General features: G+C 39.3%; 1 protein-coding gene and 1 long non-coding RNA gene across 4 annotated transcripts in view; one reads left to right on the top strand and one right to left on the bottom strand.

Annotated features, from left to right (window-relative positions):
• MET (MET proto-oncogene, receptor tyrosine kinase) overlaps nt 1-15,103 on the top strand; it is a 109,929-nt gene extending 94,826 nt beyond the window's left edge. For all 3 annotated transcript variants that reach the window (XM_077756032.1, XM_077756031.1, XM_077756033.1), the window contains 4 exons: nt 2,179-2,288; nt 3,491-3,656; nt 12,649-12,785; nt 12,894-15,103. In XM_077756032.1, coding sequence (XP_077612158.1) covers nt 2,179-2,288; nt 3,491-3,656; nt 12,649-12,785; nt 12,894-13,104 — 624 coding nt within the window. In that variant the 3' untranslated portion in view covers nt 13,105-15,103. The remainder of the gene's footprint in view (nt 1-2,178; nt 2,289-3,490; nt 3,657-12,648; nt 12,786-12,893) is intronic.
• A 19,467-nt stretch (nt 15,104-34,570) lies between these two features.
• LOC144224933 (uncharacterized) lies at nt 34,571-63,136 on the bottom strand. The gene is made up of 3 exons (XR_013333183.1): nt 63,062-63,136; nt 43,006-43,071; nt 34,571-34,638 (listed from the first exon to the last, which is right to left on the bottom strand). It is a non-coding gene; the product is annotated as an uncharacterized LOC144224933 (long non-coding RNA).
• Between the last annotated feature and the right edge of the window lie 8,953 nt (nt 63,137-72,089).

Here is a 72,089-nt window from a genome sequence, read left to right as displayed (position 1 = left end):
TCCTTAATGCCCATCAGCCATTGAGCCCATTCTCCCTCCCACTTCCCCTCCAGCAACTGTCTGTTCCCTATAGTTGAGAGTCTCTTACAGTTTGCCTCTCTTTTTTTTCTTTTTGTGTTCATATCTTTTGTTTCTTAAATTACACACGTGATTGAAATCATATGGCATTTGTCTTTTTCTGACTAGCAAAACATACTCTAGCTCCACTCACATCATTGCAAATGGCAAGTTTTCATTCTTTTTCATGTCTGGGTAATATTTTATTGTACATATATACTACATCTTCTTTATCCATTCATCGTAAGTCATTGGACACTTGGGCTTTTTCCATAATTTGGCTATTTTTCATAATGATGCTATAAACATCAGGGTCCATTTGCCCCTTGGAATCAGTATTTTTGTATTCTTTGGTAAATATCTAGTAGTATAATTGATGGGTAGAAAGGTAGTTCTATTTTTAGCTTTTTGAGGAACCTCCATACCATTTTCCAGAGTGGCTGCACCAATTTGCATTCCCACCAACGGTATAAGAGGTTCCCCTTTCTCTGAATCCTCACCAACATCTGTTGTTTCCTGTGTTATTAATTTTAACCATTTTGACAGATGTAAGGTGGTATCTCATTGTAGTTTTATTTGTATTTCCCTGATGATGAGTGATGTTGAGCATCTTTTCATGTGTCTGTTGGCTATCTGTATGTCTTCTTTGAAAATATGTATATTTGTCTTCTGCCCATTTCTTCACTGGATTATCTGGGTTTTTTTGGGTGTTGAATTTGGTTAAGTTCTTTATAGATTTTGGATACTAACCCTTTATCTGGTAGGTCATTTGCAAATATCTTTTCCCATTCCGTCAGTTGCCTTTTAATTTTGTTGGTTGCTTCACCGTGCAGGTTTTTATCTTGATGAAGTCCCAATAGTTCATTTTTGCTTTTGTTTCCCTTGCCTTCAGAGACATATCTAGTAAGAAGTTACTATGGCTGATGTCAAAGAGGTTGCTGCCTGTGTTCTTTTCTATGATTTTGATGGTTTCCTGTCTCACATTTAGATCTTTCATCCATTTTGAATTTATTTTTATGTATAGTGTGAGAAAGTGGTCCATTTTCTTTCTTTTGCATGTTGTCCAGTTTTCCCAACACCTTTTGTTAAAGAGATTGTCTTTTTTCCACTAGATATTCTTTCCTACTTTGTGGAAGATTAGTTGACCATTTAGTTGTGGGTCCATTTCTGAGTTTTCTGTTCTGTATTGATCTATGTGTATGGTTTTGTGCCAGTACCATAGTGTCTTAATGATTACAGCTTTATAATATAGCTTGACGTCTGGAATTCCTTTTCTTTTTCAACATTGCTTTGGCTATTTGGGGGTCTTCTGTGGTTCCATATAAATGTTAGGTTAACCATGTATTTCTGATGCTGTGACTTCTGGTGCCTTGCTGATCTTGGAGGGATGGCCTTTCCCAGGGCTAGCAAATTCCCCAAGATAGTAAACAGCTCACCTTCATAGAGCTTGCCTTTCGTAAGCAAACCAACCAATCCAAAGTTCACACCCCAATCACCTCCTTTAAAGAGCTCTCATACTCTGAGACACTATCCACCTGCTGTAATCACTTCAGGGCCAGGTACCAGGCAACTGCAGACCTGCTGAAATTATTCAAACTACACCCCAGAATCTGCTGAAATTATTCAAACTAGCCCAATGCTTAATCCGCTTACCCTGCCTCATTCATCCCTTCCCATGGGAACCACAAAACAAGCTCTTGCCCATGTTTTCCCCTTGCTCCCTCTGCCTCCTAGACCAACTCCAGTGCTTCCCTGTGTGGCCTTGCTTGGTTTGGTATGGGCCATCCTCGTGGGAATTGTGAGTAACAAGCTATCTTTTCAGTGGCAGTGGTCTTCCATCTGTTAGCCCTACCATACCAGAATAATTTTAAAACACTTCCATTTACCCATCTAGAAAATGGAACCTGCTTCATGGAAGTTTATAAGGATTAGCCAAACTCAAAAAACATCTAGGCCTGGTGCTTTTCAACTAATAGATATCTAATACATCATTGCACTTATTAACAAGGCACGAGTTATTGCTTGAAACAATATAATTCTTATAAACAGTTCAGAATTCTGAAATCATAGCTAGATCAGTAGATGCTTAACTTACGCATCTTCAATTCTCTTTGATTGCAGAACCCAACTGTAAAAGATCTTATCGGCTTTGGACTTCAAGTAGCCAAAGGCATGAAATATCTTGCAAGCAAAAAGTTTGTTCACAGAGACTTGGCTGCTAGAAACTGTATGTAAGTATAAGAATCTCTGTGCCCACAGTCCAAATTAAGTGACAAGGAGTAATCTGTTTCCCACTGTTGAAGGCTCGTGAGCATGTTTTCTCTTCTTATGCAAAAGTCCTTCATTTCCGTTACAGTTTTAAATCGATATGTAAGCACTGGAGGTGTAGGCGGGGCTTTCAGGCTTTATCTAATGGAGAATTTAAAAGGAATTCTCCAGAGGGGGTCTTAAACAGCTGTTGTGTGCTTTTGCTTTTCTTTTCCCTTCCCACCAGTAGCCCCCAATGTTGTGGTTTCACACTGCATTAGTATTTGGGAGGGAGAATTTGATCTTCAGCATTTTACAGTGAAAAGGAGAGGGTTGGTAACACAAATACCAACATACTGCAACTTCCCAAGACTGGATTTGAAGTCAGTCTGCAGAAACCCTACCAAAAATGGTATTGGGGAATGAATATACAAAGAGCTTTATTTGTGTCTGGGTGCCTGGGCTGTATAATTCAACAGTCAACAGTTTGTAATGGATTCAGTGCTTCCCTCACATAACACTGATTCATGACTTACGGTATGTGTGAATGAGAGAGCTGTGCTATTAATTTCCTACCTTGGTTTTGGTCAATGTAACAACATAAAAGCCAGCTTAAACAAAGGATAAAGGGTACATAGCCTCAGATAGCGGAAATTGATTTTTGTTGAGCCTTGCTGTTTTTGTTAGATTCTTTACTATGTATCCTATTTCTCTATTACCTCAGCAGTGAGATACATGAGTTTTATGTAATAACCTAGCCCATTTGAGAATGAAAAAGTAAAATAACAGTCCTGTGTCATAACCCCCCATAAAACTGAGTATTACTAGTAAATTGACAAGTGAAGATTAACAATTTCTTGGGGTAGTCAGTTGGCACACTTGATTTAGTAACAAAGGAATGTTAGGAAAGGGAAAGCTTAACTTTGCTGTTAAGGCAAAAGGGATTTTCTTATGCCACATCATTCATGGATCCCTTTCCTTGGCCTGTTGAGTTTGTAATGTAAATATCAAGCATTTTTATTGAAGAATTCCATTGTAATTTAGTGTTAGTAGAGACCAGATGAAGCCCACTCTGCAGAAGTTATGGATTTCAAATATGAAGTCCTTGTTTTGACCTATAGATATTCAGCCTCACTGTAAATTATTCTATTTCAGCCACTAATAGTAATTTTTGTCCTTTCTATAGGCTGGATGAAAAATTCACTGTCAAGGTAGCTGATTTTGGTCTTGCCAGAGACATGTATGATAAAGAATACTACAGTGTACACAACAAAACAGGTGCCAAGCTGCCAGTGAAGTGGATGGCTCTAGAAAGTCTGCAAACTCAGAAGTTTACCACCAAGTCAGATGTGGTAATGTACTCATCATCCCTGATTGTCTCCTCTTTTACTTTCATATCCAACATTTTTAGTCATTTTATGGCTATTTAATTTTTCAAAAAACGCCTTCAACACCACTAATTTCAGTTTCTTCAGAGCTTGATTGTCGAACCAGATAGCCATCATAATTTCTCACAAATTCATTCATTTATCAAAAACGTTTGTCTAGCAGGGTAAAATTTTAGGTCCTTAGTAAACCCAGAGCTGAATCAATCAGGCTTGAACCTTGTCCTTCAGGAGCTTTGGCTCTACAGAGTAGAGAAGGCATATCCATCACTAGCTGTTACACAAAGTAGACTGGGATTAGCCCGGCCACTCAGCTCAAGGGCAGCTTATTCCACCTGAGAAATCTGAAAGCTATCACTGAGGCAGACCTGGTAGTGAGGTGCAGTATTACTCCTGCACCCAGCTAGAAATGTGCGCTTCTTGGCTGCCTGGCTAGCTCAGTCGGTAGAGCATGAGACTCTTAATGGAAACGTCGGGTCTTGAGTTCAAGCCCCACAATGGGTGGGGAGCCTACTTTAAAAAAAAAAAAAAGAAAAAAGTCTAGAAACATGCCCTTCTTTACCTACAAAGGTCATCCTCTCATAGAACAAGCTTTAAAAAGCATACACCTGAGTGCTGAAGGTGGGAGAGACACCTGGGCAGCCAGATTTCTCTCACCTACCTACCACCTGGTAGAGGAGGTGGTACTTGATATATATATAGTGTATATAAGGTACTTCTATAGGCCTTAAGGATAGAATGGGCCATGAAATAAATACCAATCCAGGTAAGGCAAAGGGACAAGAAAGTATATACATCTTTAAAATGCTAAGGAAACAGTAAGGAGTGAGTGATTTGGCAAAAATGGACGGCACAGAGGGAAGTTCTGAGGATAGATTCAGAAAAATATATTCATACTAGATCATAGAGGTTCTTGGAAAGCAAACAAGGGTGTCTGGAATTTATCTCTGGCCATGTGGAAACATTAAAGTGTAATCAGATAACATTACAGCATTTCTTTATTCTGTAAGATGTTCTGAGAGGAGTAGATGCAGGAAGATGAAGTGAAAGGTAGAACTTGAAATAATACAGAAATTGTGGAACAGAAAAGAGATAGCAGAAAGGGCATCTGAGAGGTAATAATATTTAGCAAGAAATTGATAAAAGTCAAAGATGAGTAAAGTTATATGCTAGTGCAGCAAAAGACTAAAAACTGTTTGAGGAGGAAAAATACCAGTTGAAGCTTAAACATACTGAGTTTGACTTGGTAGTAAGACATCCAGGCAGAAAGGTCCATCAGGCAATTGGAAATGTGGATTTGCAGCTTGTACAACCTCATTGGTTATCTTATTCAATTGTGCTGCCATAACAAAATAACACAGACTGGGTGGCTTTAACAGTAGACATTTATTTTTCACAGTTCTGGAGGCTGGAATTATGAGATCAGGGTGCCAGTGTGGTGAGGTTCCTTATTTGCACATAGCTACCTTCTCACTGTTTCCTTATGTGGGAGACAGAGCCAGAATAAGCTCCCTGATGTCTCCTCCCATAAGGGCACAAATCCCATCATGAGGGTTCCACCTTCCTCTAAACTAATTACCTCCCAAAGGCCCCACCTCCTCATACCATCACACTGGGAGTTAGAGTTTCAACATATGAATACGGGCAGAGGATCCTTCAGTCCATAGCAGAAGTTGAGGCTGGAAATAAGCTTCTTAGAGTCCAGAAAACAATTACTCTGGAAAAACTACACATAGGAAATGAGGGGGGAAAGCAGAGAAGTAGGAGACCCAGGAGAGAAAAGACCAGAGGAAGAGAAAGTTTCAAGAAGAAATAGGATATGGTCAGCAGGATCCACTGTTACTCAGTGTACAAAAATGGTCTTGAAAGGTGAGTAACTTGAATGCTTTGGAGGTCGCAAGTTTGCTGAGGAGCCTGGGTATTGAATAGAATAGAGAGTATACTTACTCTCTATTTGCACGTAGTAAGTCAAGAGGACTGTGATGTGTAGAGGTAGAGAAAGATTAATTTTCAGTTCTTAGAGGTAACAACTGAAAAGCAAAAAAATATAAACTGCTGATACCAGCAAATGAAGTAGACAAAAAAATAAAATTAATGGAGGGCATAGACTTCAAAAGAAAAAGGGTTGGCAGCTATTGAAAGATGACAGGGGACAGGGATCTGAGTGTGGCATTGGGAAGCAAGAAGTCATCTACCCTCCTCCCTGTGAGTCAGCAGGTTTCAAAGACATTGTGGTCTTCAAGTGAAAGCAGTTTCAGTTCCTGAGGAAGTGGGGGAGACATTAAAGACTAAATCGAGAGTGACTGGGAGTTTGTTTTCAGTAAATGTGTTACAGGACATGGTGGAGGGATAGGGCTTTGGGGTGGATAAGATTAATAAGAAGACGTGATAGTACATGCTAGAGTGGAATGCCAGGATCTGAAGAAGATGAAAGAACTGAGTGCTAAAGAGGTAGGCTGGAAACACATTAGTGATGGTGGCAGGTGAAGGCATAAAGTAGGGAGAATTAACCTGTCCTCAATGAGTATACATTTCGTCCAGACTTGACTATTGTTCTTCCATTAAGAACCAGACCAACTCATACAGCTCAATAAGACAACTCAGTTTTTTTTTTAAATAGGCAAAAGATTTGAATAGACCAACTACCAAAGAGACATATGAATAATTAGCTCATAAGCACATGGAAATATATGCCCACGCAAAGACTTGTACATGAATGCTCACAGTAGTATTATTCACAATAGGAAAAACCCAGGAGCAATCCTAATGTCCATCAACTGGTAAAGGATAAGCAAAACATGGTATTACTATTCAACAGTATAAGGGAACTGCTAAGCCATGCTACAACATGGATAAACCCCAATAACGTTATGTCCAGTGGAAGAAGGCAGATGCAAAAGATTATATGTTGAATGATTGAATTTATATGAAATTTTTAGAAAGAGGCAAAGCTAGAGAGACAAAAAACAGATCAGTATTTGCCTGGAACTGAGGGTGGAAGCCAAGATTGACTACAAACAGGCATGGGCAACTTTCTGAGGTGTTGGAATTGATCTGAAAACTGAATTGTGACAATAGCTACACTATCAAAGAAATTTACTAAACATCATGGGCTGTCCACTTAAAACTGGCAAAGTTTATGATATATAAATTATACCTCAACAGCAACGTTCTTAAAACAAAAAGAACCTGATGAAATTTTGAATTTTCAGGGCAAGAGTTATGATTCTGAGCTTTTAGATAACCACACACACATTACTACCTACACACACACACACACACACACACACACACACAAACACAGCACAGAGGCCACCACTTCTCACATAACAACTGTCACTCAGATACTTGACTGGAGATTTACATAGGCTTCTGTAGATATGAAGTGCTATGTCTCTCTCCCTCTCATTGGAAGATATTGTATTGTACTACATAAAGGGTGAGCCTGAGTAATCCAAATGCAGTGCTGCTTTGACAAATCATTATTGATTACATGGGTAAATTTGCATGAACTTTAATTTGCAAGACAGCACAGTCTTTTGAATGTTGACATGGAACGTTTCCAAAAGCATATGATAAGTTTGTAGAGATACAAACAAAAACTTACATGCTTGTAGAAATTTCCACTCTCTCACAAATTGCCCAGATGGAGTTCAGCTAAAATCTGAATTCTCTGGAAGCCCATTCAAACAAAATAGAAGTGTTACCATATTTGTGATTAAGAAATCACCAGTATTGTACAGTGTGCCACACTTAGTACTGGTGCTTCCATTAAAGTTAGTATTGACTTCTCAGTTGTTCAAACAGCTGACCTTTTCACCTTGCTTCAGAACTTAACATTGTCCACCACCCTTCCTTCTCAAATTTTCCTCCTCCTTTGGTTTTGAGACACTGCACCATCTGGTTTTCCTCTTGCTTCTTTGTTATGTTTGCTTTAGCCTTAACAGCTATCTTACTTCTCTCATATGCCACATGGAACTCTTTCTCAGGATTTTGGGGAAGGAAGGGTCTTTAGGTGCCAGCCTCCCTCAATAATTTCAACCATTCCCATCAACAATCACCTCTGAATCTCTCTTCCTGGGTGTTTACATCAGCATCACAAAGTCATCATGTTCAAAGGCCGTCCAGTTCTTTCCTGCCAACTGTCAATTCCTCACTTCTTTATTTCTATTAATGGTATCACCATTATGCAATATATCAACTTTTTACCCTTTTTAGTGTACACTTCTTTAAGTTTTGAAGAATGCATACAGTTTTATGACCATCATCACCGCAACTAGGATATAGAGCAGTTCCATCAACCAGGAAAATGTCCTTGTGATCCTTTATAGTCAAACCGTACCCTATCCCTAGGACCTAGAAAGCACTGGTCTGTTTTCTGTCTCTACAGTTAACCTTTTCTAGAATGTCATATAAATGGAATCATACAGTAAATAGCCCTTTAGTCTGTCTCATTTCACTTATCATAACACATTTGCGAGTTATCCATGTGGAATGTAGCAATGTATCTAGATGGTCTCCCTTTTTTCAAGATTGTAGTAAAAAAAAAAAAAAAACCATAAGAGAAAAATGGCCATCTCAAGTATTTTAAGTGTATGGTACAGTAGTGGTAACTAACTATATATACATTGTTGTGCAATCAATCTGTAGAACTTCCTCTTGCAAAACTGAAACTCTATACCCATTGAATAGCTCCCCATTTACCCCTCCTCACAGCCTTTCTGGCAACCACCATTTTACTGTGTGTTTCTAAGAACTTGGCTACTTTAGCTACCTCATATAAGTGGAGTCTTGTAGTATTTGTATTTTTTGTGTCTGGCTTATTTCACTTAGCATAATGTCCTCAAGAGCCATTGATATTGTAGCATATGACAAGATTTTTTAAGGTTAAATGATATTCCAATATATGTATATACTACATTTTCTTTATTCATCTGTTGATGGGCATTTTAGGTTGCTTCCATCTCTTGGCTTTTGGGAATAATGTTGCTATGACTATTGGTGTGGAAACATCTCAAGATACTGATTTCATTTCCTTTGAATATATACCCAGAAGTGGGATTGCTGGATCATATGGTAGTTCTATTTTTTGAGGAACCTCCATACTATTTTTTATAGCAGAGTAATTCATTCCTTTTTATTTAGAGTGGAATTCCTTTGTACAGATGTCCTGCATTTTGTTTATCCATTCACCAATTTGGAGGACATTTGGATTTTTTCCAGTTTTAGGCAATTGCTTATGCATAGCTACAACTACTAAACATTTGTTTAATTGTTTTGTCTGTAAAGATTTATATTTCTTTTGCATAAATATCTAGAAGTAGGATTACTGGGTCATAAGATATATATATTTGACTTTATGAGGAACTGCCTCCTGTTTTCCACAGTTCCTATATATTTCATGGTCCTAGCAGTAATATGTAAGAGTTGTAGTTCTTCAGCAGCCTCACCTACACTTGGCATTGTCAGTTTGGGATTTTTAGCCATTCTCATGGGCTGCAGTGGTATCTCATTTTATTTTCAACTTGTATTTCCCAGATGACTAATGATGATAAGCATCTTTCCATGTCCTTATTTGCAATCCTTCTATCTCCTTTTGTGAAGTGTGTGCTCAAGTCCTTTGCCCATTTTTTTTAAGGTTTAGAGTTTTGGGGTTTTTTTAATTGGTTAGTTTATTTCTTTATTATAGTTCTTTATATATTCTGGATTACAGGTACATGTTATCAAATACATATTCTTGTGAATATATTTTTCTAGCCTGTGGCTTGCCTTTTCATTTGTTTACTGATATCCTTCGAAGAGCAAAAGTTTTAAATTTTATTGAAAATTTTATCCATTTACCAGTTCATAAAATTTTATGAATCTCTCCATTTTTTAATCAATTGCATTGTTTTGCACATTATGTTGTATCTCAGTTTACCAACTCTGGAATGCCCAAATATGGCTGTCTCCATTCCTTGCTTACCTTAGTGCCACCTTCTGTCACTTGTTATGGCTTATAATAGTCTCTCCTGTCTAATAACTGCTTTAACCTTCACCTTTGATAAAGTTAGGCAGATATTCTTCAGAGGAGCTCCCTGCTGGTGCTTGGATAATCAAAAAGGCTACATGCACACAGTAACTGTGAAAGAATGGCAGAACTCTCCTGTCTTGAAATGAAAACTTATTTCCGTCATTCCTAATGCACAGGCATTGCTCACCTATCTCTCCCTCTCCCTCCTCTTCTCATTTTTTCTCTGTCTCTCTTCTTGCTCCCACTCCTATCTTCACCCCAGCCTCTCTCTTCTAGTTCTGCCTCATTCTCCTCCTTCAAGACCTCTCTCTCCACCATCCTGTCAGTTCCAAGCTATTCGTGGGGGTTTGGAATGCAGGCGGTACCATGCTTTTCCCAGAAGCTGCCTCCCTATCACCTCTCCTGTCCAGTGAGTCTTCCAACCCTCCTCTGATACCCAGTCTTTGCCCAAGTCCTATAATTCCTCAGAAATGTACCCAACCTTGCGCTCTTTTTTGTGAATTTGCCTTCAGACAAACCTATAGCCTAGGGTGTGGGTTAGGAGACCTGATCACAGACAAGTAACCAGCCTCAGCCAAAACTTTGGATTCTTCACCCTTAAAGCTTCTACAAAACCAGTTACATTATAGGACTTTTAGAAGGATTAAATAAAATAATCTTTTTTAAAAGGGCCTGAAGTCTGTTCCTGGCTTCTTATATGATATATACCCTTCCCCACCACCTCAGTTCGGGAGTTCAGTCTCATCGGGTTCCGGGTTGCCAAGATGCAGCAGCACCCCCACCAAATATTCTGTTCACAAACCCCCCATCTGGTCTCCTATGTGAGCCAACTCCTCCTCTTTGTTTAAAGCGTAGCATTTACACATGCATGTCCTGTCCCTTTCAGTGTAGCCCACTTGAGGCACTCACCACCCCCCACGACATGGTCTCATTTTTACCTTACCTATCCCTTGTCTCCCTCATCTCCCTATGTACCCCATACATCAAGTAGAGAGACCTGTTGTCTTTACGTAGTTCAGAAAAACACATGAGTACTGTCACCTCTGGGCCACTGCCTCCACCCAGAACACTCCTCCCGCCCTCACTTTCTGTGTACCTGGAACACAAATGCTCTCGTTCTTCAAGATTTGCTTTACTGTCACTTTCTCCTCGAAGCCTATCTGTTCTCTCTGACTTTTCACAGCATTGGTACCTCTTTTCTATTTTTAGTCCATATTAGTTACTCTGTCTTACTGTTCTGTGTGACAGTCAGTTGTGTCATAACTCTTAACCCTGTTAAATCAGCCTATATAGGCCCATCCACTAACTTGGACAGTAACCTACGTGTACACCAAGAGTCAGTAGATACTTGTTAAATCGATTTAAACTTTAATGCATGTTTTGGAACTTAAAGGTTAACACAGTGAAGTTGTCAGAAGTGACTCATAAAATGTTCAGGCTTTGGACACTTTGATTTTGAAACCCTGCAGAGGACAGCAAAATTATCTAGTTCCAACTGGAAAAGAGTGTGTTCTCTATTTGAATCAAGGCAGTCAGTGGTCTTAAAGGGCTCCTGCACTTGGGCATGTGCTTCACTCTCCTCACTGAATATTACAAGCTACACTGCTTCTCAGTGTTAGGTTTTCTCAGTCTGCCTGTCTGATCTGGATTCTCCTTTCCCTCCAAGCCTCCTTGTTCCCAGGGCCTTATTTCTCCCCCCACATGCTTCTTAGTCTGTGAGTGGCCTAGATGTGTTTCTAAGGAAGCGTTGATTTCCTGGGTCCTCGGCCAGGGGTGACCCGCACATGACCAATTACTCTCTTTGTGTCATTCTTACCTTGGCACACATCCAGGGGGAGATACTATGTATGACCTAGTGTATTCTGAGTAGAGTGCCTTAAATCAAGAAATTACATATTTAGTGCAGTTCAGTAGACCAAGCAAGACCCAAGAGTCAAGAACTCTTAAATGTTTATCCCAGTGTGAATTCAGATTTATTGGGGAATTTCTAGCAAGCCACTTAACCTCTCTGTGTCCCTACAATATTCCTACAAAGTACTGACACGGCTGTTTAATATCAACCTTGTACTTTAACATTTTCAAAGTACACGTATTTTTTTGAAATCAGTTTTCAACAGAGGACCTTCTTGCCTAGCAGTTTTATCACTTCTGATTTTTAATATGGATTTGTACTTACATTGCCTTAGATTTTGCCTTTTAACATTATTGTTTAGATGTGTTTATATTTTTTTGTTTCTTTCAGGGATTTTTTGTTTGCTTATGGTTATGTTTCTTTAAAAAAAGTATTTACATTCATTCAAAAATCCAACAAATTTAAATCTTGGAAAGCTTCCTTTATCTTCTTTTAAAAATAACATAAAATTTTAGCGTAACTATTAGAGAAGAAGACAGAAACATGTGAATGCTTTGACCAGTGCTTTGATGCTTTAAGAGAAAACCTGAAAATTATACTATACTAACTGTAGATGAAATCTTAATCCTCATGTGAACTTCAGATATTCTTTTTAATGCTTTATTTATTTCTGAGAGAGAGAGAGAGACAGCATGAACAGGGGAGGGTCAGAGAGAGAGAGAGATACAGAATCTGAAACAGGCTCCAGGCTCTGAGCTAGCCGGCAGCCCAGAGCCCAACATGGGGCTCGAACCCACAAACCGTGAGATCATGACCTGAGCTGAAGTCGGACGCTTAACCAACTGAGCCACCCATGTGCCCCCAGATATTCTTTTAAAAAACTTAATATTTATTTCTAATCTTAACTTTATCCAGTTCTAGTATAAAGAAATCATAAAATATGTAGCTTACTAATTACCTTTAAAGAACTTTTTGTCCCAAAGAGCAATAGCCTCGAATATGCTAAGCCAAATTTAGTTCTCAAGACCTGATCACCTTTCATGTTCATGTGGTCACAGTTCTCACCTGGATTTTCCCTTCCATTGTTTGACTAGTGGTCCTTTGGTGTGCTTCTCTGGGAACTGATGACAAGAGGAGCTCCACCTTATCCTGATATCAACACCTTTGATATAACAGTTTACTTATTGCAAGGCAGACGACTCTTACAGCCTGAATACTGCCCAGACCCCTTGTAAGTAGGACTTTCAACAGAATCTTCTGTCATTCCTGTATTCTTTACTTTTACAGAAATGCATGCCTTCATGATGTGTCTCATAGCATTTCTTCCTGTTTGAAACAGATATGAAGTGATGCTAAAATGCTGGCACCCTAAAGCGGAACTGCGCCCATCTTTTTCTGAACTGGTCTCCAGGATATCAGCGATATTCTCTACTTTCATTGGGGAGCACTATGTCCATGTGAACGCTACTTATGTGAATGTCAAATGTGTTGCTCCATACCCTTCTCTGTTGTCATCACAAGATAACATTGATGGCGAGGGGGACACATGATGGATGGATACCTCACCAGCCCCCTTCTGAGAAACATCATAGAACTTTCCAAACAACAGTCTACACTTTGTTCAATGTTGGTTTTTTTTGTTGTTGTTTGTTTTTTTGGTCACTGCCTGGCCATTGAAAGGCCACCAGATATTTTTTGCTTTTGCCAAGATTGCACTATTATAGGACCTTATATTGCTATTTAAAATGACTGGATTCTAAGGAATTACTTACCTGACAGAGCATCAGAGCCAGAAGCTCTGTCCACAGGCCAGTGACCAACAGCAACCCCACAGCTGTGATGATGCTCCTGTACATGGAGGCCAGAGCCTGAATTTTAGGTTGAAGATTTTAAAAATCAGGATCCTACATGATTTCATATGAGGAATGGAAGCAATGAATTTTGAGGGCTTCTTGATCACAGAAAATTCAGAAGTGGTAAAGTCCAGGACAGACGTGGCTCCAGTACCAAACCACGCATTGAGAATTAAAGTGTTTCAGAGAATTTTCATGTACTGAATGGTCACTAACATGTTTTATTACTGATGTTTCCTTTTGCCCATTAGGCAAACATTCCCTTTTAAATATTTGTATACATTCCTTTTAATGGGGAAATATCCATAGGCAACACAGTCAACATTTCAAAATGGCAGGACACGAAATGTGTTTATAAATTAATAGGGATATTTACATATTGTACATAGATGACATTAAGAAGGTTCTCATGAAATAGCTTAGTCATAATGAAATATTTAGTTGTCATTTAAAAATCAACTGAGAATGATACTGTTCTTACGATCGTGGACATATAGATGATTTGTCTGTATTTTTTTTATGACGACTCTGAAAATAAAACAAATGATTTGTGATAAGTGTTTTTAAAGGTGTAACTCAGCATGTTTTTAAAGCCTAATACATCTGACTAAAAGGTTCATCAGTTCCAATCATGGCTCACGTAGGGCAAAGAAAGGATCGATGGACTGGAAATATTAGCCTCTTTCTTAGGTGGCAGTTTCCCACCCCACAATCGGAGGCAATAAAACTTTCTGGGAGTCCAGTTTTTCATTAGCACATGCTTTGTGTGAAGCAAAACATATTTTACAGGGAAAAAAAGCAATTGAAAGTTCTGGCCATTTCACCTGGATCTACAGTTATTCTGGGCAGGACTTTTGTAATGTTTTGTTCTGTGGGATTTTGTGCTTACTACTGTATAGTGCATGTGGCACAGGATACTCTGTTTTTGTCAATGTAAACATTTAAAGTATTATATTTTTATAAAAATGTTTATTTTTAATGATATAAGAAAACTTTTGTTAGGCCACGAAAATACTGCACTGTGAACATTTCAGAAAAGGTATGTCAGACTTGGATTAAGTAATAGCATAGTTCTCAATGGCTGTAAATAGTGATAAGGAAATGTACTGATTGCCAGTACACCCCACCCTCATTACATCACCAGGACTTGAAGCCAAGGGTTAACACAGAAAGCTATAAAGAGGGTGTGTTACACCAAAGCCCAATAGCAGAGCTGGGCTGACGGTTACAACTTAAACTCTTTGACCATGTTGGAATTTACCAGAAGTCACAAGGAACTGTACTGTAGAGATATACTTCAATTTAAACTTTGTTTCAGAAGCGTAGAAGAGTGATACCAATGCACAAATACTGCAAATAGTCGGTAACAAAAGAAAAAACTTTGCAGAAATAAATATCTCTACTAATATCAAGAGGATGAATGCATCAAGAGCAGAAAGAGCTGTGGAAACAACCCATCATCAAGATTACACACCTGTATATATGCTTGAGAAAGCTGCAATGTGAAAATCATGTTTGCTATTTATAAAAATGTCCTTAGATTAATGTGTCTGGACAGATTGTGAGAGTAAGTGATTCTTCTAAGAATTAGATACTTGTCACTGCCTATACCTGCAGTTGAACTGAATGGTACTTTGTATGTTAATAGCTGTTGTTTTGATAAATCATGCAATTAAAATAATGTATCATCTTGTTACTGAGAGTTGGTTATTGCTAGTCATCCTCGATTACCTCTCCATTTACACAATGACTGAGGAAGCCTAAGATTGATTTCACCTGGCTACATCAAGATCGTCCATAAATGAGAACCTTAGTTAATTCCTGGGCAGCCAAAGGAATTTGCATCCTTTGAATCTCAGGAAGTCTCTGTCTTTCTAAGAGTGGTTTGCCTTGAGTTGCCAAATTACCCATATTTGCCTGTCTTTCAGCTAAGAGCATCTGTCTCCTGCTTTTAGCATGATGCTCTTCTCCAGCAAGGTGCATCCTTGGGCCAGAAGCTATGAATTAAGGCTAAAAACCCACAGTTGGCAGAGAGATAGATGTCTATTTGAGTGTTAGAGGAGAGAGGCCTTCTTATCCCCTCAAAAATACTTTTTCCATCCATACAGGGTTCCACCATTCAGGAGCCCCCAGTTACTAGAGAACATAACTTTCATGTTATCTCCATGAATATTCTTATAATGCAAGGAAATAAAAAAAAATTTTTAATGTTTGTTTATTTTTGAGAGAGAGAGAGCATGAGCAGGGTAGGAGCAGAGAGAGATGGAGACACAGAATCCAAAGCAGACTTCAGGCTCTGAGCTGTCAGCACAGAGCCTGATGCAGGTCTCAAACCCACAAACTGTGAGATCATGATCTCAGCCATAGCCGGACACTTAACTGACTGAGCCACGCAGGTGCCCCTGTAATGCAAGGGAATTCAATGATGATATTTCCATCATCTGAAAATCATGTGACACTTTGGAGCAATATGATTTTTAAGAAGATCCAAAATCAAACTGATACCTATACAATATAGTGGGTGACTGATTCTTTATCAAAGAGAATTCATTCCATGTACACAAACTCCGTCTCAGCCAAGAAATGCTTATCTATAAGAAATTCAATCAGACTCCATGCCCCTGAAGGACAAGAACCTGTCATCTTTATATCCTTAGTATCTGGCACTTAGGAGATTCTAAAATAATTGAACTGAAACCAAATTTTCTTATCCTTAATCACTTTAAACCACCACAAAGTTATTACCTATGTAGCTTCCATGGTATTTGGTCAGCAATGACATGGGAAGGGGAGGACCTTTCTGGGGAGAGAAGGATGAAAGGATCTTCCTTTACAAACTTTTGTTTGGTGCTCTGAATTTTTAATTACAGGATTTTTCATTTCACAATGTAAGCATCAATTGTATTTTTGTTCTTTCTGACCTACATAGCAGATTGCATCCTTAAAGAAATACAGTGAAGGAATACACAACCTGTAAAAAGTACATCAAATGTTTGCAGACATCTCCCATTATTAATCTATCCAATTGGGTTGAGGAAACAAGTTAGCATTGTATATAAGAAATTGATTAATATTTCATTTAATTCAATTATTTATTGTGCAGCTACAAATGTCAAGCACATGTGCTAGGTAATGGAGATTTGAGAATACAGCCCCTGCCACCCCAAGGAATTTAATGGAAGAGACAAACAAAATTATACAACTAGTGCATGTTCTAACTATGCATTTCTTAGATCTATAAACTATCTTGAAGAGGCATCAAAGTTTTAACTGTACGTTTGTACCTTTTGACCCCCTTTACCCGTTTCTTCCAATCCTGCTCCACTTCTGGCTACCATGAATCTGTTCTCTGTTTCTATTAGCTTCGTTTTGATGTTCTTTTGTTTTTGTGGGGTTTTTTTGTTTTTATAGATTGCATATATAAGTGAGATCATATGGTATTTGTCCTTCTCTGTCTGACTTAACTTCACTTAGCATTATACCCTCAAGGTCCATCCATGTTGTGGCAAATGGCAAAATTTGCTTTTCTGTGACGGAATAATATTCCATTATATATCTATATCACCTTTTCTTTATCCATTTATTCATCAGTAGGCCCTTACGTTGTTTCCATACCTTGGCTTTTGTGAACAATACTGCAATGAATATGCATATGTCTTTTTGAGTTGCTGGGTTCCCCCACCCTTGGATAAATACTCAGAAGTGAAGTTACTAAATCAAATGGTGGTTCTAGTTTTAATTTTTTGAGGAACGTCCATACAGTTTCCCAATTTACATTCCCACTCAACAGTTCACATCCTTATCAACACTTGTTATTTTTTGTCTTTTTGATAATAGCCATTGTAACATGTAAGGTGATACCTCGTTGTGGTTTTTTTCATCATTGTTTCCATGATGATTAGTGATGTTGAACATCTTTTCATGTGTCTGTTGGCCATCTATCTGTCTTCTTTGGAAGAAAGTCTATTCAGATCCTCTGCCCATTTTTAAATCATTGCTTTTGCTGTTCAATAGTTAATTTCTTTATATAGTTTGGGTATTAGCCCCTTACCAGATACATGTTTGGCAAATAGTTTCTCCCATCCCATAGCTGGCCTTTTTGTTTTGTTGATGGTTTCCTATTCTGTGCAGAAGCTTTTTAGTTTGATATAGTCCCACATATTTATTTTCACTTTTGTTACCTTTGCTTTTGACATCAGACTCAAAACTTCATCTCCAAGGCCTATATCAAAGAGTTTACTGCCTGTGTTTTGTTTAAGGAGTTTTATGGCTTCAGATCTTAATTTATTTTGAGCTAATTTTTGTGTGTGGTGTAAGATAGTAATCAGTTTCCTTCTCTTATAAGTGGCTGTTCAGTTTTCTCAACACCCTTTATTGAAAAAACTGTCCTTTCCCCACTGTATATTCTTGGCTCCTGTGTTGTAAACTAATTAACCATATATACATGGGTTTATTTCTGGGCCCTCTTTTCTGTTCCATTGATTGATGTGTCTATTTTTATTCAACACCATACTGTTTTGATTCCTATAGCTTTGTAATGTAGTATGAGATCACAGTTTAAACATTCCAAAGTGAAGCCCCCTGGGCAAATAGATCAAACACTGACCTACCTTGTGCAAAATACTGAACCTCTCTCAAATAGGTTAATCCTATTTATTTCACAAAGTTGTTTGAAAACTAAAAAATAGTATAGAAAGGTACCTAGTACACCATAGTTGCTCATTAATTGTGATATTATTATTATCTTCAATCTTGGGTAATAAGAGCCCAGGATATCTGTGGTTGATTGAAAGGAGAAATTAAACCTCAAAGGCAACTTACAGATGTTTAAATCCAATCCTTACCCCATCCCTCATCTGATACCTGCTTTATATATTAGAAGCAGAGTTGTTATTTCAACTTTTCCTTCAGTTTTGATGTGGCAGTGTGTGTGGATGGGGGTGGGGGATACATAAGAAGGGTAGCAAGACAGTGACAAAATGGCAACAGCTTCCCTCTCAGTGCCAGATACCTGAAGAATACCTCCACCCCTTCCTTCTTGTTTCCTTAAACTCCCTACTATTTCTTTAATTACCTCTCTAATGACTAATTTCCTTTTTTCTGGTTTGGTCTTCAGACCTAGAATATACAACAGACATGAAAAAAATTTTTCTAAATTCCAGGAAAGTTGCATAAAGACACAATTAACAGGAGTCACAATTCTCAGTATTCGTGTCTAGAGATTATTACTGTTCTGTTTTGCTCGAATGGATGGTTAATGATTATTCAGATTCAGGAAAATGTGGGCTTAATACCGTATTGTCTTAGTTATGTGATGTATGTTTGGAAGATAGGGAATACTTCATTAATATTATAATCCATCTGGATGACTAGACAGGTAACTACATAGACAATTTCAAGAGATAGGTATGCAGACATTATGCCCCAAAGTAAGAAATGCTTATTGCTTTTAATTCCATAAAATGTTTTTCCTTTTCATACTTGACATTTTTCTTAAAGACTATCTCAATTCCCTATCTATCAAAAATTGGAAATAAGTTCAGTCATAAACCAGTGAAATATTTCAGTGGTGAATTGAAGGTAATAAAACAAAGGCTTGCCCAAACTGTCCTTTGTTGTAAATTACACCAGAGGTCTAGATTACGTCAGCCTGAGGTATTGATCACAATGCTGAGAGGTTTATAACTACTATTGACTTACCATGCGACCCAGGAGCAGAAATCTAGGAAAATTGCAAAAGCATATCTACGGTAATGAAAAGCCCATCATTAATAGAACTTACTATCCTGTCATCTAACTAGTACTGTGTTGGCTTTAAGGCAAATATTTAACAAATGCTGGAAACAGAAGGATTCTGTCTTCTCCCTTTTCTCCATTGCTGGCTCCTGAGCTATTCTGATAAATGTGTTTCCCTTCATGCCAACAAAAAGTATGGGTTAAAAAAAAAAAAAACTGAAACGAATTAGTTAATTAGCCCCACATAAAATTAACATCCAAACATTCAAATAGCTCCTAATTCTTCAGTATTATTTTTTCTTTTTTTTTACTGAAGAGCTAATTCCCCAGATAGACTAATTTAGACTAGGACTAGTGTCCTATTCTCCTGGGCAGTGAAACCCTACCTGGTTAAGCATTCTGAAAACTAGTTAGCGTTAAAGAAGCAATTCTGAAATGAAAATGGATTTATATTGGATGTATAAACAGAATTTTTGATTTAAGTAAAATAGTACTAGTTGAACATTATTTTGAAGCTGTAGATCCAGACTGCAATGATAATTTTTATCCTTTTCTTGAAATGAAGTCCTTTGTCTTTATGCATTCACTTTTTCACTGTCACATGCGTACATTCTTTTCACCACGAGTTCCAGGCTGGCAAAAACATCCACTAATCCTTAGACCTCTGGGTTGGAACGACAAAAATGCATAAAATCTTACCAGGCCAAAAGAGATCAACTTTAAAAATCTTTGGCATCTAAACATGTCAGAACTGTTTTTTAGTGACTATCCAAGCCATTTGTGTTCCCCATTATGGTACATGGGATCTGTACTATCAGTTCCTACTTTTATTGGGCAGCCTGGAATTTTGAAGAACCACATTTCATTCACCTTTCTCGGTTGTTTATAATTTTCACAGTTGTCTTGTGAGTTTTCTTTCTGTCTCTAATTCTAAAAGTTTTGGAAGTGGTAATGGACAGACTGCTCTCTGCCAGCTGAAGCCGTCACTTTGACGTTTGCCCCTATGTTCTGGTGACATCTGTTCTTTCCATTATAGTCAAGCTGGGCCTTTCCTTCTATGGAACTGTACTCAACAACCACCATATTTATCAGGGGCAACAGTTCTTGTAAACAAGAAATGCTAAATTAAGAGCCTTTGTGAAATCCTGCCACACAATGTCTGAAGTCAGTCACATGATCTTCAGATCTTATTTCAGAAGTCCCAATAAAGAAAAATTACAGAGAAACCCAAATATCCTATCAGGATACTTTTGCAAGCTGTTTCTAATTTTTTGTTGGACCAGGAGAATTAAACATAGGGAATTTAAATTAGCTTCGGTGGTAGTGAAGGGTCTGTGAAAACACATGGGTAAAGCAAGAAGTCACTATCACATAGATACTAAAAAAACATATTCCAGAAAGAAAATATCCAGTGTTAAGACTATATAGATATTTGTTTCTGAAAATGAACTTAATTGATAAAAATAATGATGATAATAATGATCTCATCTCAGTACATGTCACAGGAATGAATGACTGTCTGGCAGCTAATGGACTAAGGTAATGCTCTCAGGAATTAGTCTTGCTTTAATGAAATGCTGTTTGTTTAGTAAACGAATGCTTGAAATGACAGAAGTAAAAAATCAGGGCTGCCACCATCAAGCCTGGTTGATTCACAGAGGAGGAAAAAAAGGCTAACGCAAAAATGTGTCACATGCTGCTCTTACTCATTTTTTTATTCATTTGTGATTCAGAAAAAATACATATCCTTTATAATTTTTTCTTTCATAATCTGTCTCCCACTTTTACCCTGAGGATATGTTTACTTATGGATTGTTTTATTGACACAAAATTAACCTGTTGAAGAAAATGTAACTCCCTTTAGTGCAAGCATAACAAATTTAAAATTATGATTGCTTTGAATCATTTTATTTTAAAAACTGTGATGTGAAGAAAGTGGATCCTCCATGCGGGCTTTAGAATATTGTCTCTAAGTTACACTTGGCTTAGAGGTCATTACACAACATCTTTTTCCAAGATTACTCTAACTGACCTCCTAATTCTGTCTTATCCATATTGACTCTTCCTTAATATCCAAAACCAGCTGCCAAAATTATATAATATATCTGATTACATCATTTCCCAGCTTGAAAATCTGTGTCCATTCCTAGAGGGTCCCTGAATGAATTCTTTATGTTGTTATGTCATGTTTTGTTTTTAAGTATATAACCTTATGAGAAAAAATTTTTAGAGAAAAAGATAAAAAGTGCACAGGAAATATCCTCTGACCACACTCTCACACACTCCATCCTCACTTCCTAAAGGTAAACAATGTTAACACTTTCTTGTATATTCTTCCAGAAATGTCCACCTTGCATCAGTTCCAAACTAAGTCAGACACTTTCAGGACATCCTTCAAAAGCCTCCATCTTATTGACCAAACTGTCATTCATCATAATCTCCTACTTAAGAGACTATCTCTCTACCTTTGTGACTTTGAACTTATACCAAAAATACCCCCCTTTTGGTATAAATGGTATAAACAGGGCTAGACCAAGCTATTTGGACCATCACCTTCACCCAAGCTGGCTTATAATTTGGTGCCCCTTCAAACTGATATTCTTTAAGTAGTTTCTCAACTTTTATTTAAAAAGATTGAAATAATGTTCTTTTAATAAAAATATTAAAGGATGGATTTATTCATTTCCATTTAACAAAGCAGAATCAATATCCTTTAAAAAAAATCAGCAAAATATTGTACTTTTCTAAAACTCATTCTCTTTTGCATTTTCCAACCAAACTAGCTTGGAAATCATAAAGGGTTTTAAACTTAGGTAATAAAAATAAATCACCCATCCCTGATATGCAGTATTCTGTGATGGATTATTTTTAGAATTTCAGCTGACTGACAACTTTTAACTGACTGGAACTGTACTTATGTGTGGCAAATATACACCACAGAGATGGGTTGTTTACTGTAGCAAGTTATTTTGCTTCACTCCAACTGTCCTTTTGGCAGAAGTACATCCAACCTAATTTTGCCCGTTACATAAGAAGCCACATGTGGAAACCTGAATCAGCTGACATCATATTACTGACTTAATCCAGCCGTAATTCAGTGCCCAGTGACCTGGCAAGCCCATCTCTTACTCTCATTCTGGATAAAAGGACTATAGCATGGAGCTTAGGTGGATACACTTTGGGATCGGATACCCTAGGTTTGTATCATTTTCACCACTTATCAGCAGTGTGTTTTTGGACTAATTGCTCAAACTTTCTAAGCCTCAGTTTCCATATTTAGAAGATAGAAATGCAAATGATGACTTGCTCATAAGATTGTATGAGGATTGAATGGAAGAATACATGCATAACACTCAATAAGTGGCAGTAATTATTTCTGGAGAGCTTGGTTTTAGTAGTAGTAGTATCATCATCATCATCATCATCATCATCATTTATAACCTGAATTTATAATTATAACAAAATGATTCAATGTGGAAGACATTAGAATAAAATTACCACAAAATAGGTCCAAAGTTTGGCACAATCCAGAAATATGTGAAGATAAAAGTCATCAAAACAGACACAGGTTTTCTTCATCCTTTTTAGTAGTACCAGGGAGCTATGGGGCCCTTGTCCAGTCTGACTTTACTGCTTGTAAGACCGTCAGTGTCACTTCATCTTTTTAAGTTGTACTATTCTTCTCTATAAAGTATGAGCATAATTATACTCAAAGTGTTAGCTATAAATATTAAATAATATAATATGGTTTAAGAAAAAGTTATTATGGTTATTCAATTCATCAAAATATATTTTTTAATACTAAAAAAATAATTTCAAAAGTCTACTTAGAATTCATCTGATGTATAAAAGTTTGCTCTAACCAACCCCAGCACTTCCTTTGCTCCAGCATAATTGCTGGAGTTGTTTACAGAGATCTGAACTTAGAATCAATAGGCTCAGGACTGGAGAAGGGCATGAAACTGGCCCTGGACCTCAGCATGGGGGTTCTGGGTGCTCATTGCTAGCTGACCCTTAAACAACTCCAAGTCCTCTTTGGAGTTCAAAGTTTGGGGATGAAATCACTGCCCCTTCTCAAAGATAAACAAAAATGCAGATCTGAAGTGGTGTCCTGAGCTAACATGAAACAAGTTGAGTTTGAACTCATCAGGGCAGTGTTTTTCCAACATAATAAATTGCTCTTTGTTTAAATCAGAAACTGAATTCATTTTATTTTCCAAAATCGGCCCTGCCAGGTTTCCTTGATTTAATTGTATCTTTTTGTCTGCTGACAATGGAAAGCAGAAGAAAATAGTCTTGGTAAGGAAATGAAATATTACCAAGAAAAACAGGCATTCTCATACTGGATGAGGTGGGCTTTTTTTTTTTTTCACATTCAATTTTTTTATGAGAAAAAAGGTCTCTACCCTTTGAAATAACAGCATTATTGCAGTTACTGTTAGGTCATATCTACATGGCCCAAAAGAAAATGTTGGAAAGAAAATTAACTAGTTCATAAGGGTATGGACATTATTTTTTAAAGGAAATGGTTTTTCATACATAGAAAGAATAACAAATGATAGCAAAGAAAAGTGAGAGTTACAACAATTATTTTAAAAAACTCAAATAAAAATGCATGACTAAAGCATCTGTGGAGTTCAGGTAAAATAATTTATAGGGAACACAAAGTAACCAAATCCTTACTATAATTCTTCAATTTATTTAGCTAAGATAACCCTTGCTTTAGCAGCAGAAAAAAATTCAGTTCTGATTGACTGGTAAGGAAGTCTCATAATGAAGGAATAAGGGCTTGAAGCAAGAAAATGCCAGATTCCCATCCCAGCTCTGCCACTACTCACTATTTACCAGGGGGAGAAAATTGGATTTTCACTTATTCAATTTTAAAATATTTCAGAGAGTCTTGCATGGTAGGTGCTGTTTCAAGGAAGAAAGATACAGCAGGGAATATACCAGACAAGACAATTGCCNGAAAGAAAAAGAAAGAAAGAAAGAAAGAAAGAAAGAAAGAAAGAAAGAAAGAGAAAGAAAGAAAGAAAGAAGGTAGAGGAAAGGAAGGAAAAGAAAAAAATGGATAAAGACAGGGTGTATAGACAGATACACAGGATAGATACACAAAAGTTATTTTCAATTGTTATAAGTGCCATGAAAGAAATAAATGGGATAAAAGGTAAAGACTAAAATGGCTATTTGGCATAGGGTGATTAGCAAAATGTGAGCTGAAGATAAGAATGAGCCAGCAGTATGAAGGGCTGGTGTGGAGCCATCAAGGCAGGGAGAACACCAAGTACAAAGGCTGTTTTTGGAGGCAGGAGAGAGCCTGTTGAAGGCCCAGGAAAGAGACCTACATGACAGTAATATGTTGAGCTGGGTGGGGAAGAGCGGTATGAGGCAAAGTTGAAAATGTAAGCAACAAGTTAGTTTTCTATTCTAATGGCAGTGGGAAGCTACTGGAGGGTGTTAAACAGGGTTTTTTTAAAGATCAGTCTAGCTGCTGAGTGAAAATAGATTGTAGCAAAGCAAGAGAAGAAGCAAGGTGGCTATTTAATAACATTTGGCCTGAGACCATAGTATCAGGTGGGATGAAAGTATGATGGATGCAGTGGAGATAGAGATAAGTAAACAGATTTGAGATTCATTTTAAAAATGAAATGGATGGAACATGCTGATGTACTGTATGTGGATATGGAGGGAAAGGGGATGATCAAAGGCAACTCTTGGATTTTTGGCTTATGCAAATAGATGGATGATGTCACCAGCTATTGAGAGAAAGCTAGGAGAATCACAAGTCAGATCAAGAATTCTACTTTGGACATTTCAACTTAAGATGCCTTTTAGCCAAAGAACTGAAAATGCCTGGTAGGCATTTCAATCTGTAAGTCTGAAGCTTAGAGGAACAAAATCATCAACATTTGGTTGTATAAAGCCATGGAACCAGACAAGATTATCGAGAGAGAGAAGCTAGAGAGACCAAGGATGGAACTTCAGGGCACTTCATGTATAGAGGTCAGGGAGGTAAGATTGAGAAGTTACTTACTTCATCATAAAATACTAACATCATATGGAAAAATTAAATAAAATATGTATGCTGTGCTACTAGCTGGTTAAAGCTACTTAGCAATGATTAATTTCTTCCATTTTTTAAACCTTCTTCTTGCTCACTCCCACCATCCAAATATGATTAACCTCTGCTTCTAAAAAGAAGTGAGCTACTATATATCCAAAGGAATAAAAACCTAACACTTCTTTTACCTTTATCTATCTAGGTCCCAAGTGAATGTAATAAGCAAGCAAAGATCATACCCTAACCAGTCATTATGCATCACAACTGGTGATCCCAGTGATAAGTCTCCTCTATCCTTATGAGGAATTCCATTTCATGCTAATTGTTCTAAAGTTTACATTATTAAATCAACACAAATTATATCTAAGCTTATCTTCTTTCATTTTAAATTGGAAAGATGTTCATCCTGCATTTGCCCATTCACTTTGAACATTTTAACTCCTGCTTTTAAGCTTTTATGATCATTACTGTACTTCAAGCAAGTATCTGAAAGCAAAAAAAAAAAAAAAAGTAATGATCCACATTTAATCTAGAGTATGTGTATCAGGATTGGGCTCAGAAAAACCCAAAACAACTGTGGCTTAAATGAGAGAAGAGCTTCCTTCTTTTACACAAAACAAGTTGGAAGTCAGACAGTTGGGGTCTGGTGTGGAGGCTATAATATGTCACCAGGGACCCAGGCTCCCATCTTTTTGCCTGTTGTCCCCGTGCATGATTTCTATCCTCATGGTCATCTTTGTGATCCAGATGGCTTCCTGAGTTTTTGAAAGAAGGAGGAAAGGCTGAGTCAACATCCTTTAAGAACCTTTCTAAAAGGCCTGCAGAACTCTTCCACTGCTATATTTGGCCAGAATGCAATCTTAGAGCTACCCCTAGATACAAGGGGTAACTGGGAAATGTAGTCCTTTACTTTTGGCTCCAATATGCCCAACTGAAAATCAGGGTTCTTTTAAGGAAAGGGAGAATGGATATGGATAGGCGAATATATATATATATTCGCCTATTTATATCCATTCGGATATGGATATATAGTCGACCAGTATCAACTAGTGTTCTTTTATGGAATAAAACACTTACAAATCTTCTTTTTTTAAAGATTAATCCAAAAAATATGAGGTGTCCCTGACTTGGCTATCCATCTTGGGTCTTTTGATCAAGTTTTATCCCATCTAATTTCAGTAAATTCAGTATTTACGGACTGTAATTGTTTGATGAGGCACTTGATCAGGTAATATAGGTGATACAAAGATTTACAAATCTCTCCATAATTTACACTTATATTAGAAAAGAAAAATAAGGACAAAAATCTAACTGTGGAAGATTATTGTATTAAGCATAGAAATTAAGCAATTAGGGAATTCAGTATATAAGGGGATTTATTGTGCTAGAAAGGGGTTGAAGGAGTTTTTGTGAAAGAAGATGCACATGAGCTGGGCCCAGATGGATAAACAGGAAAGGAATACTCCACTAGAGAGAGAGTCATGTCTGCAAGGAAGTCGGGAAAGTACAAGAATGGTAAAGGAACAAGAGAGGTTAATTTGAATATAATACTTGAGGAAGAAACAGTAGTGTGTCTACTGATAATGAGCCTGAGGGAACAAGCAACTGCAAACCTCCCCTGCCTACCTGTCTTATCTTCTCATGACCCTGATTAATACGTTCAGAAATTCAGGGATGAGTTGGGTAATGGAAGGATATAATCAGAATAAAAATGAGTTCTTTGTCCTTTTTGATTTCCAGTGCCTCAGCTTGGATCATGCCACCCCACTCCTGTCCTGGGTGTGAGCCCAACCAGAACGCTCCATGCCACTGCATGTGATGCAATATGGCCTCTGCTTTCTCTTGTAAAAACATAGCATATGGTCAGCTACAAAAAAATGCACTGCAAAAAAAATGTCGTGGATAAGAAAATTGCATGGCACTCCCGGAGCTAAGGAGCATGCATGGTCCGGGAGTGCAGAGGACTCAAAGTACGAAAGGCCTTTAAGGTATTGGGAAATGGGGAATGACAAAAGGCTTTCAAAACAGAGGGCCCATAAGATCAGAACTCTTATTTGGAGTAGAAACTCCAACAGCACTGATTGGAAGAAGAAATATTTTAGAAGCTCAGTGAAGAGACTATTTCAAGTTAGTCTAGGTGACAAGGGCAGAAACTATAGCTGTACTGAAGGAGAGTGGCAATAGATCAGCATCCTGTGATCACATTGCACTGTTGCTGTATGATTCTATTTGATGGCACAATTGTTTACAACCCTTCTCTTTCTTCTCTGCCTTATCATTAGTGTTACTTTAGAATAATGAAGCCTGTTCCATCCATTAACTCCACCAACATTTGATCTCCCCACGGATTGAGGTTAAAAATTAATTACTCTTCCAACATATTGATTACATGACTATAAATATAAAAACAGAACTACAGAGCAACTACAGGGACCTTTGTTTAAATAGCATGTTTGCTCTTTTTAAAGGAGGGAATTAATGCTGAAGGACCTTGGACCTGGAGGAACATACAAGAAAAGCAACGCTAGAGTGCCATCTAGTGTCGACAACAGTTTTTAATGCAGCATATCAGAGAAAGGTAGGCATTTATATATCGGCAATTTCCTCCTGTTGAAAACTAGTCAACGTCTGACTAGTTAGAGCCAAACTGTCAAACTGCTTTCATTGCTTGCCATTCAGATATAGATCTGAATTTTAAACAAAATATTCATTTTGAAACTGCATTGAGAGAAGGGCTTCAGTTCAACGTCTAAAATGTGATATGTCAACAGAATCAGAGGACATTATTCTCAGCTATGCATCATCCCTTATACAACTGCCTCTTTTTAACGTTCTAGGAAAAGACCCTGAAGTAGAGCTAGCTTTTAATTCTCTCTTTTCATCTCTTTAACTGTTTCAGACTGTTTCACCTAAAGAAACGTGAACTCATAATTTTCGTGAATTAAAGGATGAATAGTATGGAAGAGATTAGGAACTGATGTTAAAATCTCTTGCCGTGGAAATTCATTGTTACTGGGGTGGCTCATATATCAGAGCACTGCCTTCTGCAGACATTAAAATTCACTTTGTTTCGTGTCCCTAATACTGCCCAGCCCTTGGGAAGCACGAAGCTGACATTATATTAGGCAATTCACGCTGACCTAGTAACTCAAAGCAATCATCACTGGTAACTGAAAGTGACTAGACTCCAAAAGAAATAGAGCCTAAGGTCACAGTTGTAAATCTTGCCACAGGAAGGCCAAAGATTATAATCTTTATACCAAGTGCTACAGATTCCTTTCTGCTAAGCAGAGTCATATTTCAAAGACTTTACAAAACTAAAACCTATAGGCGGTTGTGACAGTAACAGATATGGCTTAAATGACATCAAACACACGTTTTAAAGAAAACTGGTAAATCAGTGGTAAAAACGCAATTGCATTTATTATATCTGAGATTCAGATTTTTTTAATGTTCAGATTTTATCATTCTAGCTTTGCACTATACTGGAATCCAAGTATGATGATTTGTATGGATTAAAAGGCTAACATAATTAAATCATGGCTCATTGAGGAGGGATATGATCCTGTATCCACGTATGTTTGTATAACTTGTAAGCTGATTCTGTGTTTGCTATTAGTTGGAGCTTTGTGCTACTGAGACCAAGGTCAGAGGTTTGATTCCTAAACAGGACAAACAGCTTCACTGTTGGGTGCTTCGAGACATCAGTATGTTTCCTCAAAATCAATGGGCTTTGGGAGGTTGAATGTACAAAGTAGCCACTGCTGAAGAAAAACACTTGTAAAAATCTGTCCTTATTAGACTTCTTATTTCGTAAGGAATGTATGCCTGTGTGCTGATTAATGTCAAGAAGTAATTTTATGAAAGCTCACACTATTGCAGATGCTAACATTCCCTCCCAGGACAGCTGTTCCAACAGATCCTCTCACCCCCATATTCTCACGCCTCTTCGCACTCAGAGAATGATATACATTTATGTTGATTTTAGAGTTTTTCAATAAAGATAGGATTATGCTAAGGATATAATCTGCAACAGGATTTATTTTCACTTAGCAGTATGTCACAGGTATTCCTCCAACTTGTAACTCAGTCTTTTTTGTTGCATAATTTTCTGCAAAATGGGTATTTAAAACTTCATGTAATCATTCCTCTCTTCATGGGCATTAAAGGTTATTTTCAAGTTTTTTGTTTTGTTTAACATTACAAACAGTGCTGCCAAAAATATACATATAATCTAATATACCAGCCTTTTATTCTATGATACAGTCCTAAAAAGACAGAAAAAGTAATAAATAATTGATGCATCCTCTAATATCACATTACACTAAGTATCTGAGGTTTGAAGATTTCTCCTTAGACACATAATAAGTCTGTGTCATAACAAAAAGGCATGACCACATCCACTCCAGGTCTAAAATTCTGGAGAAAAAAAATGAAACTGGAAAAGGACAACTCTTTATGTTGATACTGTGATCTTCAGCATACACTGTCAAACCTATATTGTCTGCAGGGATTTCATAAAATGTAGCAACATTAAGTTCTGACCTGTGCTCTGCAATACAGTTATGAGTTAAGTAAGAATCTAAACAAGATATCTTTGGCCTCAGATGCTCCTTGAAAGAGCATTTCAAAACAAAATTATTTCAACTTGCTTTCCCAAAATTGGGTCTAACTTGAATGATATTAAGACCACCAGAGTCAGAGCCAGAAGAACTGGGTCCAAGGGCTGGCTCAGTCACTTTTTAATTGGCAGCATTTATTGAGAACTTATTTTGTGCCAAACATGATACAAAATACTTTTCATGGATTAACACATATGATTCTTACAATAACTGATGAGATATATGCTGTTACTGTCCCCATGTTATAAATGAGGAAAATGGGCAGAGACTTAGGGAAGTTGCCCAAGATTACATAGCTAATAAACAGCTAGACCAGGAATCAAACATAGGCAATGTTCCTCTAAGAACCCAAGCTTTTAATCAACATTCCATAAATGGATAACCTTGAGCCCTTTTCTTCCTAAGACTCAGATAACTTATCTCAAATATGAGGGTAATAAACCTCTTCTACCTATTTCCCCAGGTCATTTTGAAGAGTGAGATCATTAAATATAAAAGTCTCAGTAAGTGATAAATCATTACAGTTTTCAGGGTTTTTTTCCTGGTTCTCAGAAATGAGCAAGATGAATTCTAGATGAAATTCTAAAGTAGATGTCCCTTTTGAACAGAAAGATTGACACTTAGGCAAATAGCCTGGGCTTGATCTTACAACATTGCTGCACTTTGAAACTAGGTATGATGTCGTTTTGGCAGAAAATACGGGTATAGCGTGTGGAATAGAAAGAGTCAGGGCTCTAGGCCCCACACTGGTTTCAGCCCTTATCCACTTGACAACATAGTCTCTTATCCTTCATTCTTCCCACCTGTAAAACCCATTCACTGTTGGGGCGCCTGTGTGGCTCAGTTGGTTGGGCGTCTGACTTCGGCTCAGGTCATGATCTCACGGATGGTGGGTTCCAGCCCCGCGTCGGGCTCTGTGCTGACCGCTAGCTCAGAGCCTGGAGCCTGTCTTCGGATTCTGTGTCTCCCCCTCTCTCTGACCCTCCCCTGCTCACGCTGTCTCTATCTCCCTCTCAAACAAAATAAAACATTAAAAAAAAAAATTCACTGTCTCACAGGCCATCTAAGTAACACACCTAATGTGTTTTGTAATCTACCAACCAACAAGCTATTCTGTGATTTACTGCCATGTCAGAGAACTGCTGTGTACAACTTAACCCAGGAACAGAGAAAGAAAGGATGCCATTGGCATGGAAACAGCTCCAATTACTTCGGTGCCTCAGATTCTCTCACCCTCGTATTCTGGGAGAGCCTGACTTTGATGACCACAGGTTTTGTCTTTTTTTTTTTTTTTCAGCCACACTTGGTGGGGGCTGTTTCTTTGCCTTCAGTTCCTGCCACCCATAGGGAAATTGCCTACTTGTTATTCCTTTTGTTCAAGTACCAATATGTCTATTGAGCATCTTCCAGGTACCTAGCAGTGTGTTAATCATGGTGAACACTGGGAATACAACAGTAATCAAAATAAAGTCCCTGCCTTATGGAACTGACATTCTAGAGGGAGATGTAAACAGAAAGTAAGCAAACAAACAAAAAAAAATTAAACAAATGAAAATAACATGAGATAAGTGCCTGAAGGAAATCACAGTTATAGTGAGATGATGAGTAGGAAGGGTCCACTTCATGGGGGCAGCAGTAAAGATGCCGAAGATGGCGATGGGAAGACACATTTAAAGTCTCTCTCTCTTTTTTTTAAATGTTTTTATTTATTTCTGAGAGAGAGAGAGACAGCATGAGCACAGGAGAGTCAGAGAGAGAGGGAGACACAGAATCTGAAACAGGCTCCAGGCTCTGAGCTGTCAGCACAGAACCCGACGCGGGGCTCGAACCCATGAGCGGTGAGACCATGACCTGAGCTGAAGCCAGATGCTTAACCGACTGAGCCACCCAGGCGCCCCTAAAGTCTCTCTTAAAGGTGGAGCCAACATAGCTTGATGGATCTGATGTGGGGGTAAGCAAAGAGAGATTTAGAAGATGACCACCAGGGGGGCACCTGGATGGCTCAGTCAGTTAAGCGTCCGACTTTGGCTCAGGTCATGACCTCACGGTTCGTGGGTTCGAGCCCTGGTTAGGGCTCTGTGCTGACAGTTAGCTCAGAGCCTGGAGCCTCTTTCAGATTCTGTGTCTCCCTCTCTCTCTGACCCTCTCCTGCTCTCTCTCTCTCTTAGAAATAAATAAAACATTAAAAAGAAGAAGAAGAAGAAGAAGATGACTACCAGGTTTCTGCAATAGACAACTGACAGGATAGGAAATTGGAAGAGGGGTTGTGGAAGTCAAGATATATTGGGATACGTTGATTTTTAAATGCCTATAAGCCATTAAATGTCAATTTGGGGGGGGACATCTGGGTGGCTCAGTCAATTAGGCATCAGACTGTTGATTTTGCCTCAGGTCATGATCTCAGCATTTGTGTCATTGAGCCCTGCATCAGCCTCCATGCTAACAGTACAGAGCCTGCTTGGTATTCTCTCTGTCTCTGTCTCTGTCTCTGTCTCTCTCTCTCTCTCTCTCTTTCTCTCTCTCTCTGCCCTTCCCTGTGCATGCTCACATGTGCTCTCTCATGCTTTCTGTCAAAATAAATAAATAAACTTTAAAAAAATGTCAAGTTGGAAGTCTGATCCCATACCACAAAGGAAAGCTTTTGAAGAGAAAAATTGGGATGCCAAGAGCTTGTAGACAGTACTTAAAATAATAGGAATCCATATTATAAACTATTTGATGTTACTTTTCCCTTGGTTATTGACATTTTTAAAAAAAATTTAGGGGAGCCTGGGTGGCTCAGTCGGTTAAGCATCCGACTTCGGCTCAGGTAATGATCTCACTGTTTGTGGGTTCGAGCCCCTTGTCAGGCTCTGTGCTGACAACTAGCTCAGAGCCTGGAGTCTGCTTTGAATTCTGTGTCTCCCTCTCTCTCTGACTCTCCCCTGCTCACACTCTCTCTCTCTCAGAAATAAATGAAACATTTAAAAAATTACTATTTAAAAATTTTTTTTTCAATGTTTATTCATTTTTGAGAGAGAGAGATCATGACTGAAGGAGGGGCAGAGAAATAGGGAGACACAGAATCCCAAGATTCTGGAGCTCCAGGCTCCAGGCTGTCAGCACAGAGTCCGACATGGGGCTCAAACCCACGAAATGCGAGATCATGACCTGAGCTGAAGTCGGACACCCAACCAACTGAGCCACCCAGGTTCCCTGGTTATTGATGTTTTAATTAATAACAGAGAAGTTTGAAAAACCTTCAATAATGGATTTTTTTAATCCCTCAGTAAACTATTTCTGGCCAGAAACTGAGAGGGAGTTCTTAGGCTCTGGAAAATCACATCAGTGGGGTGATCTGCTCCTCTGGTGGGAATATGAAGCAATGGAATAAGACGGCCAGCTCTGTGGCTTGAAGGAAATTTGTGATCCTTTTCATCTTCCTTTTCTTTTTTTATTGGGAGATGAGTACAAGTAGGCAAAAGCAGAGAGAGAGAGAGAGGGAGAGGGAATCCCACGAGGAGTTGAGAGAGGAAAAAGAGAGGCAGAGAAGTGGGGTTCACCCAAAGCAGGGGTCGTGCTCACCCAGTGAGGGGCTCAGGCTCACCTGAGGCAGGGCTTGAACTCACAAACCAAGAGATCATAATCTGAGTCAAAGTCAGATGCTTAACAGACTAAGCCACCGAGGCGCCCTCACCATCTATTTAATTATCTAAACAGTGAAAATTAAAATATCTACCTTGTAGAGTTGTTGTGAGAATTATAAATACTATATGCAGAAATGCCTAGCCCAAGATAGTGCTCAGTAAATATTAGCAACGTCACATTTCTCTTCTTCCTAGTACTATTAGAATATCTTAAAAGACCCAACCTCTATGACCACACTTCTTTTTGTCAATTCACTCCAATAAAGTTTCTTTTTTAATTTTTTAAAATGTTGATTTTTAAGAGACAGAGAGACACAGAGAGAGAGAGCATGAGTGGGGAAAGGGCATAGAGAGAGAGAGGGAGCCACAGAATCTGAAGCAGGCTCCAGGCTCTGAGCTGTCACCACAGAGCCTGGCATGGGGCTTGAACTCACAAACCACGAGCTCATGATCTGAGCTGGAGTCAGATGCTTAACTAACCAAGCCACCCAGGTGCCTCTCCAATCAAAGTGTCTTATCTGTCCTCTCCACTGGATCTCCTTTTATCAAAGTCACCTGTGGCATTAAATCTGTCCTCATTTTGTATCACATCTTCACAGCATTTGACTCAGGTGATCACCCCTCCCTCAGTGGTCAGCTTTCTTCTTGTCAGTTCGGTGACGCCATTCCATCCTGGTTTTCTATCTATGTCGCAGAAAACCTCTCAGTCTCCTCTGTTGCATCCTTTTTTCCCGGCTCAAACTCAATTATCTCATGGAGCCCCATTTCTTTTATGACCTCACTCCTTTCAAAGTAATATCAAGTCCTGTGGTTTTAAATACATCTATAGATTCTCAAATTTGCATCTTCCCCTGAATTCCAAATTCTCATATGCAGCTACTCACATGACATCTTCATGTGATAAGCAACTTAAGTTTAACAAATGAAAAATGGAACTCTCGACCTCTCCCACTCAAGTCCTCCACCATCTTAATAAAAGTGCATCATCGTCCACCCAGTGGTACTCTATCAAAATCACCTTTCAGATCATGCTAAAATAACTCCATTTCCAGAATATATTCCACAGTCTGTTTCATCTGTACAGCTAAACCCCAAACCAGGCCACCATTATTTCTTACCTGGATTACTGCTCAGATGGTCTCCAGGACTCCACTACAATCCATTCTTCCATTGAAGCCAGAGTGAACTTTTGGAAACATAAATCAGGCCATGTCACTTTCACATCTAAAATCTTCCAACAGCTTCTCATTGCATTTGGAATGAAGTCCAAGTTGTTAACTATGGTTCACTGAGGTTTCCATGATGGAGCCCCAACTCTTCTCCAACCCATCTCATTCTACTCACACCTTCAGCACACTACCAGCTGCCTCACCAGCCTTCCTTCTTTCCTCTTCACTTGTTTCCCCTTCAGAATCTTGCCCTAGCTATAGCCTCTGCCTGGAACTCCTTGCCTTAGATCTTTTCTTGGTTGACCCCTTATCATCATTCTCAGCGAGGCCTTTCCTGATCACCCAGTCTACAATAGCACTCATCCTCAGTCATGCTCAGTCATATAACCCTGTTTTCTCTTCCTTTTGTTGTTTATAACTATTTTAAATTATCTTGTTCATCTATGTGTTTACTTCTGTATCAACTGTCTCCCCTCCATTTGGTGATAGGCTCTAGGAAAGCAAAGATTGATCTCTCTTATTCATCCCTGTGTCCTTAGAACCTAGACAGAGGCTGACACACATTAGACACCCAAAAATATGTGTCAAAGAGTGAATGAATGAACACCACTTACTATTGTTCTGCCTAGGTACAAAACTGAGACTTGGGTACTATGGAATATCATCTTCTACTTGGTTCAACTTTTGCTCCTTGGCCTATTCCTCCTGCTTTATCTAATTGCCTGTTCCTCTCATTCTCTGAGTCACCCACATTTCAAATGTCAGGATTTCCCAAGGCTCAACTAGTTATTAAATTTTCTCTTTTAAACATCTCTTATTTCTATCTCGTCTTCTCCTGCCTGTGTTGATTGCCTTAGCTCAGGCTCTCATCATGGTTTACCCTAACACTAAGCAGTCTCCTAATCAGTCTAACCCCCTCTAGTGTCACCATTCTGAAACCCAATATCCACTTCTCCTAACATACACATTTCCATTAGTAGCTTTCAGAGATTCTGCCTTTTCTATAGACTCCTAAGTAAGGTACCCTGGCACTGGACCCCTGCCTTCTATGAGCCTCACAGTTCACAGCTTCCTCAGATGTCAGGCCAGTCCAAAATGACTTTTAAGTGTTCTGCAACTTTTACTTCTTTGCTCTGGTGTAGACTGTTCCTTCTGCCAGAGATGCCTTTCCATCACCCTACCACTCCCATCTGTGTGTAAAACTCATAGTCCTCATTCAATAACCAACTCAGGGACCTCCTCTTCTGTAAGACGCTCTCCAGTGTATCAAATCCGTGTTGGTCCTTTTTTTTGCTGTGCTGTCCCTTTAACAAATACATACTTTTGTTACTTTATTTTTCAGACTATGTGGCAATTATTTATTAGCTTGATACATATTGTCAGCTCCTGACCACAAGAACTATGTTTTATATTTGCATCTCTAGCACTCTGACTAGAATGTAATTAAATGTCACTAACAAACATTTGTTGATAAAGAAAAAGAAAGAAGCTAAAGACAATGCATTCAACCACTTAATAAACATGCATTATAAGCATTAAGTTATATTTCCAAATCATTATTTTAAAATATCAGTGAAAGAGGTTGTACACTATTAATCTTCAGCATTTACCAGAAAGATGTGATGGAAGAGTAAAAATTATATACAGTTAAGCTGTGAACAAGGCAGGGGTTAGGAGAGCCTACCCCGACACAGTGGAAAATCCATGTATAATTTGACTCCCTCAAATAGTAGACTATTTACTAATGGTAAATAGTATATTTACCAATATACTGGAAGCCTTACCAATAACATAAACAGTCGATTCACACATTATTTCATATGTTATATTATTATATACTGTATTCTTGCAATAAAGTAAGCTAGATAAAAGAAATATTATTAAGAAAATCATAAGGAAAAGAAAATACATTTACAGTACTATGCTATAAGAAATCCATGTATAAGTGGACCCACACAGTTCAAACATGAATTGCTCAGAGGTCACCTGCATTCTGAAACCCTGCTTAACAATTTAGGTCAAAGCTCAGAAACTTGGAAATCACATTTTTGAGAGCTTTTGTCACCACTGTGCCTTTCCCTCCATTTGTCACTTTGAAAATGGCCAGTTAACAAAATGTTTGTCATGCATCTCATAATTGCTCTGATTAAAAGAAAAATAGCCAGCAGTCTGCTTATTATGAGAGCTCTTGGTTATTTTGGAATTCCTGAACCAAATATACAAATCAGTTCTTTTAATAGTCCATGGAAATACAGAGCAACTGAGCAGATGCCAAAAGAAAGGGAAAAGCTTGATGTTCTTTTGATGGGGCCTGAAAATACCATGAACACTAATAAGCGCTAGAACTGTTGGACTGCAGTCAGTGTTCACTGTAGAAGTGCACACTAAACATAAGCCTCTTTTTTTGTTATTTTTATCCTCTAAAAATATCTGAAAGACTAAAATAGGATGTATATCGAAACTGTATTATAAGGCCTCTGCTGCTCGAAAGAAAACAAAACAATCTTCCCTTTCTGTTCAGGCCTATCCTACCGACCACTAAAATTAGCATATCATCTTTATAAAATCCCTGTTAAAAAGCACCCAGGAAGGTTTCTTCCATGAAAAATTAATTCTCATTCCTCTCTTAGTTCTAACGAGATGTCAGATTTTCAAAGGGAGACCACCCCCCAAGAGGTCAGAAGCACAAGAAATAGGAAGTTGTTGATAGAAAAGGAAGTCTGAAAAGGGAAGGACAAACTGGAGGCAACATTCAGTCTGCTTTTGACTAAGGCTGGCCCTGATGTTGGCATAACGAGGTGGTGGTAAAAACTTGCACGAGAAGGAACCAGAGCAAGGACTTCCTAAAGGACATTGGATGAGAGTTGGGCTTCAGCCTTGACTCTCTGAGGCTCAGTCCCCACACAAAGGCGGTCTTTGTTTTGTGCTTAGCTTGCAGTGACAAAGTGAGAACTCCTGAGCTAATGAGCTACAAAAGCATCATGGACGGAAAGCGCTGTGTGAGGCTCCTAGCTGGGCTGGGCTTCAGTTCCAGTGTCTCCTGTGAGTCTGACCAGACAAGACCACCCTGTAATTGCATTTTCTTTTTAATTTTTTTTTAACATTTATTCAGTTTTGAGAGACAGACAGAACAAAGCACGGGCAGGGGAGGGGCAGAGTGAGAAGGAGACAGAGAATCCAAAGCAGGCTTCAGGTTCTGAGCTGTCGGTACAGAGCTTGACGTGGGGTTCAAACTCACTGACTACAAGATCATAACCTGAGCTGAAGGCGGACATTCAACTGACTGAGCCACTCAGGCTCCCCTGCACTTGCATTTTTAATGAAAAACGTGAGAAAAGTCCCCCCCAAAACAAGACTTCCTCCTAAAATGTCAGAATGGGGGGGACGGGGGGAACCACACTATTGAAATGTTTTCCCAGTAGAAATGTGAGAAACAGTGTGAAACACAGAGTTTCTTAACTACACCAGAGTGGAATAGACCCCATGTCAACGGGAAATGCTACAAGACCAGAATGGTTGGTTAGAAGGGCCGTGAGGACCCATTATCCCTGAGGTAGAACCAAGTAGCCATGTCGGAGGCAGGAAATGGAGAGATTAAAGGCTGACCAGCAAGAAGTTGTTAGATTAAATAAATGCTTGTTCCCAGATACAGGATAGATTCTAATATTGTTATTAAGAGTTTACTTACTAGAACTTTTATTTATAAAGGCACAGTGAAGATTTTTGAAAGGTTATTACTAGCTGCCTGTGGAAAAAACTACTTTATAATAAATTATATATATTATAGTATGCATCTTATATATAATTATATATATATGTATAAGATACATGACAAATATATATTATATGTATATATAAAACTGCTTTATAATAGTAAGTTGATGGTAATAATACTTATTACATCAGCATCTCCCAGTATTTACTTTTTTAGGGCTGTCGTAATGTACTACAAACTGAGTGGCTTGAAACAACAGAAATTTATTTTCCTGCAGTCTGAAATCAAAGTGTCAGCAGGGATATGTTCCAAGACTAAGCAGAATCCTTTCTTGTCTCCTCCTAGCTTCTGGCGGTCCTTTGTTTCCAGCTACATTCATTCCATCTCTGCCTCTATCATTATGTGGTATGTCCCTGTATCTCTCTCTTCACATAATGTTTTCCTTCTCTTATAAGGACACCAATCATACTGGTTTAGGAGCTACCATATTGACCCCATCTCAACTCGATTACATCTCAAGACACCTTATTTCCAAACAAAGTCATAATCACAGGTGCTTGGGGCTAGGACTTCAACGTATCTTTTTAAGGGACACAGTGCAACTCCCACAACAATCAAGATCCTTTCCCTTGATCCAGCCTCCAGTGATTATCTAAAACAGGCCAAGCCCTAAAGTAAAATTGTCCCAAGCTCTAAAATAAATTTGTCCCACAAGCCTTGACACTTTCGAATGCAAGCTGACATTTGTCTTTTACCATAACTAATATCTATTAGGTAATCTTACGGCATTAATCTTATGGGAGCCATTTCTAAAGTACCTTTACCTTTGATTAACACACATGTAAGTGGATAAACCCTTGATATATTTGTAATACTTTTGTTCTGTCTGTGTGTCCAGTTCTTGCATGTCTATATTTGACTGTGAGCTCCCAGGAGGCAATGAATGATTAATACTTCCTTCCCTTTTTCCTGTTAAGCTCTTTAGAGAAGTTCCTACAGCAGAATTTTTTGGATTCTTAAAGATAAAATTCTTTCCCACATAGCAGCCTGGGAAGGTTGACACTGAGTCAGGGTGGGTTCACATGCAGCCACACATTATATTTAGAACCTTCTTCTACCTTCTAACTTGGACTTTGACCTAAGTGCCCTAAATGTAGAAGAAGACTCTCTACTTCTTTATGAGGAATTTTATTTCAGACAGCCCATTGCCCTTCCTTTAATCTGGCTTCCCTAAACCCGTCCTCCTGTGAATACATCAAATATTTCTATATGACTGAACCCTGAATATGGCCATGAAGCAAATTCTTTCCACTGACACTCCAGGGACCCAGACAAATTAAGACATAGAGTTGGAAATTTGTGTAAATGGCCCCGTGAATATTTCCTTCATCATCATCATTATCATAATCATCCCAGTCATCATGAACATTTATTGAGTGCTTGACAGTTATTTTCTCATTAAAAGCCCCATAAAGAAGATATTTTATTATCCTAACTTAACGTATGCATAAGGAAAACTGAGGTACAAGGACATTAAGTAACTTGCCCAAGGTCACGGGGCTGCCCAGTGGCGGAGCACAGGGTTTCAGGGTGTGAGGAAGCTTTATCTGCTTGAGGATGCAGGACTCCAGGAGCCTGTTACCTAACTGGAAGCACTTGCAGCTGGTAGCTGAGGGCCCCTGTTGCAAAGAAAAGTCATATGTATAAGAAGAAAAGACCAGTAGCATGGTATTGGTTACAGGTTATAGAGTAGTTAGTAAACTCCTATTTCAGTAGGGAGACAGTGCTTAGGCAGAAGCAAGTCTGGAGAGGAAGAAAAATGAGTGACCACAAATGGCACTCTGAGAACATGCTCCTTCTCCAGACAACTGCAGCTTGCTTTGTCTAATTAGATGAGCTTTTTCTTCTTTGTTCTTACTTCACTTTACTTCTAAGGAATAATTTAGATACTTAATTATACCAAAAAATGTCATGAGTGAACCAATACATAATAATTAGGAGAAAGGTGGAGAAAGAGGGAAAAGAGATATACAAAGGTTAAAATAATAGGAATATTCTTTCTAGAGAAAACTGAAAGGAAAGAGGAGGGGAGAAAGGGAAAGCTGTCCTCTGTTCTCACTTCAGGAAGTAAACAGTGGCATGGAGGAGCCAAAGAAGCGTGTAAACCAGTTTGTCCTTTCTTCTTTCTTCCTTCCTTTTCCACAAAATGTATTGATACAATGAATTCAAAGTATCTTAAGATGGAGGAGCTCTTGAGAATAGTCTTGCCAAGAGCAGTGTTGATGCAATCTTGACAAGTGAAAAGTTTGACCTTGGGTCTTCATACTGCTCATCTTCACCTCACCCAATCTGTTTTGTGGTGAATCTCTCCCCCAATCTCTTGTTATGTGTATGTGCTTATATAATTAAGCTATCTGAATTCTTTAAGTGGACACTAGCAGATGTAAAGCTAACTATAAAAGAACCAATGTTGAAGATGTTCAGATGGTCAGGATATGCCAGGAGATGTTTTAGGTGAGTGATGTTTAGGTAAGTGCTCCTCAAATCATGCCACAAAGCACTGTGCCACTCTCTCTCCTTTCCAGGCCCTGGTTTGATCTGCTCCCTTGACTTTAAGCAGGACTAAGTTAAACCCATTGTATATTTCACTATAGCAAAAAGGGGACCTACCATCCATGGGTTTAATCATGATGAGAGTAGTTTTTCTAAATTGTCATGTTACATTTTCAAAACTTGCAGAGAAGAAGAAAATAGTATGTATTAATCATGGCTGGTATATAGTGAGTCCTCACTGAGTCCCAAGTATGTTCTAAGCCTGTCATTATCTCAAGTAATCTTTTCAAGAGCCTTGTGAAGTAGAAATTGTCAGATTTAATGTAGGAAATTGCTGATAATTGACTGCTCATAATGTATAAAAATGACAATTTTATGCCTATTCTTGTTATCCCATTTTACAGATGAATAAACTAAGTCTCACAGAGGTTAAGGAACTTGCCCCAAATAAATGATGGAGCCAAATATCTGAATCCAGGCAGTGTGAGTCTTTTACCATAGCCAAGAGTCTTCAGAGGTCTTTGAAAAATCATAGTATATGACAGAATACTTTAGGACAGATACATACAGATTTTTATACATGTAGAAAGTCTCTGAAAAGCTTTTGTTCTTCATGTTCTTCATCAAGGACAGATTTCTTTCTTGACTTAGTAATGCTTTTCATTTAGATGTCAACTACTTAATAGAAAGCCAAAGATTTCAAAGGAAACATCACTATAATGAAATTGTCCATTACTCCCCCAAAGGTTCTCCTCTTCTCGTAAGTAACTGTTAGTCACCTTTCTGGCCATTATCACAGTGATTCTGAGGATCATCATAGAACTCTGCCCCCCTAGAAATGATTCATCCAGTTAGTCTGTACAGTTTGTTGAGTGGTTTGATTTGTAGGAGGATAGGGATTGAGTAAATCACAATTTACTTGTTGCTCTAAGGTGAGATCTTAGAACAGAAAAAGAATATCAGATAAAAACAGAGGCAATCCAGGGGTGCCTGCATGGCTCAGAGGTCATGGGATCAAGCCTCATAGCAGCCTCCACACTGAGCATGGAGACTGCTTACCATTCTTTCTCTTTCTCCCTCTGCTCCTCTCTCCCTTACCCCACCTGACACTCTAGCTCACTCTCTCCTTAAAAAAATTTTTTGAGGAAATCTGAATAAAGTATAGACTTGACTTAAAAATAATAAATCAATATTGGTTTATTAGTTTTCACACATATACTAATAATGTAAGATGTTATGTTAATAACATGGGAAACTCGGTATGGGGTATGTGGGAGCTCTGTACTTTCTTCGTAATTTTTCTGTAAATCTAAAACTATTCTAAATTAAAAGTTTATTCTTAAAGTCTATCTGCCTAAACATCTCCCCTGCTGATTTGTCCTGGCCACTATATCACTAAGAATCTTTCTGAAATATTAATTTGAAAATTAGTATAAGCTGGGAAAAATGACATATTAGCATAGTTTCATTTTATATATCATTTCCCTAATCTGATTACCCCAAGGTGATCCCAATTTGTGGTTTGTAGACTCCTCCTCAGAAGGCCGTAACTAAAGGTAAGGGTTCCCCTAATTCCTATGTCTCTATTTCTTACACAGCATATATATATAACCCCTAGGGTCAGTAGCAATGCACAGGCAGGTAAGTGAAGCCACATGGCAATGTTACTGGAACACTAGTTATGGGGAGGGTAAAAAATATAATTTAAATTTCAAAGTAATATAGGCCTCCTTCTGTGTAAAAGTTTGAGAAGCATTGACAGGTACCAAACAAATCTTGTTTAGAGATTGACGTATGTTTATATGTTCTTTATATCACTGGTTTTCAAGGACATATAGATGCTGCTGTGATTGACGAAACATGTTTATGTGGATAGGAAGAGGACAGAGGAGACATCCAATCTATGCCAAGTCCCCCCTCAGCACCTTGCCTCAGGTCTCCTGGTTCTGACCTCCAGCTTCTCTCCCAAATGAGTTCCCTTCTCTCCGAGTGTGAATTTGCTCTCCTCACTTGCCAACTTCTGCTGCCCCAGCATCTGCACAAAGGTAGGCTTCCCGCTTCCACCTGCTTGCAGGTAGCAACATTGTTCAATGACGCTTGTCCATTCACAACTCACCCCAGCTCAGCTTTGCTCTCGGAACTCTTCTGTGTCAAGGTTTCGCTGCTCTTCTTAATTTTTCCCCTAGAACCAGGATGGTAATTACATAGGGTTAGAGTGCAGGAGTACACAGTGGGCTTCAAAATACTGGTAAAATATTCTTTATCTTTAGCTGGATGGAGGGTACATGGATGCCTATTTTATTATTCTTAAACTATATGAATGTTGTGTACATCTACCAAAAGTTGAGATCCCTGGGAAGCAACCCCTGAGAAGGAGATTACCACGTAAGAGGTTTATTTGGGAGTGTTCTTAGAATCAGCGCACCTATGGAAGGGAACTGAAGAAAGCAGGACCAGTCTGGGTCTTGTTGAAGGTCACAAGCAACCACATAGAGAGTTTTGAAGCTGGGATGGTCCTTCCGAGTTGTCCTGATTTGGTGATGGGTCTAGTTTTTGTATACCCACACTGATCAGCCACTGGACATCCACCCTTGGGAAAAGGTCTTGATCTTGAGCAAAACTGCTCTCTTCAGCCACGGCCATCCACACAGGAGGCTCACAGCTGAGGACTTCTTGCGACCAAGCTCCTGGCAGCTGGGACTAAGTCTTTCATTAGTGAAAGGGATTGAACGGCACATCATGGTGTGGACAACATCATTTTATGTGTGGTGTTTTTCACAATCAAAACTGTTTAAAAGAAAAGAAAGTAAGGCAGGGAGGCCAAGATGTGAAAGGAAATGGTTTAGGAGTGGTACAGAATCTCAGACAAGACAGGACAAAGTCAGGAACCAAAAGCAACGAGCTAGGATGAGGGAGAAACTAAGCCAAGAGTTAGGAGTGTCTGTTCGTGGAGTTGCACACAGGTTTTCTGCTGGTAGAAGTGAAACCAGTGAATCAGAGGTGATTTGGTAATATAACCCAGACTGTTATGATTAATAGGCGTAGAAGAGTCAGCTTCATGGGGCATGAATGAGTTTGACAACTCCCAGGAAGTTCGTGTTGCATATTGGGCCCTGCTTTGTCCCTACCTGACTGTAAGAGACTTGTGCAGATAAGGACTTTTATTCTGAGTCTGAGGAATCTCTGTTCCTTTGACAATACAATGGAAGAGGGGTCCACCCGGGTGGTGACAGATACTCGAGAATTTTAGTCTTAAAATATGTTCGAATGACAATACAAAGTCACTTTATCTTCTCTCCTGCTGCCAACCATTTCATCATAATGTTATTATTTATTAGTTATTTACTATAAGCAGGCACTGTTTAACATGCTTTACATGGATTATCTCATTGATTTCTTCACAATAGCTGAATGGTAGGGACTAAAATTATTTACATTTTATTGATAAGAAAACTGAGGCACAGGTGAATTAAATCACTTATTCAACATCTCCAAGCTAGTAAGTAATAGGATGAGCATTGAATTTAAGCAGCTTGGCTCCAGAAACTATTTTCTGAACACTCAATTGCCTCCCGGACAGGAAACTGTCCATCTCAGTGGTGATAGGAGTTCTGTGTATTGCACAGCTACCTGGGCAGGGATGAGGCTTGACCAATTGGTTCAGCTGGTGAGATGCAGACACAGCATCTAGGCATGGAAAGTGTGCCTGGGTGGGGAAGGATGTGGGGTGACAGGCAGCAAGAGCTCTGAGGACCCAGCTTTACCCTGGTTCTTGCTCTGACCTCACAGCAGTCTACAGGAGGTCCTCCCTGAGCCCCCGAGACTGTTGTATGTCATAGTTGCTCCCCATAATCACAAAACTGAGGAATAATTAAGATCATGATCAAAAGTTCTTGTCTGAAGATGGATTTTGAGAGAATAGGTGAGTGATATCACTAGCCACGGAAGGATGTTAAAAATTTCTCAATTCTAGGGTGTCTGGATGGGTTGGTTGTTAAGTATCTGACTTCGACTCATCATGATCTCAGGGTTAGTGAGCTCAAGCCCCACTTCGGGTGAGCTCGGACCCTGCATATGGTGAGCATGAGCCCCTCCTCTCTCTCTCTCTCTCTCTCTCTCTCTCTCCTTCTCCCTCTCTCTCTCTTTGCCCCTCCTGGTATTATCTCTCTCTGCCCCTTGCTCTCTTGTGCCCCACACCCCCCAAAAAATTCTCAATTCTTGGAGAAGTGGAAAAGCTAAATGAAAAATTAAGGAAATAAATGTTTTCTGAAGCAGAAAATGTCAGTACTGGGATGGAACTTTTAGGACTATCTTGATAACAGAGCGGTTAAAAGCCAGACTCTGGGGACCATGACCTAACTCCATCTGAAAACCAGGGACCCAGCATGAGATGCAGAAAATCTCCTTTGGGCATGGACAAGATGGTACTCGCCTCATAGCACTGCGGTGAAAAATCATGTAGAGTTAACATGTTTCAAGAGTTTAGAACCAGACCTGACCCACATTATTCTAAGTACCTATGTGCTATTATTATCTCTTCCTGGGTAGGACATTGTTTGCCTTGACAATTCTATTCCGGCCTTTCTTTTTTCCTCCAGGAAATCAGGGTGTGGTTCTGGGATCAAAACCATTCAGAGTAACAAAGTGACTAACTATTCAGTCTGGAAGGAAGGCCAAGTATTCCAAGCTAATAGGCAGGCTAGTTCTTTCTAAATCTAGAATAGGCAGGCTAGTTCTAATACCTGGAAACACATCAAAGTTAATGATTTAAAAAACAGAGGACACAGGGGCACCTCGGTGGTTCAGTAGGTTGAGCGATCAACTTCAGCTCAGGTCATGATCTCATGGTCCATGGGTTCAAGCCCCATGTGGGACTCTGCTGACTGACACCTCAGAGCCTTCAACTTGCTTCAAATTCTGTGTGTGTGTGTGTGTGTGTTTGTGTGTCTGCCCCTCCACCATTTGCCCTCTGTCTCTCTCTCTCTCAATAAACATTAAAAAAAGAAAAAAAAGCAGAAGACACAATCATACTCTCTGGCTCTCTGGTTCCTTATATGTAAAGTTGGGGGGAGGGGTAGATTCAATTGGTGGCCTCTAAACTAACTTGTGCAGAGCTGGGGTATTCCTCTCAGAGGTGCTGTAGGCCTCCCAGGGTGGATGGAGGAGAAGATGTGCCAGCAGGTCCCCAGCCCTTCCCCCCACTTCAACCAGAGTGGCTCCAATTGCCTCTGTTTTATGTATTTTCAAAACTGTAAGAACAAAATACCTGTAGGTGGAGACAGAGCAGAACTACAGGCCCTTGACTAAAAATATAATCAAGTTCTTCCTGGAGTAAGAGTCTCAGAGCTCCTCTTTTTGTAATTAAGGGCATAGCCATTAAAGTATTATATCCTTTTCTTTAATTCATGACAAGTCCAAATGAGCACAATCTGGAAAGCAGCAGGGAGGGGAATGAACAAATTGAATTAATTCTTGTCCTGAATATTAATGTAGTACCACAGAAAGGGCGATGCTTTGCAAATTTAAGACAGAAAATATTTGTATCCTTTGACATTTAAACAGCTCTGTCTCTAAGAAGTACTTTTCTCATGGCAGATGTGTGTGTCGGGCAAGCCCACCATGATTGGCTTCTTCATTAGACACAGTAGGCTCAGTGCTTAAGGCCCGTGATACTTTTAGGGCCCCACAGAAAAGTTTTAATTTTCATTTCCTTTAAATTAAGAAAAAATTCTATATATTACTATATAGAATAATGAATTCAGCCTGGATTAGTTCATCTTTGTCCCTGCACAATCATAAAATTTTTTTTTACTTTTTTTGTTTTTTAATGGAAGAAGGAGTCCACAAAGGCAAACATGTCTGTAGCCTACTAAGGTCCTAATACAGCCCCCAGACAAGGCCACAAATGGGATGTGATGCGCAGGGCCCAAGTCCAGCCCCCACTGTACTTTAAGTGCCAAATCCCCGTGATGTGTCTTGGAACTTACGTCATCTGCCTTCCCTGTTGGTCCTGATGAATCTCTTCCCTACTGTGTTACAAGAACTTCCCTATTCAAACCATGGAGGCAGGTCAACAGGGTGAGCATCAGCTGGTACTTGTTAGAAATGCAAACTTTCAAGCCCCATCCAAGACTCAGTGAATCAGAATCTGCCTTTTCACAAGATTCTGAGTGAGTTATAAGCACATTGAAATTTGTGCGTTCGGGACCAGACTGGCTGATTCAGATGTGGGGAACTGAGGACTACAAGGAGAGAAGCCTGACCCGGGCACCAGGTTAATGCCTGAGGTTAACTGGGGGGGGGGCTCCTTAAAAAGACAGTGGAAGCACAGGTAACCAGAAGTATTGTGAGGGCAGGGGAGCCAGAAAGGAAGCTAAAATAGAATTCAAGGGATTCTAGAGGAGAGGTTTGGCCTTTACTGTGCTCTTCCCTTTGGATTCTGGAAAAGGTTAACGTCTCCTGTCTGTTCAAAGCCTGAACACGTGACCACCAGCATGCTGGTGCTCCAGAAGCTAAAGGGAGAGTGCGGTGGAATAAACACTTACCAGCACCCATTCTCCTCCCTGACCTGGGCCCAGGCGAGGGCACCGCATCCCACCAGGGCCTGTGCCCTGAGCTGTGACAAGATGACCAGCGGCAAATGGAACTGTGGTGCAAGGCGTTGCCAGAATCAATGCGGGAGATGAGTGACAGCAAAGAGCAACTTCCACTTAACCATCTTAATTGGGATGTAACACTTGCTCTCCCACTGTGTCCTAGACAAAAGGGGGTTGGGGGTGCTAGCTCTCTTAGGTTACAGTAACCTAAGTTTTCTTCATATTAAAGAGGTGGTTACATTGTTTTTAAATATTGGAAAACCCTAAACCAAAAGTACTCTCTAGTACTTCCTTTACTATGTGCTTCCTTTACTATGATTAGCAACCAGTTCAGTTTTGTTGCTTTAGTTTATATATGGAGTGAGGGTCACATCATCCTTTGACAGCCTGAACCCAGGATTCTGTATGAATATAACTTCCTTAATCAGTTGCACATGGGGAAGTTTAGTTGACTAGAGAAAGAGGTCATGAGAGAGTGCTGGCATTCTTACTAATGTTTGTGGCAGCTAAGGGAAGAAAAAATAATGGAAAAATCCTGGGTTTCAATGTCCAACTGTCCATGGATTTGGATGTCTATTGGACTCTCTCCATTTCACCAAGCACATTAGTTATTTCTTTTGGGAGAAAACACAGGAGAGAGCAGAAATGAAAGGATGGAGAAAGGAGGTGGGGATAATGCTCAAAACTGTTCCTTCCGGAGTTTGGAGGCTAATCTCCCCAGAGAAACAGGAGGAGGCAAGAACAGGGCTCCTCCTAAATGTTCTCTTTACTAACAGCTTTGCAAACTGTTTAAGGACAGAAGATACAAATACTTAAAGCAATTGAGAAACACTAATAGGGCAAAATAGTCTGAGAAAGACAATGTCATTGGGAGAATTTCATAGAGAAGATAGAATTTGAGATGACCTGGGAAAGATGGAGTAAGTTCATCAAACATGGATGTTTATTAAGCACCATCATGTAAGGCAGTGGGTGCTGGGCTCTATAAACAAAGATAAGTAAGTCACCATTCTTGGTTTCATTATCTTTTAAAACCTCAGGTATAGGCAAAAAGTTCATAAAGAGGACAAAAAAGATAACCATTAAGATTTAGACTTCTTTAAAGTCAAGACTTTACAATCATTAAAGAGCTAAAATACAAACCACAGACTGGGTGAAGTTATATATTAGCATGAATATATCCAACAACTGGAAACATACAGATGTCCCTCAAGAGGAGAATGAGTAAATAAATTGTGGTACACATATCAGTGCAATACTTCACGCAATTAAAAAGAGACTACTGACACATGGAACGAAATGGGTGAATCTCTCAAGTTTTGCTGAATGAATGAAGCCAGAGATAAAAGAGTATATATTGAATAATTGTTAAAATTTCAACAGGAAAATCTTATCATGGCAATTAAGTTACCTTTTGGTGACTTGACTGACAAGGAACACAGCAGGACATTCTAGGGACTTAGAGGTGTGTGTGTGTGTGTGTGGGTGGGTGGGTGTGGGTGTGTGTGTGTTTTAATCCTGATCTGGGTTGACAGTTACACAGAGTATGTACAAGGGCAATTCTCAAAGAGGAATATAGTTGTGAGCCATCAGCAACTAACATACCCAGCTTTGGGGGGGGGAAATAAGGGTCTTAATTCTGGGAGGGAGATTTGGGCAAAGCATCACAGCATCTCACTACACCAGGTGATTCTAATGTGGGCCCAGGTCTGAGAGCTATTGGTCTAAGTCAGTGATTCTCAAAGCATGGTCCCTGATTGGCAGCATCAGCATCACCTGTGTATTTGTGAGAACTGTAAATTAGTGACTTCTGAAGCAGAAATTGTGGGGATAGCGATCTGTGTTTTAACAAGACTTCCAGATGATTCTGAGAAGCACTAAAATGTGAGAATGACTGGTCTAAGCAGTTTTACTTGACAGTGGAGAAGGACTTTCCGAGAAATGGAAGAAAACATAACAATGTCACAAAGCAAGTCAAGTGTAACATGAACAGAGTGAAGCTTGGAGAAAGGTGATAAGAAACTTGTTTAGCAAGTGGGACTAGTTATTAGAGGATTTTATTTAAAATTTTTCTCTTTTAATACAATTGATCATAAGGAAACATTGTAGATGCCTAGTAACCTGGCAGAGGAGCAAGGTAAAATGGGGTGAAGAAAGACAACGTGCAGTGAAAGTTCAACAAGAGGCAATTGAAATCATCTATGCATAAAGTAAGGAGGACAAAAAGTGCAGTCACTAACAGTAAAAAATGGGAAGGAAGGGATGACACTGAGGGACTCAAGGATGATTGGCAACAGAATTTGAATTTCCAAAGGAATGAGGAAGCAAAGGTTACTACAAGGTTTTGAGATTTGCATCACTAGGACAGAACCAATCATTGACACAAATGGGGAAATCAGAAGAGAAAGCGGAAGGGAACATGAATTTCGTTTTCTGTTTTGGAGAGTGTGATATTGTGATTTATATTTGGTCTTCATCTCTGTTCAAGACACAGAGCTCCTAACACCCTTGGAATTTCCTAAAAGAGCAATAAAGGTTGTAGTAGACTCTGGGTCTGGAGTTCTCTCTTGTCCAGCAAGAGAGCAGATGCAGGATTGAAATGCGAGAGAGGCTAATGTCCCTGAGGAGACAGAAGTCTGAGTAAGGGTCCTTGTTCCATTTTTATCAGTATCAGAAGGCTTACAAGCTTGATGGGCATGCACAAAAAGACAATGAAACAGTGAACATTAACTCATGGATGTGGGGGAAGGGGGTTTTGATGATATGCGGTGTTAAGGGTTTGGGTCAATACAATACAAAATTCTGGTGCTGGGTGAAAGTTGTTTACAGCAGACATGAGGCACCACCTCTGTTTACCGAAACTGGCCTAGCCGGACAAGAAAGACAGAGCATGCTACCTCAGGGTCAACAAGGCTCCTTTCTTTTGCTAATTAGCTCTGCTTCTGGCAACTTCACCCTGCTGCAGCCAAGAGCCGTGTTTACCTGTTTACCTATTTTGGTCCTTCCTTCCTGTGGAAGCAGCTTTCTGCTATTGTACTAAGTTGGGAGGCACTTCCACTCTGAACACCTAATTTTGTTTACCCCTTCTTGGATGCTTTCATCCTGAGGCTTTTCTATTCCTATATCTTTGTCCTATACTGGGGGACCTTTGCCCTGTTTACCTAATCTTATTCACCCAAACTTGGTGAATAATAATTCACACATCCTGTGGCTTTCTAATTCCTTAGGCGTTGTTAACCCATCGGTGCAAGCTCAGGGCATTCCTAAGCTTCTTCCTCACAAAAGGTGTTTTCTGTTCCATTACTGAGGTGACTTTTGGAAAGCCCCTAGGTAACCATAGGACTGGGACTTATTGCCAGGGCAAACAACCTTGTGACCAGAGGGTTGGAACTTTCAACCCCATCCCTAAGGAGGGGAGAGGGGCTGGAGATTGAGCACAATCACCAGCTGTTGATGATTTAACCAACCATGCCTAAGTATTGAAGCCTCCATAAAAACCCAAAAGGACAAAGTTCAAAGAGCTTAAAGATTGGTGAACTGGAACACAATCACCGGTACTGTGCCAGAGCTCTAAACTCCACAGAGACAGAAATTTCTTCATTCAGGGCCTCACCCTATACACTCATCTGGCTGTTGATTTGTATCTTTTAATATCCTTTGTAATAAACTAGTACTCCAGTGAGTAAATTGATTTCCTGAACTCCATGAGCTGCTCTAGAAAATTAATCTAAGCAGAGAAGTCATGGGAACCTCTGATTTATAGGCAGTGGATCCAAAGCCCAGACGACAACCTGGACTTGTAACTGGCCTCTGAGTGAGCATGGAGTGGCAGTCTTGTAGGACTGAGTCTTTACTGTGGAATCTGATGCCTTCTCTGGGTAGATTGTGTCAGAATTGAGTTAGATTTTGGGACACCCATCTGGTGCCAGGGAATTGCTTAGTGCTGTGGGGAAAATAGCCTATACATTGGAACTGGTGTCAGAATTATGGAGAGTAACCCTGGGACATCCAGGTGGAGATGTTTTATAAACAGGTGGAAATGTGGGACAGGCTGGTCCTAAAGTTGTAAATTTGAGAGACAGCATAGAGGTTTTAGAACCTAGAGAAAAGACAAGAGCAGAGTCATGGGGAGGTTCTCCTTCAGAACCAACTGTGGGGCTGGTCAGAGCTTTACTAGCAACTACGACTAGATGCCTTCTTTGGGACTGCCTCCTTCCTTCCTTCCTTCCTTCCTTTTAATTTTTTTAATGTTTATTTTTGAGAGGAGGGGTGAGGGGCAGAGAGAGCAGGAGACACAGAACTGGAAGCAGGCTCCAGGCTCTGAGCTGTCAGCACACAACCTGACATGAGGCTAGAACTCATGAGCTGTGAGATCATGACCTGAGCCAAAGTCAGAAGCTTAACTGAGCCACCCCAGCACCCCAGGACTGCTTTCTTAACTGAAGGAGTATCTTGCCCAGTTACACCTAATAGAATTTATACTATAAGAATTTAAAAATACAGATGCATATTTGTGAAAATTAAAATAGACTGTTTTTTTAGATTACTGTTTGCCATACTGTTGTTTAGGAAAAAGTATTCTAGGTGAAGTTAAGAAAAAATATCTAATATGATTCTATTGTTTGTTTAGCTGTTAGACATGGTATATCTCAGAGCCTTTATCCTAGGGTGCTTTGTGAAATGCTAAGAGGAGAATCTGTTGCTCCAGCTCATTTGATAAGAGATTCTTTTATACTTGGAGCACTGATGACATTTCCTGGAACCAATGTTTTGCTGAATAATTTGGGAATTACTGATCAAGAAAGACTAGGGTAGTAAACCTGCTGCATCAGAATCAATTGGCAAGTTTCGAAGTGCAGATGTCTGCACCCCACCCAAGACCTGAAAAAATCTGTTTTTGACAAGATCACCAAAGTAATTCTGTATCGCAGTCAGGTTTGGAAAACAGCTAGTCTAGACCATTTCTAAGGCCCCTTATAAGAGAAAGCAAAAGTGTTTGGGAAAGGAGAATGTGGAAGAAGAAAGAAAGTTTTCAGCAACGGGTTTAGGAGAATCCAGCAAGATGAGGCATAAGAAAACATCACTGAATGTCAACTTTTTTGCATGTTTTGGTCCATGAAAACGGAATTCCACCTACTTCTTCAAAACATAACTCTTCTAGTTGTTTTTCCTTCCACTTGTACAGTAAGCTGTGAGGGACAGTTCCTCAGCTCTCACGGAGTACACTGGAACCTGACCCATCTCCTCCCTTTGCATTTCTTTCCTGCTTCCTGCCCCTCAGCCCCATCCCCGGGCTGCCTCATTTTCACACATCAGGCTTCAGTTCCAATGCTCATTCCTCAGAGAAGCCTTCACTGGCCATCCTGAGTAGTCTCCCCTATGTATCATCTCATTCTCCTGTTTATTTCCTTTCATAGCACTTTTAGTTTTAAATGTTTATTTAGTTTGAGAGGGGGGGAAAGAGGGACAGAGAGGGAGGGAGAGCAAGAATCCTTAGTAGGCTCTGTATTGTCAGCACAGAGGCTGATGCAGGCTCACAAACCGAGCTGAAATCAAGAGTCTGACACTTAACTGACTGAGCCACCCAGGGTCTCTTCTCAAAGATAAATTAAAAGATATATTAAATTTAAATTAAATTAAAGATAAGGATATATTAAAGATAACATAATAACTCTTTTTAAAGATAAAAACAACGGGGCATTCTCTCCAATGTTTGACTAGCTCTTCATTTTAGTCATTCTCTTGCTTCCAGTGCCCCACCCAGTGCATCTTGGATTTGTGTACAGACGCCTCTCCCAGAGTTTAGGCATGGGATTCCAGGTCTCCAGGGTTCATGTCGTGGGATGCCAGGTCCCTAGGATTCATGTCCTGGGATTCCAGGTCTCCAGGTTTCATGTCCTGGGATGCCAGGTCCCTAGGATTCTGGGGTTAAAGACCTCTTCAGGGTCTTCTGCTGCCACTGTGCTTGCCCTAACCATGGACACTCTGATTGCCCTGCAGTTTCACTCGCTTTTTTATGTGAACCACAGAAGGAGGGAGAAATCTCTGCCATTTCCTCTTTCTGCTCACTCTTCTTTTCCCTTTACTCCCCTAGTAACCCACTCCACTCGAGCCTCTACCCCGCTCCACCCATACTTCCCCAGCTAAGGAAAGCCTCTTGTCCTCTAGTAGGCTCTGGACTCTGGTGAATACAGCTGCAAAGTTGCAGTCAAAAAATATGGGAAAATGGGGGTACCTGAGTGGTTCAGTCAGTTGGGTGTCCAACTTCAGCTCAAGTCACAATCTCACAGTTCGTGGGTTTGAGCCCCGCGACTGGCTCCATGCTGACAGCTCAGAGCCTGGAGCCTGCTTTAGATTGTGTCTCCCTATCTCTCTATGCCCCTTCCCTGCTCACCCTCTGTCTCTCAAAAATAAATAAACCTTAAAAATATGTATATGGGACAGTTTCCTAGGTATACAGAATCTTACCTTTCTCTAAATGCTCTGTTTATCTCCTAATAGGATTTTATATGTGAAGATAAGCACAGTAAAATAGGGGATAATTCTTATAATCTGGAAACTCTTCTGTGATTTGTAAGGGTAGAAACACAATCTTTTGTTCCCATCTCAGATCCATCGGGCCTGCTTGATTTGCATACAAACTTGAGTTACAATAAATTCTTCTGAGCTGCTCCAGGCTAACCACGGCCTTGGTACCCAGATCAGTCCCTATGACACACCCAAACTGCAGCACACTTCACCTCAGTAGAGCCATCGCCTTGATTTACAGTGTTTAGTCTAGCTTCAGTGTGAGTTACATAACTTTTAAATATATTCTTTCTTACTTTTTTTACTAAAATTAACAAAAATAAATTTTATATTTTGCTTAAGATTGGAACATTCCAGGGTTGGCACATCTTAAATTACATAAGTATTCAAGTAGTTTTTTCTTTCTTTTGCACTCATTTCCACTTCTTCAAGAGGAGTAAAAGTAAAAATCAAGAGTTCTCTTTATTTTATTTTTTTTCTTAAGAGTTTTCTGTGGCTCTAAGAAAGGATGAGCTAGGAGCAAGATAAGATTAAGCTTGATTAAAATGTGCTTTGCAATTTCATACATTTCTTTGGGCTATCTTTACCACCCATGAGCACTGGATTTAATCAGAAGGCTCATCATCCTCTGAATTACTTAACAGAATTATGCTAGAACATGAAAGAATTACTAGACTTACATTTTGAAGAATAGGCCTTGTCTATGATATAAATAAATAAATAAATAAATAAATGACAAAAACAAAGGTTGTGTATAATTGATTATTACCCAAGGTGAAATCACTGTTAGAGTTCTGTATTAGGTAAGATATATATATGAGGCAATTTAGTATATGACTTGGCTCATGTAGTTATAGAGGCTGAGCAGTCCCACAATCTGCTGATCTGCCACTTGCAAGCTAGCTAACAGGAAAGCTGGTGACATAAGTCTAAACCCCTGGAAAAGAGGAGAGGAGCAGTGGTGTAAGTCTCTGAGTCTGAACACCCAAGAATCAAGAACACCAATGTCCAAGGGCAGAAGTAGAGGAATGCCTCTATTCAGTCAGAGAGAGTATCTTTGCCCTTCCTCTGCCTTTTTGTTCTATTCAGGCCCTCAATGGATTGGCAAGGAAGATCTTTATTCCACCTGCATTGGCAAGGGAGATCTTTACTCAGTCTACTGATTCATATGCTGGTCTCTTCCAGATACACTTCATAGTCACATCCAGAAATAAAGTTTTACCAACTATCTGTCAGAGAAAGGCACCTGAGAGTAGACAATGAGGCCATTATGAAATGAGATCTTTTCCCAGCAGAGATAAGAAGTACTACCAATCACATTCTCCTTCTTACTTGAACTGGAGACACAATGAGTCATTAACCAGTAGGATCTTGAGGAAACAAAGTCCTTGAGTAACCAGAAATCCCTCAGGAAGGTGGAAGAGACCAATCGAATGACATTTACCTTCCCCTAACCACATTCCTTCTGGCTTATCTTTTTAGTTTACTTTTGCTTTTTCGGTCAACAGAGAATGGGAATGGGGAAGAGTAGGAGTGAATTGATTTATTTATAACTTTGGATGTGGTAACAGCAGGAGCAGAAAGGAGTTGAATCACATTAATGGCTGAGCACAGAGGAGGGATGGATGCCAGAGCTGCCTTGCCCCAGTCTGGAATGATCTTCCAGTTCCTGCAGCAGTCTGGTTTCCAGAGGCTGAAATGCATATAGGTTCTGATTTTTCTGGTTAGAACTGGAAGATCACATTCTTGAAGCCTCACAACCTGGTTGAAATCCCTGTCTTTTTTAATTCCCCCACTTCCTTATAATAAGTTCCTTACACTCAAGGTAACTCCAGTTTGTCCCTATTCTTTTCTTTTTAATGTTTGTTTGTTTGTTCAGAGAGTATGAGCAGGGGAGGGGCAGAGAGAGAGGGAGAGAGAGAAACCCAAGCAGTCCCCCTGCTGTCAGTGTGGAGCCAGGGGGCTCAATCCCATGAACCATGAGATCATGACCTGAGCCAAAATCAAGAGTCAGACATTCAACCAAGTGAACCACCCAGTTGTTCCATCCCTATTTATAAGTAAAAATTAGAATGAACACAGAAGATAAATTGAGTTTTTGTCATGGTGAATATTTATCGACCATGAAAACAAGCAAAAAGCACTTAGCATTCTAGATCATTTTTCATGCTCTTTTTTTTTTCTTTAAAGAAAGCCACTCTGTTTTACATGATAAACGTAAAGTAAAGAAGACCTATTTTCTCTCCTAGTCACCAGTACAGTAAGTGTACTCTTTCTTAGTGGGATGTAGTTAGCCATAGATAAGACCTTCTTAGGAATCTCCCTTTTTAAATGTGACCTGTTAAATTTCCAAATGTTTGTAGTGCATAAAATTTTATGTAACTGGTTACAGAGACTACTTTCATGTAGCTAAATTTCTTACTTGTACTAATAGGTGTGTGATAATCCTGTGTGTGTGTGTGTGTGTGTGTGCGCACGCGCGCGTGTATGAATTGTTTCAAGGAGAATCATTCTATGAATCAAAGTTCTCATATATCTTAGGTTTATGAAATATGATAGAATTATAATACTAATACTAATAATGTAATGTGACTTACCTATAATTTAGTGACTTTATCTTGTTGAGGGTGACTACAAGAATATAAAAACAAATGAATTTTACTTTCATGTTTGGCAATTGAATAGGTGATCTATAAATTTAGGGTATCAAATCTATTAAGGACACTATAATACTTAATTACAATTTGCAAAATCTTAAATATTTATCACCAAAGAGAAGCTACCTCATCATCCCAAATACAACTTCCATTTATATATGCCCCCAACATTTCTACTTTCTGTTTTTATTTTTCAGGTTTTCAGGTGTACTAGGTCTAAATGGCAAAGTGTTTGAGGAGAAAGTATTTTCACATTCTTATATTACTGTGTTTTACTGTATGGCTTTTTTGGAGCATTTAATGTTTGCTTGTTGTTACTATATTCTAATAAAAAGGCTGAATGCTTAAACAAAGGAACCAGGCAAATAATTGCAATAAGCTTCATTTTCTTTTTAGTTTAGTTTGTTTTCTTAGTTTCATGGTTGTTAGTTTTAGGTTTTACTTGTAACACTCAAATAATGAAAATACTTTATTGCTGCCGGAAAAGCAACAAGTACTTTAACCTGGCTTACTCAGTCATATGTCCCTCCCCATCCTAATTACCCTTATCGACTGAATTGGTCATTCCTTTTCATTTCCTGAAGTCTGTAGTATCTGTGCCTCTCAGGTCTCTCTCCCCTCTTCACCCCCCAACTCTTATCGTTAACCTAACCTACAAAACAAACATTCAGTATCCTGGCCTCTTACCTAATTAACCTGACCCCAAGTGATCTTCTCCAATCTAGCTCATTAAAGCACACCTACCTTAAATTTTGTCTACTTCTGCTCCCACATCAAACTCACTAATGTAGGCATCAGGGTGGGACCACAATATTCTTACTAGTTAAGCTTCTTCTTTAGGTTGCTTATATTCAGGCCCCTTATCTTCCCATTCCACCCACTATCTGGACAAGCTCATCTACCACCATGGCTTAAATACAACTATATGCCAACACCCCCCAAAATATATACCTCCAATCTGGACTTCTTTTCTGTCCTCCAGACTCATAGGTTCAACTGTGTTCTCAACATGTCTTCTCAGATACCTCATATGCATCTCAAACAAAGCATTAAAAAGTAATGTTCTTTTCTTTCACCCAAACTCTGCTCCCCAGCTTAATAAACAGTCCCCATGTTCACCCAGTTGGTCAGACCAGAAACTGGAGTGTCACTTTTTGACAATTCTTTTTTTTCACTTCCCATCTTGAATCCATCATCAAATTATGTGAATTCAAAATATTCTTTGGAAATGGAAAACTCTATGCTCATGGATTGGAAGAATAAATATTGTTAAAATGTCAATACTACCCAAAGCAATCTACACATTCAATGCAATCCCAATCAAAATTGCACCAGCATTCTTCTCAAAGCTAGAACAAACAATCCTAAAATTTCTATGGAACCACAAAAGACCCCAAATAGCCAAAGTAATATTGAAGAAAAAAAGCAAAATGGGAGGCATCACAATCCCAGACTTAGCTTCTACTACAAAGCTGTAATCATCAAGACAATATGGTATTGGCACAAAAACAGACACATAGACCAATATAATAGAATAGAGAACCCAGAATTGGACTCACAAATGTATGGCCAATTAATCTTTGACAAAGCAGGGAAGAGTATCCAATAGAAAAAAACAGCCTCTTTAAAAGATAGTGCTGGGAGAACTGGACAGCAACATGCAGAAGAATAAAACTAGACCACTTTCTCACACGATATACAAAAATAAACTCAAAATGGATGAAGGACCTGAATGTGAGACAGGAAACCATCAAAACCCTAGAGGTGAAAGCAAGAAACAACCTCCTTGACCTCAGCCACAACAATTTCTTGCTCAATACATCTCCAAAGGCAAGGGAATCAAAACCAAAAATGAACTACTGGGACCTCATCAAGATAAAAAGCTTCTGCACGGCAAAGAAAAGAATCAAACAAACTAATAGGCAACCAACGGAATGGGAAAAGATATTTGCAAATGACATATCGGATAAAGAGCTAGTATCCAAAATCTATAAGGAGCTCACCAAACTCCACACCTGAGAAAAAAATAATAATCCAGTGAAGAGATGGGCAGAGGACATGAACAGACACTTCTCCAAAGAGGACATCCAGATGGCCAACAGACACATGAAACGATGCTCAACGTCACTCATCACCAAGGAAATACAAATCAAATCCACACTGATTACCATCTCACGCCAATCTGAGTGGCTAAAATGAACAAATCAGGAGACTATGGATGTTGGCGAGGATGTGGAGAAACGAGCACCCTCCTACACTGTTGGTGGGAATGCAAACTGGTGCAGCCCCTCTGGGAAACATGTGAAGGTTCCTCAAAAAAGTAACAATAGAGCTCCCCTATGACCCAGCAATAGCACTGCTAGGAATTTACCCAAGGGGTACAGGAGTGCTGATGCATAGGGGCATGTACCCCAATGTTCATAGCAGCACTTTCAACAATAACCAAATCATGGAAAGAGCCTAAATGTCCATCAACTGACGAACGGATCAAAAAGATATTGTTTATCTATACAATGGAATACTACATGGCAATGAGAAAGAATAAAATCTGGCCATTTGTAGTAACGTGGATGGAACTGGAGGGTATTATGCTAAGTGAAATAAGTCAGACAGAGAAAGACAGTTACCATGTTTTCATTCATATGTGGAACAGGAGAAACTTAACAGAGGACCATGAGGGGAGGGAAAGGGAGAAAAATAGTTAAGGAGAGGGAGGGAGGCAAACCATAAGAGACTCTTAAATATTGAGAACAAACTGAAGGTTAATGGGAGGTGAGGGAGAAGGGAAAGATGGGCATGGAGGAGGGCACTTGTTGGGACGAGCACAGGGTATTGTACGGAAACCAATCTGACAATAAATTATATTTAAAATAAAATATTCTTTGGTACTTCTGTCCATATTTTCTGTGCTTTTTCCTGTCTAAACCAGCAGGTTTTGCCTTTATTACGACCAAAACTTTTTAACTAGCCTCTCCTCATCCACTTTTGCCATTTCTAACCCCTTCTTCTCATAGCATCTGGGGTCTGTAACTCCCCTACTAAAATTCTCATTGCCCTTAGAAAAGCTGACAAGTTTTATCATTGCTTAAAAGGCCCCCTGTCATCTGGCCCCTGCTGGTCCCTCCAGCTTCACTCAGCACCTCTTCCCCTGGTTCACGTGGCTCCCGTCACAGCCCTTATCTTCAGTTCCTCAAATTCACCAAACTTATTCTTCTATGTTTTCTTGGCCTAGATATTCTTTTTTTTTTTTTTTTTTTAAATTTTTTTTTTTTTAAGGTTTTTTTTTTTTATTTATTTCTAGAGAGAGAGAGAGAGCGTGAGCAGGGGAGGGTCAGAGAGAGAGGGAGTCACAGACTGAAACAGGCTCCAGGCTCCGAGCTGGCAGTCAGCACAGAGCCCGACGCGGGGCTCGAACCCACGAACCGCGAGATCATGACCCAAGCGAAAGTCGGACGCTTAACCGACTAAGCCACCCAGGCGCCCCTTGGCCTAGATATTCTTTCCTCAGTCCTCATCTGATAATTCCTAGTTATCCTTAAGATATCAGCTTTACTCCTTCATTTAATAAATAGTTATTAAGCACCTACCCTGAGCCAAATTCTGTGCTAGGCATTGTGAATGCAACAGAAGGCAAAACAGACCTAGATCCTGTCCCATGAAGCTTATAATTTAGTTGAGGGAAGTGGACAAAAACCAAATAATATACAGAGAAATGTAAAATAGCTCCATGGTGCCGGGAAGGCCTATGATGAGGGAAAGCCAGATGACCCAAGAAACAAGATATCTATCTGAAGGAGGACAGTATTAAAAAGAAAAAAGGGGTCACAAGTGGAGTAAATTGCATATTCAGAGGCCCAGAAGAGGGATCACAGGGCTTACAAAGAACCAAAAGAAGCCAGTGTGGTAAACCTGAGAAAATGAGAGGCATGTGGTGAGAGCATGAGCTAGAGAAGCCAAAACATGAAAAGAATGGGTAAGTGACTAATACCTCAGGGACTGGGCAGACAATGTGTTAAATGACAAGAGGGAGAGGCAAGACCTATGGTAAAACAGAGATCTAGATCTTGTCTCCAGGCATTCACATTCCATCTGAGTTTGAAACAAAAGAACACTGTGAGTTCAATACATACATATATATATATATATATATATATATATTGCTGTAAATTTGTCCCCACTAACATGCTCTTGACAATAATGCTTAAGAATTTTGTCTTGATCTAATAACTATGTAGGAAGCTGCTGAAATAGAAGTCACATGGAGAAAGCAACGCTAACAGGTTTGTATTTTGAAAAATACAGTGTTTGGGAAGACTAAAAAAGAAAACAAAACCAAACTATGAATAACATCCTCACATGATAAGATTGCACCCACAAAACCAACACAGGATGCTCCTCCCAGCTACAGTAGGATAGTAGATGGATTGGAGTTTCTACATAGAGTTGGTAAAGTGAACACTTACTTTTCCCCCCTCACAAAATCCCAATAAAAGGATTTTTTTTAAGTTAATGAACACACAACCATGTGGAAGAAAAAGAAAGGATACAACAATGCCAGAAATTTTGAGGCTTGAAAGCAGATGGAGGATTGCAGCAGCCTTGAGGACCTCAAGAAGCTAAACTTGTAGTGGCAAAACCCAAGAATCAATTTCATTTGTACCCACAGAATACTCAAGGGTCCATGACTTGATAGAACCAAATACCTTTGGAAATGAGGTGAAATGAGGCCCCAAATCATAGAGACCAGATGAAGGCTGTTTGAGAGGCAGCTAGATCCTTAGATGCTCTCCCCTACTCTGTGCTGCTGAGCCATCGCCACCTTACCAGATGTCTGGAATTTTATTCTCTGGTAAGAGTAAAATAAAGGGATTCTGGAGTGGGGGATACCAAGCATAGCTGGGGATGACAGTATCATCCAGGAATTAAAGGAACATCTGGATGGTGAATGCTGAGACATCCAGCCTTCTTTGACTTGACTTCTCAAATGCTATTAGCTAGGCCTATCTCTTCGGCTATGGGGATTCTGACCAAAACCCGAATGAGAATCATAAAATGGCTCAGTCAGATATTCCTAAAATAAAATTCAACTAGTTAGCCAAATACTCATAAACATGAGCAGATAACAAACAAAATGAAAAACTCAGGAGTCAGGTAAGTCAGGGCTGTTATTTGAAAAATAGGACAAAAATGAAAAGATATGTAAATATAGGAAAGAAAACATTTTTAAAAAATTGAGCACCAACCTAGGATGTAGAATGTACAAATAACTGGAGTTGCAGCAAGAAAGTACAGGGAAGGTGGAAAATGAAAATTATCAATGAAATAATTTAAGTAATTTCTTGTAACTGAAGGACATGATTTTCCAGATTGGAAGAATCCACAGGGCCCACTAAAATGGATAAAAATAGACCCACAAATTCATTTGTGTCATTTCAGAACACTGAGGACAAAGAGAAGGTCACATACACAGACATACACACACAAATCTAGAGACAATGGAAAAATGCCTTCAAAATTCCAAATGAAAATGAATTCCAATTTAGAATTCTAGAGGGGCGCCTGTGTGGCTCAATCAGTTAAGCGTCCGACTTCGGCTCAGGTCATGATCTCACGGTTCGTGGGTTCAGGCCCCACGTTGGGCTTTGTGCTGACAGCCAGCTCAGAGCCTGGAGGCTGTTTTGGATTCTGTGTCTCCCTCTCTCTCTGACCCTCCCCTGCTCACACTGTCTCTCTCTCTTTCAGAAATTAAAAAACAAAAACAAACAAACAAAAAAACTATAGAATTCTAGATACATCCAAACTATCAATCAAACTTAAAAGTCAAATAATGATGTTTTTAGATATGTACAGTTGCAAAAATTTACCTCTTAGATACCTTTTCTCAGGAAGCTTCTGGACTATAAGTTTTCTAAACATAAGAGTAAATGAAAAAAGAGGAAGTCATTGGATACAGAAAATAGGAGATCTGACACAAAGTAGATCTCAAACAGATTCAACGCAGAGTATTAAAGGAATCTCCAAGAGAATGAGAAAAGAAGACACCAAGATGATACCTATGCACTTGGCAAAGAAGGGGGGCATGTCCAGATTGGAGAACTATGTGCCTCAAGAAATAGGACAGGTTAAATGCCTTCAGGATAAAAATGCCTGCTGTAATCTGAGGGCTGAATGCCGACGTAAGCCTGTGTCTATACTTGGCTTGCTTTGACCATGTGCAGAAGTTCCTGCTGTCTCCTCCATGCCCAGGCCAAAGACCATCTGCTTGGACCATCTGAGGACATCCATCTCATCCCACAGAAGTACACTGCATCCGCCTAATTCTGAGAGCAGGAGATTGGCCATTGTGAGCTCAGGACCTGAACACACAAAGAAGCCTACCCACCCCTCTTACCTATTCCTCGGATGTCTCAAACCTGGTCCACATTCCAGTGCCAACTGTGGTGGCTCAGTGTCTCCTGGGACTTCCTCATGCCCTTGCCTCCTGCCTTCCCCAGACAGAGCATTGTAAACTCACAGAAATGCTGAAGCCAGATTATAATCTCGAGATGGTTCAGATGATCTTCTCCAGGAAGCCTTCATTGATCATTGACAATATCGCTCTGTCCTTCCACAGTGAAATATGTGTTTAAACATCAAAGTTCCTCATCACCTTGTGATACATTCATTTACATACAAACTGTTGTTAAAATAATAGATATTATAAAGAGAAGCAGCACACAATGATCCACATTGAATTCATGATAGTGGGGGAGGGATAGAGGAGAATCAAATGAGGGAGGAAGACAGAGGGAACCTCAACTATGTAAGTAATGCTTTATTCTTAAACATCAGAGCTGAAGCAAATATGAAACCATGCTAGTTAGCACTTGAAAAAGCTGGGCTGTGAATATGCAGATGTTTAGTATACTAATCTATATTCTTAAATTCATTAAAATGAATTGGAGGGAGGTTAGACTAAAGGGTTAACATGTCAATCCTTTTTTATAATGGGTCTGTGATCCTACCCTGCTTTCAAGCAACATATTAGCCTGCTACAGGTTCATAGATGCTGGCAGAAAATACAAGACCCTGCTCAGAGGCAAAGGGTCTTATTACACATGGCACACCAAGCACCACGAACATCAGCATATTTACATTCGTTTCTCTGATGCCCAAGTCTCATCTGGCTTGTGCTCGCTTTGGCAGCACATATACCAAGTGTCATCTGGCAACAGAGATGGGTCCAGATGGAAGCCTGCATGTGTAATGGGGAGAAGAACCTTGAGCTTAGGGAACCCACACCTCTTAGAGTAGGAAGTAAGCATGCCTATGTTTTGCTCTGGAGCAAGATATTATCTTCCAAGATTGTTTGCTATGCAAACTTTGTTTAGAAAGATAGTCCAGAACAAAGAGTAGTCAGTCTGCTTGCAAAATGTGCCAAAACACAAAGACCCATGGAGAACTACCTCCCAACCTATACGCACAAGTCACTCTGTAGGTTTCCCTCATTGCACTTATCACAATTGTAATTCCATAGTTATTTGAGTGATTATTTGTTTACTATCTGTCTTCCCTCTAAATAATTAGCTAGGCAGGGGCCATGTCTGCTTTGTTCATTGCTGCATCTCCAGCTAGTAGAGTGCTGACATGTAATAGAAGCACAACAAATGAACATATGCTCATCCATTAGTAGACTCGAGTACACTACACACCTAACCAAAAGAAAGATGAATGATAGTTTACTAATGTCACAAGGCATAATGTACTTTAATATAAATTCTTAAATTATCGTTAAAAATATTTATTTATTTATTTTTGAGGGAGACACAGGTGGGGGAGGGACAGAGAGAGAGAGGGAGACACAGAATCCAAAGCAGGCTGCAGGCTCTGAGCTGCCAGCACAAAGCCTGATGCGGGGCTCAAAGCCATGAGCCTTGAGAACATGACCTGAGCAGAAGTTGGTTGCTCAACTGATGGAGCCACCCAGGCGCCCCTTAATGATAAATTCTTTACATTCATCCAGTACTTTCTCTTTTACAAAGCCCCTTTCATACATTATTTCATCCAAGCTTCACAGTAAGTCTTTGAATTGAATCAACACATTAAGAGACTTATACAAGACCATTAGACTTTTTATATGGTTTTATATTAGTTTCAGGTGCACAATATAGTGATTCAATAATTCTTTTTTTTTTTTAATTCATTTTTGAGAGACAGAGAAAAACAGAGCAAGCAGAAAGAGAGATACTGAACCTGAAGCAGGCACCAGGCTCTGGGCTGTCAGCACAGAGCCTGATTCGGGGCTCGAACCCATGAACCACGAGATCATGACCTGAGCCGAAGTTGGACGCTTAACCGACTAAGCCACCCAGGCGCCCCTGATTCAACAATTCCATACATTGCTTAGTGCTCATCATGATGAGTGTACTCTTAATCCCCTTCATCTATTTTCACCCTCATTGGACTTCTTAAGTGACAAAAACAGAGCTGAAATCTGCATATCCTAAGTCAATACTCTTTCCTATATTCCATAAGTTTGTTTTTTTTTTATCCATGACAACTACAAGATAAGACAATATCAAAACAAATGAGGAGAAACATCTTTTTAAGGTTTCATTTAAATGAAAAGTTAAACATTGGTGGAAATATTTTGTATATCCATTATGGTTATTACAGTGAAGATGAATAAATGGAATTCAATTTTCCTCAGACTCTGAGTTACAAACAGTAATGCTTTACATATTTATAAAGTAGGCAACATTTATATATTTCTTTATCCTCACAAAACACAATGATGTAGTGATGTTACTTTTGTTTCTCTTTTAATGGATGATGAAATTGAGGCCCAGGATGATCCCACTAATTGGCAGAAATCATACAGCTATTTCTCCCATAACTTAAAACATAGGAATGTTTGACTGAAATATGATGCTTTCTTACAAAAGGAAATTGTTTTCCCAAGATGTAGACATGCCTTTCTTTAATACTACTCAAAACGGTCTATTCTATTATGTTCTTCTATACATCAATCTCTTACTTTGATTTACTATGTCAAATGTCATGAAATTATGAAACTGTTTTTCTAAAAGGAGCTAATTAATCAAAGAAGCACTTGGTATATAAATCCATAGAAGTAAGCACATGTACCCTTATCTTTGGAATCTAGATTTTTCTCTAAAAGTATTAAGATTTAGGTTTGAAAATTTAACATTGTAATATACCTTAAATTCACATTTCAGTTATGGAATAGGGAGTGTAGCAGATTAGGAAATGCATTAAGAGTAGAATTTAAAAGCCTATATCTCCTCCTTCCATCCACTGTTTCAATATGTTTTACATCTAAATATCATACATATAATGAAAATATGCTTCATTTGTGCCATTTATTTTGCACTTATCACATATTGCCTTGTGGGCTTATCTTTTTATATATTGAATTCTAGCCTTTTACAACCAGAATATAAGTTACTTTAGGACATGGGTCATATCCTGTGGTTTAACATTCTCTCTCCTCTGCCTCTCTGCTTTACACAATGTCAGACCCTATTCAGATGAGTTTCTGGCTTTGTTCTATTTCTCTCCACATTTCAAATCACCTGAAAAATTTGCCCTACTCTATTCCCAGGGCTAATCTTACAGAGGCAAGAGTAGATTAAAGTCTATTCAAATCAGTACTTTGGGGCTCATCCTCAAGGCTATTCTAACTTTGGTGAGGTGCTCCATGCTTGATAACTGGCCTCCCTGCTCCAATCTGGAGCCCCAAGTGCCCTCATGTGCAAAACCTACTTTCTATTCTATTGCTGTTTTTGTGTTCCTAATCTGATTACTTTTTCAGAATACTTTAGTCACTCCAAAGAGAGGGGAAAGGCAAGTTGAGATTGGCTCTCTCCCTCAGGGGAAATCTGGAATATAAATTACACCTCAGAGTTCTTCTGATGTGAGGCTAGGGAGCTGGGGTTTTGTACTCACCATGTGACAGCCATTGGTTAAGAGCTGTTTCATTGGACCTAAACTCTTGGCTCTGTGCTTGCTGGCAGGATGGCCACAGTAGCGCAGGAGCAGTCTTCCAAAGAATAACTGCAGCTTCTGTGAAGCAAAGGCAAAAAGCACTGAAGCATAGAAATAGTCACAGTGATCCAAGGGGATCTGGTCAGAGCCCTTACGGTGTCTGCTACAGCTCTATCCATCAGAAGAGGCTCACAGGAGGAGACTGAAGAAGTGAGTGCCCCACCACACAGCCTGGGACAGTGGCTGGAGATTAGCCAGCACCTACCTGCTATTATAACAGACACAGCTCAAGTCGCTAGAAGAGGAGGTGACATGAACACTAAGCCGTATGTCCCACAAGGGGAGCACCATATGCAGAGGAAAGACTCCAGAGCTATAACATTGGGAGAGGTCTGATGAGATAGGAAGCAGCAGAGATGATATAGGCAGAGGAAGATGGCGGTGTAAGCATTTCTAAATGTACATGAATCACTGTGGCACTTTCAAAGAACCAAGAGGATGAAATTTTAGCAGGCACTCCTGCAATTCTTTGGCTTTACCTGAGGTAGAGAAATATGATTTTGTTGTAGGCGGGTATGGTAATGTAGGGGAAACACTAATGACAAACTTATCTTTCTGCAATACTGCTATTCTGCTATCATTGAATCCAAATAGGAGTTAAAAGTATTACCTTTATCAACTTTATCAGATATTAAGGGTAAAAAATTGAAGATATTAGATCTATCTTCTACTTACTACCAGCAAATCTGTTCATTCTTTTGCTTCACCTTTCCAAGTCGAGTCTGACTTAATTTCTCACTCATGTCCTGCAATTTATGTTTGCCATATAGGGAGATTTTTAATGTTTTTCTTGTTATTTTTTAAAAGCTTAATTTTTTCAGTAATCTCTACACCCAACGCGGGGCTTGAATTCATGACCCCAAGATCAAGAGTGGCATGCTCCTCCAACTGAGCACAGGCACCCCTATAGGGAGATTTTTTTAAGTGATAAATTAGTTTAATATTTTTCTATGCTGTGTTTAAGAGTATGCAAAGGAATCAAACTCATTCATTTGTTCCATAAATATTTTCTGAATTAGGTATCAGATTTCGTGGATAAAAAAGATGAAAAAGAAACAGTCTTGTATTGAAAAAGAACCAACATACGTGGAATGATGAACATCAGATTCAGATTAGTGGTTACCCATGGGAAGGAAAAGGAATGGGATCTAGAAGGGGTAGACCATGTTTATTTGTTTTAAGTTTTTGTATATCTGACATATTTTGTAATAATGATTCAAATAACTAAATGGGAATAATTCCAAGCTGTAGTATTTCCTTGTCTCACCCTAAAGGATTACCTTGGGCACTCCCCATGCCCTGAACCTCCTTTTGGACATTGAGTCAAGATGCTGAAGGCTTAAACTTACAGTGACAGAGAAATTAAAGAGCAAGAAATTAATTAGATATTTCACTGGTGACTGAATATTTACTGGTGAAAAACAGGAATATTTGTATGTTTTGAGGATTACTGGAGAAAATGTTTGCTCTCCTGTTCTGGAGTTGTAGGGCCACATTTTAGGGGAACCTCTAAACCTCATAAGGGTGGCTAGGTCAGTTTTTCAGCTCCCATTTAAAGATGTGAAATGAAAGAGCAATTCAATCAACACGCATTCTAACAAAGATTTTTTAACCACTTCTGTACCAGACTCTGTGTTTGTCAGACAGCTAATTAAGAAATAGTCTATCGGGATGCCTGAGTGGCTCAGTCGGGTAAGCATTCAACTCTTGATTTCAGTTCAGGTCATGATCTCACAGTTGGCATCAGGTTCTGTGCTGATGGCACGGAACTTGCTTGGGATTCTCTCTCTCCTCTCTCTCTCTGCCCCTTACCAGCTCATGCTCTCTCTCCCTCTAAAAATAAATAATAAATACTTTAAAAAAGAGAAAAAAGAAAAGAAATGGGCTATATTCTCTAGAAGAGATTTGTATTATAATATGATAATTATAGCTAATGTTTTATTGAAAACTTTGCTAATGCCTGTTTCGAGTGCTAAGCACTTTGGCCTGACTCCTCAGTAAATCTTCACAACAGCCATATGAGAGAGGCACCATTACTATCTTTAATACATAGACGGAGAAATCAAATCTTCCAGAGTGAGTTATCACTTGAATACATGACAAAAATTCATGGAAAACTTTGTGGGAATCTCAAGTAAGAAATTATTAGCTTTAGCTAGTGGAGTCAATGTGAATTTCGTGGGAAAAAGAGATAACTGAATTTTAAAGGATAGGTAGCAAAGAACATTCCAGAAAGTGCTTTAACAAAAGCCAGAGAGAATGTGACGCCTAAGTGAATACCTTTCTGTGATTCAATGACATATACATTGGAGCAGTGGCAGAGGTGGGTTTATTGAAGTTGGGAGGAGCCAAATTATGAAGGATGGCATAGTCAGAAGATTGGAGGAGTTTAAAAATGAGCTGCTTCAATAATTCCTTGATATCCCTACAATGATCCATGTCAAGCTTCTCCAAGTGTGCTACTTGTGGGCCTTTCCAAATATAACTGAGGAAATGGATTATAGGTAGGACACACTCAACAGCAAGTAATCAACAGTTTAGGCAATTACTTGACTTAGAAAGACAATTACTTTTTTTTTTTTTAGAGAGAGAGAGAGCAAGCATGTGTGGGAGAGAGGGGCAGAGGGAGAGAGAGAGAGATTCTCAAGCAGGCCCTATTCCCAATGCAGAGCCCAACGTGTGGTTTAACCTCACGACTGTGAGATCAGGATCTGAGCTGAAATCAAGTCAGACACTTAACTGACTGAGCCACTCAGGTGCCCCAAGACAATTACTTTTAAAATATACATGATTTTTGACACTTTTCTACTGCCTTAAAGGACATTATTTGAGATCAGTTGTGTTCATTGATCATGAAAGTAACAGCCAAACGTTAGTTGTTGAACACTGGTAGTTTTTCTCAGAAGTGAGGAAAGCCATACTTTTAAACTACAGACATTAGTTTTCCAGTACAAAGATTAAATAATATGGTGTTATGGACATCTGTATCCAGTGCAGTCTTTTAACACTCAGTAATATTTATCATCTTATTATGCATTGTATGATTAACCAATATTTATATATATTTTATATATAGGTAGGTATGTATATATAATGTGTGTATACATATGTATATATAATAGTATTAAGAATATGAGTCTGACTTTAAGGATTGACTATAAGCTAAATAGTGTCTAAAATGATATCAGTTAGAGGGATACATGAGTGGCTCAGTGGGTTAAGTGCCTGACTCTTGATTTCACCTCAGGTCATAACCTCAGGGTTGTGAGGTCACGCCCCACATTGGGCTCTGTGCTGAGTGTGAAGCCTGCTTAAAATTCTCTTTCTTCCATGGGGCACCTGGGTGGCTCAGTCAGTTAAGCGTCCAACTCTCAGTTTTAGCTTGGGTCATGATCTCATGGTCTCACAGTTCTAAGTTCAAGACCTACATCTGGCTTCATGCTGACAGTGCAGAGCCTGCTTGGGATTCTCTCTCTCCCTCTCTCTCTTTGCCCCTCCCCTGCTCACTTTCTCTGTCTCTGTCTCAAAAATAAACAGATAAACAACAAAAAAAAGATTCTCTCTCTTCCTTTCTCTTTGCCCCTTCCCTGCATGTATGCTCATGTGTGTGCTCTCTCTCAAAAAAATTAAAACAATATCGTTAGATGTGCAAATTTTATCAAGTCATTTAATTTATCTCAGGCTCAACTTAACCTGTAAAATGAGAGGCTTGCACAGTTTAAGATTGTGATTCTATGAAATTAGGTAACTTCTGACCTTGGTAAGTTTAAAATTAGTTCAGGACACAGAGCACATCCACAGGAAAAAAGCTTAAGAAGCACACAAGGAACTTAACAACAAACACTACAAAAGGAAGAATTTTTTTTTTAAGCATGTTCTGGGGGTGCCTGGTGGCTTAGTTGGTTAGCCATTGAACTTCAGCTTAGGCCATGATCTCACAGTTCGTGAGTTCAAGCCCCTCATTGGGCTCTCTGCTGTCAGTGTGGAGCCTGCTTCAGATCCTCTGTCCTCCTCTCTCTCTGCCCCTCCCCCACTTGCTCGCTCTCTGTCTCTGTCTCTGTCTTTCTCAAAAATACATAAATATTTTAAAAATATTGTATAAAATAGTAAAACAAAGGTGAGGTTAAAAAGTAAGCAAGAAAAGGATAGAAATTCTCAGTAGGTAGAATTGTGTGGGGAAGGAATTTTTTGTTTCTTTTCTCTTCATCATAAAATAACTGATGATCAAGAATACTAATATATTTCTACTTGCAATCAGATAGTGGTTATTCCATATTTATACCTATTGTGTGTGACAGTTTGATGTCTTCCCCAAATTCCTAGGGAACATGAATTCTATAATTCCTTTTAACTGTATCAAGAGGATGGAATTGGGAGGTTTTTGAAAGGGTTATTAGAAATTATACATAACTGGGGCGCCTGGGTGGCTTAGTCGGTTAAGCGTCCGACTTTCGCTTAGGTCATGATCTCGCGGTTCGTGGGTTCGAGCCCCGCGTCGGGCTCTGTGCTGCCTGCCAGCTCAGAGCCTGGAGCCTGTTTCAGTCTGTGACTCCCTCTCTCTCTGACCCTCGCCTGCTCACGCTGTCTTTCTCTCTCTCTCCTAGAAATAAATAAAAATCTTTTAAAAAAAAAGAAATTATACATAACTGCTGGTTGTGTCACTATGGGAAGCCACATATAAAGTATCACCAGGGTTATAAAGACAGTCTGACTCAAATTACTGCAGAGCATTACCAAATTTGGGTGAGGTTTCTAGAGGAAGGGAGCAGCCGATTAGTGAAGCAATCATCTACTGAGTACCCACTGTGTACACATTAATATAGGTGTTGCTAAGTAAACAGAAACCAAAAAAAAAAAAAAAACAACAACAGAAGAAGGGGGAAAAAGCCAGAAGCAGAGTTCATGCAGGAAGTGGTAGTGACTAAACCTGAAGGAGTGGGAGAATAATCACTTTTATTAAGTTTTATTTGGTAGAGAGTGCCTAGGCTTTAGAGAGGAAGAAACAAAGATTTCAAAGTGGAAACAACGTTGGACACAGAATAAGATGCCTGGGTTCTAATATCAATTTAATCACTGAGGTGCAAACTTGAAAAATTATTTAGCCTCAGTTTTTTTCTCCTGTAAAATGGGTGTAGTAATGCTGATAAATACCTTACTTCAGTGAGATTGTAGTGAGAAATATGTGAAACAATGACCTGTACACCATAAAAGAGTGAACATGTTATTTATTTATATCCAGTGAGGTCCCTGGACAAATGGTGTAATTTAATCTCTGCACCATTTATCCTCAACAGCACACCTGCTTTTTCCTGCATGTGTGAGCAAGCATCCCCTTCCTGTGCTTTCTCTGAATGGACTATGAGCTTTTCAAT

Source organism: Crocuta crocuta, unplaced genomic scaffold, assembly GCF_008692635.1.
Source record: "Crocuta crocuta isolate KB4526 unplaced genomic scaffold, BGI_CrCroc_1.0 scaffold452, whole genome shotgun sequence".
Lineage (NCBI taxonomy): Eukaryota > Metazoa > Chordata > Mammalia > Carnivora > Hyaenidae > Crocuta > Crocuta crocuta.
This window is presented reverse-complemented; position numbering and strand designations above follow the sequence as displayed.